Raw genomic sequence first — 62,690 nt, forward strand, 5'->3', positions numbered from 1 at the left:
TTCTCGAATTTCTTTCTTTTTATATAATTTTCCTGAGGCGTGTTGGGCGGGACCACGTATTGAGATTGGTCCGAAGGTATTTTTTCTCCGCCTTGTTTTGATCGTTGCTGAGCTCGTGAAAATTAGGAAATCTTAGAATTTACTCAGCTGTGTTTATTGTTCGGTTACATAAGAGATTGATAATTTGTCGTTGGTCCCTTCTGTACTCGTTTAGAAATCGTGTCTAAATATTTGAGTTACGGTGTGGCAAGAACGGTCTATTTATCGTGCAACTTTTCCTTATTACTAATTGGGCGGTCATCATTTAATCTACGTAGTGACGAACCGTAATGTGTTTCATCATCGATCCCTTCTGTATTTGTTCGAAAATCGTGTAATGTTTAAAGTGTTATTTGACAAGAACGGTCTGTTTGTCGAGTGACTTCTCTTTATCGCTTATCAATTAATTCTTATGAGAGGAAGAAACGTGGAGCCGACAGGACATAACATTACAAATAACTTTTTCTGGGAGATAGATTTTCTCTTCATTTGCCTCTAATAAATCAACTTCTTCCGCTTCTGGAACCTCATATTTATCGTAAAAATCTAATGTTTCTTCCTCTTTTAAATGAAGTTTTTCACCTTTTATTTCTAACAGCATACGTTCAATTTTTTTTTATTTCTCTTTCTTGCAAAGTTATCGGAGTTTGTTGATAATTCAAAGCAGTAAAAGTTCCAAAAAGTAAAAGCATTACGTTGTATGGATTTAACTGCACCATTCTGAAATATTAAAATTAAATATATATCTCAAACTTTCATTATATATAAAAAATAATACATTTCGTAATTAATAAAATTGTCTTTTTATGATAGTTATGTCATGTCTTACTTTCTCTTGTAAAAATATAATAAGGCAAAATAAATTAAGCTATTAAAACATAATAATAATTTTGTATTTTGTGTGTGTTGTGATGATAGAGAAACCACAAAATATTAAAATAGGTATTCTAAAATTTGAAGTAACCAAAAAATAATTTTATAAACAGAAAATAATGGTAAATGTCTAAAATAGCTACTGGAGCAAAAAATCATTTTTTTTCAATACCAATCAACAAAGCTATTATGGAAATGGAATGTAGAAATGCTTTTAAGGAGGGGCAAGTCTTAAGAAGTTATTGAATAACAAGTTATAAAAATAGGATATAAGGTAAATATTCACATAAGGTCAACCCTTTCAGAAATTAATGACCTTGACATATATTATCAAGATCACTGTCCTGAGTAACGTTTAAAAGGTTTTAGCCGTCGCTCGTTCTTTGTTAGAAAGTTATAAATAAAAAATGTTTCATTTCAAAATGCCATATTTATTGCTTTATCTTCATATATATCTTCAATATTTTCATAATACACACACACATACACGGAGGGGGAGCAAGGGGGGCCTTTGGCCCCCCTCCCGCACCTACCCCGTCCACCTCGTTTCGCATGTACGTTGCAAGACAAAGCAAAGTTTACATAAGTTTGTAGCTTTTCACGCAAAGCGAGGTGGACGAGGTGGGTGCGGGAGGGGGGCTAAAGGCCCCTTTGCACCCCCCCCCGTGTGCGTGTGCGTGCGTGCATGCGTGCGTGTGTGTGTGTTATGAAAATATTCCCTGGTCCATATTTATATTATTCCATGCAAAATTTTAAACTACGAACGAATAATTATATTCTATTAGTCAAACTTCTTTTGTTAATAAGGAGGAAAATAATAGTGCAGATTCTGCCAATAGAGATATTATATATGTATAGAGCACGGGAGTGCTATGCTAGCTCATGAGTGGATGCGATAGCGAAATAGAAGGAGAACGCTGCATATGGGCCCCTGCTGTCCTTGTCTATCGCGCATGCGCAAGCTGATACAAGTGCCCCTCTCTTTTGCTCACAGAATAACAAGAGTAACATTTTTATAACGCGTATACGCGATAGACAAGGACAGTAGGAGCCCATGTGCAGCGTTCTCTTTCTATTTCGCTATCGCGTTCTCGGCCCCTTCCCGTGCTCTATATCTAATATCTCTATGATTCTGCCTGAAGATTGAACTGGAAAAAAGCGACTTTATAGTTTTGCATATGAATAGTGAATTAGATAATTTACATATAATGTGATATGAAAAGGATTTCAGAGATCTGTATAAGATTGTTGACAATTTAGTTGTTGTTTCACTTTAACATATTTTACAGATATTAATATTTTGTGGTTTATGGCAAAACAAATTGACATACACAATTTGCATTCATACGCAAAAATATAACGTCGCTTTTTTCCAGTTCAATATTTAGATAGTCTGTACTATTATTTTCCTCCTTGAGTTATAAACAAAATTGTTTGTCTGAAATATGTCACTCTCATAAAATGGATGCAGATTGTGTATGTCAATTTGTCTTGCCTGTTAACTACAAAATATTAATATCAGTGAAATATGTTAAAATAAACCAGCAATAAAACTGTCAACAATTTTATACAAGCCTCCGTAATCCTTTTCGTACCATATATGTAAGTTTTCTAATTTACTATTTATATGCAAAAATATAATTCACTAAACATATACACATACAGGATGTCCCCGAATTGCCAGATCAACACTCGTGGGTAGATAGAACGTGTTAAACTGAAAACAAAAGTCTTATATCATTTTGCTAAATTCGCAATAATTAATGAGATATAACTTAATAAAGATCGGTCAATCCGTGCCAGTATAAGCGCGCGGCGCGAAGAAGCCTCCTACTTGTTACTTGATACTAGATGCGCGACGAGACAGTAAGGGGAGCAATCTACAAAGGGCGTAAAAGAGACACGTACAGTGCGCGCTGCGTTTATGTCTTGCCGCGCGCCTAGTATCAAGTAACAACTGGGAGGTTTCTTCGCGCGCTTATACTGGCACGGATTGGCCGATCTTTATTAATTTATATCTCATTAATTATTGCGAATTTAGCAAAATAATATAAGACTTTTATTTTCAGTTTAACACGTTCTATCTACTCACGAGAGTTGATCTGGCAATTCGGGGACACCCTGTATATAATTAATTCAATCGTCAGGCAGAGTCTACGCTATTACTTACTTCCTTGATTCATAAAGGAAATTGTTTGTCATGTCATTCTCATAAAATGGATATTGATTGTGTAAGAATATGAATAGTGAATTAGAATACATATAACGTGGTGCAAAAAGGATTAGAGGTCTGTATAAGATACAGAGGTCTGTATAAGATTTGTTGATGCTTTATTTTAGTATATTTTAACCTGATATGTTTTGTGATTTACAGAACAAATTGGCATACACAATCTGCATCCATTTTGTGAGTGACATATTTAAGACAAACAATTTCGTTTATGAATCAAGGAGGAAAGTAATAGTCAGACTCTGCTTGAAAGTATCAAAGATTAAACTGATAAAAGCGACGTTATATTTTTGCATACATATATTTGTGTTAGAATTATCTAATGTATAACAATATTTTTTTTCATGTATAAAATTTTTATATCGCATAAAATACCTGATATAATAATAATAAAATTTTTTCAAATATCATATGTTGTTAAAAAATTATTGCGATATTCCGTCATTATCATATTCATAACACTAATGGAACATTTACTAATCCTGTTTGATATCCACGTAATAATAAAAATAATGCCCTTTATATTTAAATATTCTATATAATAATTAGTAATAGATATTCACAATCATATACAATATTAAACTTTAAATTTTATGAAAATAACATAATAAATATATAATTCAAGAGATTCAAGAGATTTTATATCCTGTAATTATTTTACGTCCATAATTTCGTTTCTTTGAAAATTACAAAATTATTATTTATTGACCTATTATATTTTGTTTAACATATATCAACACATGCTTTTTATTGTTCAATGTAGGATATATTTTTTTCTTTCATTTCCATGTCAATAAAATAATAGAAAAACTTGTCAGTTCTATTAATTAATATAAATTTCTTACCTAATTAATATTAATTTCTTGTTTTTTAGTTTGTATCTATTACATCTACATGTATACATATATATACAGGGTGTCCCAAAAATGCCAGTAAATATTTTAATGGCAGGTTCTTTAGAATATTTTAAGACGCAAAGTTTAATACAAAAATGTCGAGGCTACAATAGTTTTCAAACTGAAAGCAATTATATTTCACAAATGATAGGGCTGAGATTTCGCGCTCTCAGGTGCGGCAAAATAACAAGTGATAAAAAGTGCTCCTATAAATAGCGCTCTTTTCACGATATTATAAATATTATGTTATCACTTATTATTTTTCCATACCTGAGATTGCGAAATCTCAGCCCTATCATTCATGAAATATAATTGCTCTTAGTTTGAAAACTATTGTAGCCTCGACATTTTTGTATTAAACTTTTCGTCTTAAAATGTTCTAAAGAACCTGCCATTAAAATATTTACTGGTATTTTCGGGACACTCTGTATATACATATACAGGGTGTCCCATAATTTGAACCATCCGTCAGGTGGGGAGCGTCCCGTTTGACCACGTCACGATTGACCACAGCCACTTATATCGACCAATGCTTAGAGTCATCAGCAACGATTAATCAATCAGAGAGCTTCATTTTAAACTGGCCAATTGACGACGTGGTCATCAGCAACGATTAATCAATCAGAGAGCTTCATTTTAAACTGGCCAATTGACGACGTGGTCAATAGACTCCCCACCCGTCAGGTGTATGAGTATAGAGTAGGTTAAACTGAGTAAAAAAATTATTTACCATTTTGCAATTTTCGCAATAGTTAATGAGATATTAATTATAAGAGATCAGCCAATCGGCGCCCGGCAGGAGCGCGTGGCACGAAGAAGCCTCCCACTGTTACTTGATACTAGGCGCGCCGACGAAGCGGTGGGAGGAACGTTCTACATTGATAACCTGAAGAGTCACACACAGTCACATAGACACATCGTCGGCGCGCCTAGTATCAAGTAACAGTGGAAGGCTTCTTCGAGCCACGCGCTCCTGTCGGGTGCCGATTGGCTGATCTCTTATAATTAATATCTCATTAACTATTGCGAAAATTGGAAAATGGTACATAATTGTTTTACTTATTGTCAGTAAAGTCGTCAACTCCATTAAATTTTTCATTTACAAAGTTTGTACATCTAAAATGTTATAAAACACATTCCTTATATTTTGTTAACGTTGAAACATTTAAAGTATTTGTAAAATTGGAACAAATGTTTCGTTATTACTCTACTTTTTTTAAAGATTTTCAAAATAAATTAATAAATCTTAATTGGACATTGTATCTAAATGCTCAATTTATAAAAGTTATTAATGATAGTTATATTTTAAATTGTCATAATTTATATTCTAAAATTATAAAAAGATTTATAGTTTAGAGATTAAAAATTTATAATAAAAAAAGAATTGTATGCAGAAAGGGATATGATAGTAAATCTATGACAATGCATGCTGTATTTTAGTGATATATTTGATGATATTTTATTTTTGTGATAATATTAATTTTATTATTATTTATTTATTTTTTATTTTTTTTATAATTTTATTTTATTATTTTTTGATAATATATATATTTTTAAATATATATTATAATATTTGTATAGTAGTTTATGTTTTCTCATGAGATACACAAATATTATATATTTTAGGTTTTTATAATGCTTGTGATAACAGTTTGTTTTCTCATGAAAATAAAGCAATTTATTATTTCATGCTTTATATGTTCATTTTTTTATTTTTATTTTATTTTGTTGCAATTAATAAGGATTAAATTTGGTAAATATTGACAATAACGGACCCAGTTTTAATCACCTTGACCTTGATATATGTTGTCAAGATCACTTTCCTGAGTAATCTTCAGAAGATTTTAGCCGTCGCTCGTTTTTTATTAAAAAGTTATTAACAAAAAAGTTTTAAAAATTATACAAATATAAATAATCAGAAAAGCAAACATATATAATGAAATATATTTATTATAGTACATATGTTATTATATAGAAAAATAACTGAGAAATATATCTCGTGATATCTGCGTGTTTATGTTTTCGTATGAATCGTCTCTGTATTTACATTAGCAAGGATACATTGTGTCCGCATACTATATGATCGACAAGTACACTTAACTCACTTTTTTGCTGTGGCCACACACACACGCACGCATGCACGCACGGGGGGGGGTGCAAGGGGGGCCTCCCGTCCTCTCCTTCCCGCATCCACCTCGTCCACCTCGCTTCGCGTAGAAAATTGCAAACCCAAGTGAACTTTGCTTTATCTTGTAACGTACGTGCAACGTACGTGCAATGTATGTTGCAAGACAAAGCAAAGTTCACTTGGGTTTGCAACCTTATACGAGAAGCGTGGTGGACGGGGTGGGTGCGGGAGGGGGAGGGCCGGAGGCCATCCTTGCACCCCTCCGTGTGTGTGTGTGTGTGTGTGTGTGTGTGTGTTATGAAACTAATTATATTTAATTCTTTGTGTTTGTATTAAAGTAAAGAAAATTTTGTATTTATAATAAAAAACTTCTATATAGCAACGATTCACTGCTCCAAATTTATTTTTGTTCATATATGTATCAGTTTTATATCAATATTACTTGTTTATCTCTCTTAATATTCAAAATAGTTGCTATATTTTCTATATTTTTTTTATTAATAACTTTTTAATAAATAACGAGCGACGGCTAAAACCTTCTGCGGGTCAGTCAAGAGAGTGTTCTTGACAACATATGTCAAGGTCAAAGTGATCGGGGATGGGTCCGTTATTGTCAATATTTACCTTCAATTTAATTAAGGATTTTATTTAATTACTAAAAATTAAATATAAACAGTTTTTTATTATATATATTATTTTGATGTTTAACATAAAAAGATTATAAAATTTAGTTCTAAAACATTTATTTTTTATTTATGTTACTGAAATATAATGTTTATGCTAATAGTAAGGTTAATATGATTCAAATATGAGCGGGAATTGCCCAGATATAGAGGACCAATCAAAATTGGATATCATATGCGAGACTCTTATTAGAGGCTCTCTAGGTCGCACCTAAATCGAGGACATGACTACTCTCAGGCTTCTCTCTGCTATTACATTTCTATATAAAAATAACATTTGAGAATGTCAAAAAAACGTTCGAGAATGCGAAGAGGACCTTTAAGCAGTACCTGCGGCACGTTAATATTCCTATTCCATCCAGCACATTTTATTGATAGAAGTGGCAAAAAAAAGAAAATGATCAAAATCAAATAGTAGTTCAAAATGAGTTCATTGACTTATTTGCAAGTTTTATTATATTGATGTAACGTGTAAAATACTCAATGATATTAAATAATATTTAATCATAGAACACCACTTTAAAGTTGTTTGAATTCCGCGCCTCCTCCGGTAAGAGTCAAGCGTGGTAACCATGGTGTTAGCGCTTGTTGAATCGAGGCGCTTTGAGTCGATTTCCTCTTTTTTCAATAAAAGCTCTCTCTCTCTTGCTTCCTCTTCCGCTTGATCCTTTTCTCGGATACGTATATATCTTTTTGACGATATCTCGAAAAGCTGCGCAGCAAATCTCTGGAATCCTATAGAGGATATTCATTCTTGGCTGGAAAGATCTCGATCGCCTAAAGGACGCTTTAGGCGATTTTTACGAAAAGCCCATTTAAAGACTTTCTTTCATTTGGCAAATTCAGGGTTTGTTCGACCGCAGGTTATGTAATAGTCTCTCCCAGGTCAGGCTACGCCTGCTGAATTTTTATCTGACGGACACCCTCTCATACTTTTTTCTTTTATATTTTCTAGACCATACTGATATTTTCAAAGATCATTCGAGATTTCTGTAAGACGTCACTTTGAGATAATATTTGTTCGAGTCTACAGAAAATTCGATGTATCAAGGAGACGTGATATGCGAATAGTTTTATTAAGATAATATTTGTTCGAGTCTACAGAAAATTCGATGTATCGTGGAGACGTGATATGCGAATAGTTTTATTAATATTCTTTTCTTTTCTTATGCTTTCTAAGAGCATTACGATAATAATTTTGTTTTACGTTACTTATTCATTAATTAATTAAGTTAGATTAACATATTTGAATAAATGTAATATCGTTTAAAGTGTATTAATGTTCATTGTTTTAATCACTCTTGATTTTGTATTTGATTATTAAAATATATTCTTTTAACCATTTGTTTATCGTTGATAACTCTACATTATATATTTGGTCCTTCGAGCCGGATATCGGGCGGTAAAAAAACAAAATGAGAGTCAACCACATTGAAAACCGACTCGAGCAACAGCTCACATTGCGAGACTTTATCGTAAACTCAGTGGATAATCTAACGAAAGTCGGATCCTCAACATCAAACATCACGTCTCAACGCGTACATGCTCGATTGTCAGCTCTCAAGGAGAATTGGGAAAAATTCTCCTTAATACATGATGCGATTAATCTCTCAATTACGAAACTCACTTCTAATGACAGTTCAAATAAAAACTCATATTTATTTCTCAGACAATATTTTCTCAGCTACATACGATTCTTACCTCGTGGCAGTCGACAAAATGAATTCCTTGCTCGATCATGACTCTGTAAGTAACAATCACATTCCGTCTACATCTCATACTTCTAGTATCCCTGTATATTTTCATCATGCGCGACTGCCTCGAATCGATATACCAAAGTTTAACGGCACTCCCTCAGATTGGTTATCGTTTAAGGATCTGTTTAGTTCTTTAATTCTCGCTAACCCAACTTTATCAGCCGTAGAAAAACTGCAATATCTTAAAACAAGTCTCATTGGATCCGCTGCCCATCTATTAAAAAATACGACTCTCACTGCGGAGAATTTCCAAAAGGCCTGGGAAGCACTGATTGCCTTTTATGAAAATAAACGACTCCTAGTAAATTCCGCATTACACTCCCTTTTAACATTAAAACGTATGACAAAGGAGTCCGCCAGTGAGATGGAGCAACTCTACACAAACATCATGCAAATCCATTGCACTCTTGAAACACTGAAACGCCCGATACATCACTGAGACGATTTTTTTGTGTTTATTGCGGTACACCGTTTGAATGCGGAATCCGTGAAATCATGATAGCATCACTTAGGCTCGTCAAAAGAGCCCCCCACGTGGACACAGTTCAGCGATTTCCTAATTACGAGATTATTATCACTTCAAGCTTTTGAAAAATCTCGAACTGGTAAGTCAAACACAGCATCTGGCCAACAATCATTTAAATCTCACTTTCAGGGAAAATCAAAAGATAAACATTCAAAAAAACCTAGCTTGTGTACGTTGTGCTCCTCCAATCACTACATAGCAAGTTGTCCGCAATACAAAGAAAGGAAATCCTCAAAAATTATAATCTTTGCTTTAACTACCTCGGATCTCATCGAGCATCAGCCTACCGCATAACAAAGCGATGCCTGAAATGTGGTCAAAACACCATACCACAATCCATCAAAAGGAAGCCGCTAAACCCTCCCTCTGACTCAACCTCGACAACACCCTCGGCATCAGCTAAAAACTCACGTCCTTCAAGTATCATGTCAAACTCAATCAACTAATTCAGGTGTTCTTCTTGCAACCGCTCAGGTTTTGGCAATATCATCGAATGGAGAATTCATCAAGGCTTGTGACCTTATCGACCAAGAGTCAGAAATATCTCTTGTTACGGAACGGCTGGTTCAAATGCTTCATCTCCCAAGAATATCCTCCAATATTCCTCTCACTGAAATTGGCGCACAACGGTCAAACACTACCAAAGGTCTAACTCACTTCACAGTTAAATCAATCTCATTGCAATAATTTCGAAATTAATGTATCAGCATATATCCTTCCGAAGTTGACTTCCTCTCTTCCATCAATTAACTTTAAACAAATACATTGGCCTCACCTCGACGGAATTACTCTTGCGGATTACAATTATAAATCTCCAGGAGCTTTTATTGACATCATTTTAGGATCCAATGTTTTCCATAAAATTATCGATAACGGATTTATCAAAGAAGACGAAAATTCCCCAATAGCACAATTGATTAAGTTTGAATGGATTATTTCTGGACCTGTAGTCAATCATCCTCCGAATGAATTGCACGGATACCACGTCATGATTGACAAAGAACTTCATGACGTTCTTCAACTATTCTGGCGAGTTAATGAAATCCCAATGGCATCCTCATCATCATTATCTAAGGAGGATCAAGAGTGCGAACAATATTTTAAATTCATGCATTCCCGCGATAATCAAGGACGCTACACGGTTCGCTTACCATTAAAAAAATCGATTAATTCTTTAGGAGAGTCTCGCCTAAAGGCAATGCGGATGCTTCATCGATTATCTAATCAATTATCAACCAATCAAGATTATGCTCAAGCTTACTATGAATTTTTACAAACCTACGAAAATTTTGGGCATATGGTGCAAGTTCCTCCTGCTCAACCAAAACCGAAATCGGCTTATTATCTTCCTCCTCGCGGAGTTTTCAGGGAGAATAGCTCAACAACGAAACTTAGAGTCGTATTTAATGGATCAAGCCGAACCAGTAGCGGAATCTCACTGAATGACTTACTTCATACGGGACCTAAACTACAAACGGATGTCTTTGAGGTACTCATCTGGTTCCGTCAATTTCGATATGTCTTCTCATGCGATATAGAGAAGATGTATCGACAGATCAATGTTCACCAAGAAGATTGGAACTATCAGCGTATTCGTAGAAGAATCAAAATCACGAAATTTCAACATATCAGTTAACAATCGTAACCTACGGTTTAGTTTGTGCTCTCTATTTAGCCCTACGAACGATTGCTCAATTAGTGGAAGATGAGGGGAGACAGTTTCCTCTCGCAATTTCTCCACTTACTCAAGGGAAGTATGTAGACGATATTTTCGGAGGCGCTGATTCTGTCGAGCAAACTAGAGATATCCTCCAGCAAATCATTTCCTTGTGCATGGCGGGCGGATTTCCGCTTCAAAAATGGACGAATAATGACACAAGAATTCTCAAATCCATTTCGCTCAATCACATGGTAATCCTACATCCATAAAGTTTGAGGAAACAACAACTGTATCCATTTTGGGTCTATGCTGGAAATCTGTCACCGATTCTTTTCAGTTACAACAATTCTATTCAACGATCAGGCACAACAAAACGCATTATACTCTCCACAATTGCTAAAATACTTGATCCGCTCGGTTTTCTCGCTCCGGTTATAATTACAGCAAAGATTTTAATCCAAGAACTCTGGGCAATCAAGCTTGGTTAGGATGATCCGCTGCCTTCGCCAGTTGTAAGAAAATGGACTTGTTTTCAAGAACATATCCATGATATAGCTAAACTTTCTTTTCCCAGATGGATCAAGCTCAAACATCAGGATGTCGAAATCCATGGATTTTGTGACGCATCGCAACTAGCCATGTGCGCTGCTGTTTATATTAGAACCAAGCAAGCAGATAATTATCATACTCATTTAGTTTGTGCTAAGACGAAGGTCGCACCACTAAAGAAAATGACCATTCTTCGCTTGGAACTCACGGCAGCTACTCTCTTAACCAGGCTAATCTCCAAAGTTTTGAACATTTTAAACATAAAACGAATTCCTGTTGTAATGTGGACAGACTCCGCGATTGTTCACACTTGGATTAATAGTCATCCTTCAAGATGGAAGGAATTCGTACACAATCGGGTTTGTCATATCCACGAAACACTTCCTCAAGCAATCTGGAGATTTATCCCCAAACACCAAAACCCTGCTGACTGTAGAACTCGAGGATTAACGCCCGCATAACTCATTCAGCAAACCTCATGGTGGATAGGACCTCTCTGGCTTTCTGAAAAATCTACAACTTGGCCGAAAGGACCGACATTGTTGAATCAACGAGAAAACCTTGAAGAAAAACCAATTCAAATACTTGTTACTAATTGTCCAAACACCAATCTCTGGAATATTATTTATATAAATATTCAAGTCTTAACCGATTATTAAGAATAACTGTTCTATGTACACGCGCCTTATCTCGTTTCAAAGGAAATCGAACTAATCTATTAAATCAACCGATCACAACTCAAGAACTGGAAAACGCCAAACTCTACTGGGTAAAAGAAATTCAGCAATGTGCTTTTCAACAGGAAATCAAACTTATCTCTAATCAACAACTGCTTCCTCGATTAAATCAACTTCTACGTCTTACTCCATGGATTGATTCTCAAGGACTTATACGAGTAGGCGGTCGACTTCAGTCAGCACCCTTATCCGCCATTAATTTTGCCTCGCAATTCTGCACTAACCTCCTTAATCATTTCAGATGCTCACATTAAAACGCTACATGGAGGAACCCAGTTAACTCTTTCTTTGATTAGAAGCGAGTTCTGGATCACTCGAAAATGTAAAAATTTCACATTTATCTCGATGGCAACTCTCAAGACAAATGTTTGATAGTTTCTGGAAGTTATGGTCTAAAGGATATCTTCAACGGTATCTCTCAATGTACAAATGGAATCAACCATCCCCGTCTTTACAAGAAGACATCCTGGTTTTAGTCATGGATGAGCGATATTCTCCTGTCACGTCCAGTGACGTTCCTTGTCGATCTTTCCTCGGAGAAGACCAACGAAGGGTGCTCTCTATTTTTATGGGCAACCTGCAATGCACCGGCTATACCCAGGGACGCCGAGAGCTAGGATCTTTTATTTCAGTACAGGTAGAAACGGATTGACACAAGGTGAAATGAAGTATTTATTGATTTATTAATATTATATTTTTATTATGAGTAGTACATAAGCCTGTATATTTGTTGAAAAAAAAGAATAAAGATGGTTATAATAATTCTTGTGTGTATATTCCTTGTGAGTGATATTATAGAGTCTGTGTACTTGACAAGACTTCAGAAATAAAGAATAGTTACAAAATAATTAATGAAGAACTTACTTTGTTGGAAAAATGTTGTTAAGTATAATCGTAATTAAGTAAACGGTTGTCTATTAATAAATTATTGAATTCTATTTGAAAATAAGAAAAAAATCGGAATAAAGTTGATGGAACAATTCTGAGTTTGAATAATGACGCGTCGCCTTCAGATTACAAGCTGAATAGCGGCGTGTTGCTTTGCAAAATCTATAAATATCTTAACTTTCTTTGTTACAAGATGATTTAAGGTCAGAGGGATTGGCGATAAATCTTTTATTTATTAATTCTCCGATGGTAGCAGGATTTATTATTAAAGGACGGGGACCTATATCGGTATCGATAGGATGTATGGAATTGTTTTTACAATCTATAATATAAGAAGAAGATTCTTGATTGGAAGAGGAAGGTTCGATAAGAGGAATTTGTTCGGAATCGGTTGTGGAATTAGAAAGACAGTCGTTTATAGCTTTAAGAAGACGAGCTTTCAATCGCCTTAGTATATGTTTCCTACCAGCACGTCGGGTTTTTGGCATACTCAATTTCAGTTTATGTTGCTTCCACGAATCCTTCGCATAAGATTCGTATCGGCAGTCAAGCTGAATTTATTACCGGGGATCGTGTGTCATAAGATCGTGCGGCTTGGAGAGTATCCTTATCCAGCATCTGAACTTATTTGCACAAATCCGGTTTAATATTGCTGTATAAATTTGATTTGATAAACTGAGTATACTGGGTAGATTTTAAGACTTGAATACTCTGTTGCAGTTATTTATTCTATTTCGGTTTAGGTTGCTTTCACTAATCTCTATGTACGAGGTTGGCTTCGGCAATCGTAAATCGAACCTATCACCGGGGATTGTGAGTTGTGAGATCGTGCGGCCTGGAGAGTATCCTTATCCAGCATCTGAACTCACCACACAAATCCGGTTTAATATCGATAATTAATAAGACTGAATCTGCCGTGAGATCGTGCGGCCTGGAGAGTATCCTTATCCAGCATCTGAACTCACTGCATAATTCAAGTCGAATGACTTTAATTAATCTTGAAAGAGTTGGATAAACTCGTATAAATATAAATCGAATATTCAATTATTTAACAAATACGTGCTGTAGTAAATTTAAGAAAAAAAAAGAAAAATCACTGTCACTCGGTGTTACAATAAAACTCTGTTTTCCAAATAGGGAAGATGACCCTATGAGGAAAGGCGTAGGCCACTGTTAGTCAGTGAACGGATTCAGAAGCCAGTATCGATGGCACCTGCCACTGTAGGAGCTTACTCTACACGACATCTTTTTATTGTTCAGGTGGAAGCAGGCACGCTGAATCCTGTTATTGTATGTTTGATATAGTCTGGTGGTGAGAATACAATTCACTCGGCACTAACGAGAGGCTGAGGAAGTTCTAGGAACTCCATGACACCATGACAAATATCGCGCAATGAACGTGACGCACAGAGGTGATCTTATGACAGGATATCGTTGGAATAATTTAATAATTCAACAATTGAATTATATCAAACAATAAAATAATTTAAAGTAAACTGTAATGATTTGAAATTAGATTAAATAACGACTGAAAAATAAAAGAGGTAGTATTATGTTATAAGGTAATAGGTAATATAGGATAAGGGTGTGGAATACAAGTATCGATTAAAGATCAGTGAAAGACGAAATATTATCAAGTATGAAATAAGAGATAAAATAATATAAGTGTCGGTATCGAAATAAAATATAAGTATTAATCATAAAAATGTAACATTGAATCTATAAAATTAAAGTATTATGAAATAATTCTATCTCAGAATTATTCTATCAAAAGAGTCAGTGAAATAATATAAGTATAAGATTCAATGGATTCAGCGGCATAAAATAGTATAAGTATTAACATGTATGAAAATATTCTAAGTACGAAGATCATAAAATATTTCTAAGTGTGAAAATATTCTAAGTTCGAAGAGTGGGAAAATATTTCTAAGTTCGAAGATTGAAAAGTTTATAAGTCTTTATTCAGTATAATCCTTAGTACAATTTTACTTACAAGTATTTAACTGCTGATTAGTAGTTACTGGATGGCTCTTCCTTTCTTGTTGTAGCTCTCTTGAAAATTTCCGACTGAATAGTTCTTCTAGTTGTTGTTCTCTTGAAAATTTCCGACTGAATGGTTTTTGCTTGATGTTACTTGTTCAAAAATTTCCGACTGAATAGTTCTTCTTTTCTTGTTGTTGCTTGCTTGAAAATTTCCGACTGATTAGTTCTTCCTTGTAGTTGTTTTCTTGAAAATTTCCGACTGAATGCTCTGGTCGTCCGCGGACGCGCCTTATATTCAGATTGAATGTGGGCCGCGGGGATCGGGGATCTCGAGCTTGTGGGCTCCCTCAGTATATGCAGAGGTAATTTTCGGTATTGAGCGCGGCGGCTTACAAAGAGATGCCGCCGTTCAAACAATCTTTCAAGATGACGCAGGTGCAAGATGAAACTTGATACTTTCCTTGCACTAAGGCTTATAATATTTAATACATGAATTCTTTTATAACGCTAATTTTCTTTAATTAATTGCAGGGAAACCGTTAATAATTTTATAAACATATATATATATATGTATCGATTCAGGAATTTTTGCTTTACATTTTGATATAAAAATCAAATAATTATTCCAATATTTAATTTTCTTGTAGTATAATGAAGGTTATTCAAAGGTCATTTGTTATAAGCGTATAATATTTTAACATATAAATTTCTTTTATAACTCTAATTTTCTTTTTCTTATATTGAAGTAATTGTTAATTATTTCCTGAACATATATATATGTATGAAATCAGGAATTTTTACTCTACCTTTTGATATAAGAATTGATTAATTATTTTGATATTTTGGATTCCGTGCTATTATAAGAGAAATAATATAAATTCGCATAGCTTATTCACATATTAAAATTTATAAAAAGATCAAAATATGTATATATATATATATATATATCCTTTAGTCAAATTGAATATGGTTAATATTCTCATTATTTTTGTAATTAATAAATTATGCTTCTATGTTAATTAATTAATTAACAATCGATCTTTTTATAAGTACAATTTGGTTTTTGTTAATTTTATAATGAATAAAGGTTATTATAAAATAATATTTTCGCTAGAATATAATATTAATAATATTTAAATAATACATTGTTCGATTTTTACATTATTTTATAATGGAGAGTTTTAGTAAAAATTGTAAAGATCTTAATGAACGTAAAATTTTCATATATAAATGCTAATAAATTATTTAATGAAATATTTAATTATTTAATATATATAATTATTTTATATAATAATTATATATTAAGACTCTCGATTATGATATAATGTGTTATAATTTTTATTTAAGCCCTTTTCTGTTTGCAACAATTATTGATGCCAGTGGTTCTCATTCTAAAATTATTTAGTGACTTTGGAATTAAATTTAAATTTATCCATTATTAATTATTTATTAATATGTATTAATATAGTTACGGCTTCTTAATGGTTGCAAAGAGAGTTTGTTACTTAATTATTTATTATAATATCATAGGTGCATTATTGTAATTATGTACTTATCAGTGGTGCTCATTCTTAATATTGGTAAAAATAATATTTAAGAGTAAAATTATTAATTTTTAACTAACAATTAAGGGGTTTTAGTTGTATACTTCCAAATGAATTGAAACTTTGAGGGTATGCGTTTTAGGCAATTTTAAAATTTTTGGCTGCCATTTTTAACTTTTTTGTTTTTGGACTTAGAGGATCGAAAATATGTTGACTGGCCTTAAAGTAACAAAACTAAGATATGTGTAAAGTCTCAGCTGATTTGGAGCAACTTTAAAAATCGCCATTTTGGATTTTTTATCTTTAGACTTAGAAATTCGAAACTAGCTAAATCGTGTATAAATCTTTAAGTATAACATTTATGGAAAGTTTCATGAAAATCGGAATTAATTTAAACAAAGTGACGGCCATTTTGTTTTTACTGGGCTAACGAATCAACGTGCAATTACTCCGGTCTTAAAAAGGGGCCTTTGTATATGATGCCGTTCAAATTTCGTTTTATTTCGTGCATTAGTTTAAGAGAAGTTTTTATTTGTTTATAAGAGGTCCACCATTTTGTTTTTACTAGTTGGTCCTAGAGGAACCAGATTAATTTCTTTTTACTCTACTTGAAATAGTGATCACGTTAGCTATGTTTCAGAGTGCTAGGTCGTCTCCTTCATTTGTTATTAAAATTAATTGTTAATAATAATTTCGTAAATTTTCGAATAACTATATTGTTGGAGACATAACGATGTCTAACGAACGATAGTGTAAGTTGAATCGATATTGGCAATTGAAACCATTAGGATAATATTAATAACTTCAAATTCTTGTATATATTTAAATAAATTTTATATATGCATCATTATTACTGTTGACTTTAATAAAGGATGGATCTATCCTGATGCTTCCATTTGGCTTCTTAGGCAAGTTTTAATTAAATTAAAGTTCAAGAATACTTATTTTAATAAGGAAAAGAATTGTTATTATTTCGCATTGCTTTTTTTATCGGATTCTTGTCTCATAAGTTATAGTTTGCAAGTATAGTCCGTTATATGCTATACGGTAATCTACTTCTACTGTTATTTATTATTCTTTAATATTTTATAATATAATTGATAATGTAATATTGAATATTTAAATATAATTAATAAGAGCGTGATTATATATGTAATAAGCAAGTAATAATAATAGAGAGATAATTATTCTTATGCAATTTTGGGCTGTGATTATTATATTATATAAGAAATTAAATTTTTGGATTCGAAAAAATGACGGGACGTCACACCTCCCTCCCTATTTGAGAACGAATTCCGATGTTTTCGTAGGAATTTGTTCTATGCCTTGCAATTGATTCCTTAGATTTATATAAAATTGAGAATCGGAATCAGTTATATTTACGGTTGTCGATGTGTCAGGATCACTGTCTCGGGCAACTGCAGGTAGCTGTCGGGTTACAGGGTCCTCTATTGAATTAGGTGGTGCGGATGGGGGTGTTGGTGTATCGTTGCCGTCTTCATGGTTTCCATGTCTGTCGACTGGTCCGCGAGCGAGATGTAGCAGTAGGTGAGTGAGCTCCATAGGGCTCCGATCAGATGTACACTGCATCCATAGACTGTATGAAGAGCGTATCCCGTGGATTGTGATATCGATGATGAATTTTATTAGTCGGATTATCATTAATATTCCAACAATTCCAGCGGTTGCAGAGCCGAAATTTAGGTATCCCTTCCATACGCCGGAGACGGTACCTTCGACTATTTTGTTGAGCGATTCTTCGTCCAGTAAATTATACATGGAGAGAGTGTCAGGATTTACGGAATGTCCGGTTAATCCTCTAGCGACTGCATTCAACAAGGCTGGTTTTTCTGCAGGGAACATGATATGATCCCTTAGTTTTTCTATATCTACTTCGGAATAGATTCCGCTGATAGCCAATGGTCCAGGCGTCAAGTATTCCCATGACAAGGATGCCATTGGTCGTAATTGCGGAGGAGGTAACTGTCGTACCTGAAGTTTCGGAGTGAATTAAACCCATGTGTTTTCAATTCGATAAAGAGTGGGTAGTTCGTAACTACATTCTTTTTCATTACCAATTTTAGTAATGATTCTTGATTTTGGGGTGAGAAAGTATGAACTATTGCGTACTATGACGGATAGTTCTGTGTAACATTCTTCAGTCTTTCTTACTGTAACGTCGACTGGAATACATTTGATTATTTGAACGGCTTCTCCGGTGGTGACAGCCATGTATCTAGGTCCTTTTATGAGTCGATAAGCGAAATTATCGGGTTGAAGAGTAGCGAAAGACAAAGCGTTTGTTATAACTTATCTTTCTAGTTCACATTTTTGCTGCATAACGTTGTAATATAAAGATGTCATCTGGTGTCGTATGTGTTTTTCCACGTATACGAACTTGGAGTTCATATATGTGAAAATATCTAGATTGTTGATTGGGATAGTACTTCGACTAGCGAATGTATCTCCCTTTTTAGTTTCCAGAATGAAGAATTTCGGGTGCTCTGTACGAAGGAGAGTATATCCACATAGTGGTTGTTCCTTGGTTTTTGTAAGAGCTAAAGTAATATCTTCAGTTGTTAAACTGTAGATAACTGCAGACGTTGATTCATTGATATTGGTTATCATTTTGGTTGCTGGACCCTCGTAAAGGACGTCATATTGATTGAAGTCGCAGGATGACGTAGGCATGGGTTTCCAGTACGTGTATCCGTCGTCGGAGTCGAGACAGAAGGTGTCAGCGAGTGTACAGATCGTTCCAGATCTTAGTCGTATTTTTCCTGAATTTAATTTTACAGGTACATACGAAGACTTGAGAGTAATCTGGGCGACAGCTTGGACTACAACGTCGTCCCAGGTTCCATAAGGATCGGAGTATTGAGTTCCTTTGCAGGCTCCGTCGTTTTGTATTCGGCCGGCCATGGTAAGGCTGCGATACGTAGTCTGGTTGACCTTTAAGCCTGTGAGGAGACTTCCTGCTTCCAGGGTTAGAGTTCCGCCTTGAAACATCCGTAGGCATTGAGTGTATCCTGTTTCGTGCACATAATCTGCTCTTCCATTGTAAACAACAGAGATATGCGAGTGCACTCCACAGTGATAAATTGTTCGTGATATTTCCACTTTACACTGAATAACTTCGGCATAATTATAGTCTGAAAGTTGTAGGAGTTGTATATATGAGTCTATTGTCACGTGCAATAACCCACTGTTATCATCTACCGAGGTGTCAATAACAGGGTTGCTCTCTATTTAAGTTTTTGGGTAATCTGTCTAAATCGGCTATACCCAGGGCTTCGCCGAGAGCAGGATTAGTGTGATCTAAGAACTAATAAATCAGGGGATTTTTTTACTGATCTGGGATTATCATAATAGAAGCTTGATTTAAAAATTCTTTAATAATGTTATCTAAATTGTAAATAATATTTTCTTTATTTTTTTCTATAAATTGGATTAAGGTCTCCAATATAATTTCAGGGTCAACAAAGGTGTCTTGTTGAATTTCAGTATCAGTTGTTTGAGGTCTCATTTATTCTTAATTTATTTGGAGCTAATTAAAAGAGATAAGGATAAGATTTATATGTCTTTAGCATGTAAGTGTTGGGAATATTATAGATATTTGAATTTTAAAATTTAACAAGTAATGATTTTTTGACACCCGGTATACAAGAGATGTATATAGGGTGACTTTAAAGTAAGATATCGTCTCTATTATTCAGTAGTGAGTATTAGGTATTATCATAACTTGTTAATAAGGAATTTTATAATTCATATAATTAATTTATTTAATTAACTATTATAGGGAATGATTTGGAGAATCGAGATTAGGGACTGATTATCGTCGGTTCGAGTCTATTACAATGGAATTGATCCGGTCTTCTTAGGATGGACCAGTAAAATCAAGATGGCTGACGTCTTATAAACAAATGGAAGTATTTCGGAACCTATTAGGGGTAAGTTTACGAAATTTTGCCTATAAGGTCGTCAGGAGATATTGCATAAAATAGACGTTTCAAATTATATTTTTGCAGGCGCAAAACTGTGATCTATTGAATAGTAGAATTCTAAAGTTGTCTCAATTTAGTTGAAATTTTGTATAAATCTTAGTTTAATAGTAGTAAGGGTATTTAAAGGTATTTGGAATCCTTAAGTCAAAAAATCAAAAATCGCGGCTAAAATGTGTAAAATAGGCTAAAAAGCATGTCCTCGAAGTTTCGGGCAATTTAGAAATTTTTGTTAATTTTTTATTTATTTTGCAATAAATTTTATGTTTTTTATTGTTATTATAAAATACTATTTTTAATTGATCATAAGGAAAAAATTTGTTGGAAATTATTAATTTACAAGTAGAATAGAATAAATGAGAAAAATTTCTAATATCGTATTCCCGATAAATCTTAAGTTGTTCAATTATATAAGTAACTTGTTAATTAACTTATGTTGGAAAAATAATATTTATAATTATACAGGAGTTTAATTATAATGACTTGACTAAATTTTATATGGAAAAGATAAATTGTTGTTTGTAAATTTTTATAAATTTAAATCTAAAAGGTCGTTTTCAATAAGTTAATATATATGTGTTAATGGGTGTACACAGAATTTTAATATTTATGTTCTAGTTCCTCAGGTCGTAATCAATTGGTGGACCAAATTTGGTCCCTTAATGCAAAATGGTATAAGAGTGGTAACTCTAGGAAGTTATATAGTTTATGGCTTAAGGAGGAACATATGGTCTAAGACGTGTCGAAAGTATTTATTATTTTAACAAAGAAATCGGTGGTTATTTATGGATTTTCGGATAAGGGGGTAAGGTATGTGATTAATAGTTTCGTATGGAATATAAATTTCGTTGTTTAAACAATTATTGTTGCATGTACTAACGAATTATATGAAAATGGGTTAACTATATTAATTGTTATTATTAAGAATTTATTATATTTTTTTTTATAATTGATAAAATTGATATTTTATTTAGTAAGATTTGCAACTAATAAGAAAATGATAATTTTATAAAATTTATGTATGTATGAGCATGTTCGTGATTGAGCCTGGTGGAAAAAGAAAGAATATTACTAGATAGAACATAAATATGAAAGGATAATGGATATTGATGATCAATCTGTTAATTTATTGTTCTGGAGGAAGATAAAATTGACTTAATATGAGTTGTTGATTAAATTGATGTAAATTAATTTATAAGTTTTGGACAAGTTATATCTGTATAGTAACGAATATAAGGGAATCAATTATTTTATTTGTATGAGAGATTTTATGGTTCATGAATACTTTGAATTAATTTCTTATTCTATAATAAAGCAATTATTATTATTAATATTATTATTATTCTTGTGATTAAATATATATCTACTAAATAAAATGTCTTTGCAGATTTGATATTAAGTGGGAAGGTCTCATACAAAATAAATAAATTCACACTGGAATAGAGTTCATTGGAGGATGGCGATATTATTTATTTAAAAATCACCGTCTCCGATGGAAAAGGGAAATGGGTAGTACAAGAAGGATGCTCCTTATTTATTCATATCGTTATTTATTAAGATAAGTATCATGAATCTTCCTTTTTATTATATTTTATTTGTTTATTTCCTTATTATAATTAGAAAAATCAATAATTAATAATTTTATATTAATTTTATTGATAAGAATAAAATTTATTGTTTCATAAGTACTTATACGTTTGTCTTAAAAATTTGAATAATTTTTTATTTATCTTAAAGGTCTTATATGAAATTATTATTATCGTTAATAAAAAAATTTTATAAAATATATATATATATTTTTTTGTTTTGTGGGTTATATATATATATATATGTATGCATATATATATATATATATACATATATAGGTATACATATATATATGTGTGTGTATAGTAATGCTTGTCATATTATGCTTCCAAATTATTAGTTCCTCATTAGTTACACTGAGAAAAGAGTCTTCCGTGTAGATTTACATTTATTATGAGAAAAAGGGATTGAGGAAGGCCTCAACCCTTTTTTTTTTACGTTGGGAAATGCTTTACGCATCCCTCTGGGAGCGGGGACTCCCAGAGGGTATGTGGAACTCACCCGACCAATTAGTTATGGTCGGGCATACCCACTAAAACCCAACGATGGTCCACGCTGCGGTTATGGACGGGCCCCTGGGTCACTTTCGCATTCGACCGGGACCCGTCCCCGCTAGGTCCTCCGTCCTTCGGCCTCGTCAAGGGTTGAAGGAGGGAGGACTCTTCTTCCGCGGCGTCCAATGCCGCACCGATGGCGACGTTGTGGGACCACCACGCAACGTCGCCTCTTCGCTGGGTCGCGGTGCAATGGGATGCAGGTGTCCGCCGCACCTGCACCCCCGCGACCCTGGAGAAGGGACACTTAGGAGGGTTAGAGGACGCGGGCGTTATACGTCCGCATCCTCGCTCCCCCCTCCTTCTCCGAGAGGGAGGGGCATTGGGATCCGCCTTCCTCTTTCTTTCGGCCGCCTCCTTCCGGGACATGACGTCCCCACAGAAGGAGGCGGCCGCCTTCTATTGGTCCTCCCCGACCACCATGGCTTTCACCATGGCGGCCAGGGAGACCTCCTCCCCTATGGCGTCCCGGAGGACACCCCGCCGTTTGCTCCACGCCTGGCATTCAGCCAGGGTGTGCTCAGCGGTGTCCTCCGGGGCGCCACAGTGGTGGCACGTGGCCGACCGCTCTCTGCCTATTCGGTGCAGGTACTCCTCGTAGCAACCGTGCCCCGTGAGCACCTGCACCGTCCTGAAATTTAGGGCGCCGTGTCGTCGGTTCATCCATTCATAGAAGAATGGGCGGATAGCCTCGACGGCGTGTAGCGCTGGCATTGGACAGGTCCTCTTCTCATTCTGAGAGTTTGCGCCGCCGAGCCTGGAGCCTGAGCCTTGCAACTGCCCTTGGTGGCAGGGGTCCTAAATCCGGATCCCCCCGGCGGGCTACGCGTATCCGATACATCTCGGTATACGCGCCCGCCGTGAAGATCTAGGACATGACCCCGGCCACCAGGCACGCCGCCTCAAAGGCGACGGTCCGATACCCCCGTATGACGCGGATGGCCAGCCTCCTCTGCATACTCCGTAGAGCATGCAGATTCTTACTGCTGGCCATTACCACATTGTGCCATACGGGGACTCCGTACATTACTACGGACTAGACCGCCGTCATATACAGGCGGCGAGCCCCATCACCCGGCCCCCTGAGATTGGGCATGAGTCTGCTTAACTCAGCAGACACCGCTCGCACTCGGGGAGCCAGTTTCTCAAAGTGAAGCCCGAAGCTCCACCGACTGTCGAGGATGAGGCCCAGGTAATTCAACTGGGTCCCAACCTCGACCACGACACCCTCGATCTCAATTTTGGATTTGTCCCGAGGCGGCCCCTTTTTGCCGACAGGGGCGAATCACATCACCTCTGTCTTTGGTAGAGCCACCCCGAGACCCATCCTTCTAATACGGCCGACCACGTACCTCGCTCCCACTCCAGCGAGGCGGATGGCACTGCTCCAGTCATTCCCCCAGGACAGGACCAGTGTGTCATCAGCGTAACACACAAGCTCCTGCCTCGGGAGGAGGGCCCCTCGCAGGACCCAATCGTATCCTAGGTTCCACAGGAGTGGTCCTAAGACCGACCCTTGTGGAACCCCACGGTGGACCTCCCTCTTATGTGTTTTACGGTACCGTCCCGGGTACATTATATTTCTGTCCCGGAAATAGTCCCATATTATTTCTTGGATGTACGTGGAAAACCCTATGATAGTTTAGGGCCCCGCGCACACTCTTCCAGGGGAGAGTGTTAAATGCGTTGGCGATGTCCAGGGACACCGCCACCGCCACCCCTCCCCTGGCCACTGCCCGTTCCGTGAGAGCCTTTACCCGCATTATCGCGTCAATCGTTGAAAGGCCCTCACGGAACCCAAACTGGCGTTCTGCCAGGTTGGGACCATTCCGGGACAAACTCCTCCTTAGGCGGGCAGATACTCTTTCAAAGAGCTTGCTCGCCTCATCGAGGAGGCATATGGGACGGTACGCAGAGGGAGAGCCCACCGGCTTTCCTGCTTTCGGGAGCAGCACCATTCGCGCGCACTTCCACACACTAGGAAACTTCCCTGCTTCAAGCACTCGTTGAAGAGGCTCGACACTAGCTCTAAAGTGACCTCGGCAGTCAAGGCCAGCACTCTTGCGGGGATTCCATCCGGTCCCGGGGCAGTCTTTTTGCCCCGGATTTTCTTGATCTCCCGCATGAGCTCGTCCTCTTTTACCCGCAGGTCTTCTGTCCAGGGGACGCGGCCGATCCTCGAATATCTAAAGACATCGTCCATCTGGCCCGCGCCCCCCGGGAAGAAAGTGGATACCACCCCCTCCAGGACCCGCGGGTCCATCCCCTCAGTGATCGGTGGGCCGCCCGCACTGAGTTTTTTTTTCACAATTTTGTACGGGCGCCCCCACGAATCACCGTCAACTGTTTGGACGAGCTCATTCCATGCGCTAGCCTTGGCCGTTCTGATGGCCCGCTGTAGGGATTTTTTAGCATCATGATATGCTTCCCGCAGCGGTGCCGCCGTTAGGGCCCCGTCCCGTCGTCTCATTTGACGCGTGTACCGGCGGCGTTCCCTGTTGCACGCCGAGCGAAGCTCAGCGAGCTCAGGCGTCCACCAGTACACGCATCTCTTCGGGGGGAGCGACCCTCCTCCGAGGCATGGACGCATCACACATTTCCGTGAGCATCCCCCGGAGTCGGGCCGCACCTTCATCCACATCCTCGACGGGACGGGTCATCTCTTCCGTCGCCGACTTGGTGACTGCGGCAGCCATCAGGAGGTCCGTGTCGAGCCTCTTCACACACCATCCTCTTGGTGGGGGTGTACCCCTCCGTTCGGTGGGCCTCTCCGGCATGGCGCCCATGGACGGGTCGGAGACGCTGAACCTTATGTATCTATGGTTAGACATTGTCTCCGCCTAGTACATGACGCGCCACCCATGCGCGCGACACGGGGCATCCAAGCGTTACATCAATGATGGATCCCCCGTTGCCGCGAACGCATGTGAGGACCCGACCCTGGTTCAGTATCACCAGGTCGAGCTCCTCGGCCCACTCCTCTAGGATCGTGCCTCTTGCATCTGTCACCGAGGAACCCCAAGCCCACGATTTGGCGTTGTGATCTCCGGCGACCAAAACCGGAACCGGCATTGCCTAATGACGTGTCCCACCCCGTTCAGCACTCTTTCCAAGTCGGCACGATCCCTTTTTTTTTTTCGTCTGGAAATGCGTTACGCATCCCCCGAGGGGCGGGAACTCCCCGGGGGTATGTGGGACTCCCCCTATTTAACGAGGTATACCCACTAAAACCAGACGGTGGTTGGCGGGTGGACCCTGGGGTCGCGTTAGGAGTGCGAGAAGTCTCAATTAACTCCTCGCAGTCCATCAATATCGTGTCCTGCGAGTCAGATTTCGCTTCTTCGCGAAGATTTCTCTCGCAGGACACGTACACCTCCCCACTTTCAAGAGCAGCCTGGAGGCCCACCTTCTTGCTATCGGGAGTGACTTGAAGGGCCTTGCCCTTACGCTTCGGGAGGACCTGGATCCCCTGATTCATCCTCTCCGAAGCATTCTCCTCTCGGTGACCCTCCAGGATCAGCCCAACACTGTCGAGGTGTTCTATGATCAAGTCATACACGTCGGACATAATGTCCGCGGCATTCTCCGACCACACCTCAGCAGTGTTGTACTCCTCCGATAGTCTGATCCTCTTCAGCTTCCTAAACAGCTCTAGACAAGCGGAGCGGATCATCTCAACCCTGGCGATAGCCATTGCTCCCGAGGGCCTCGCCAGTAAGCTCTCGGGTAGCCCTTCGTATGATGACGACGAAGGAGGGTCAGGGACAATAACCCCCCTCCGTCGGTCCACCGTATCCGATCCGGTGGTGGTGTTTCCGTTCAGTCGGTTCATCCCATGTTTGTTTTGGCACACTCTTGGCACCCTTCAGGATCTTCCGAGGGTTGTGGGTCCTAAGACCCGACAACCACACCGGGATCACCATCCGGGTGAGCCCCCCCACTACGTCAAGGTGGTGTGCCATCGGGGGAGAAGTCGGCACGATCCCTGCTTGGGCAGGCCTCAACCCTTTTTAACCCTGTCCAACCTTTTATATATAATGTGTGCATTCCCCTTGAGGTATGCTTTACTAAATAATTTTTCTTTTTTTTCTAATTTTTTTTATTATGATAATTAAGAAAATGCAAAATTTATAATTGATAAAGCGATTTTTAGTATGATTTGGTATTGACATACTAATATAATGGTTTTAAAAGTATTATTGTTACGTTCGCATAATTTGTTTATTAGATTTTAGCGATTCTGATTTTATAGTAACATATATTCCTATATATTTTAATAGAGAAAATTTCAATTCTTATTTAGAGAGTTAAATGGTAAAGTAGACTAATGGTTGCAATTATATGATTTCCTTTATTGATAATGGTCAGTATTATTTTGCTAACACTATGTAAGCAAGCAATATCCAATTTAATAGCTATATAATATTTTGCTCGATTAAATATTTTATTGCGCGAATTTGAGAGATATACGTATATCTCATACCTTGTGTTCATATTTCTAGCGGTACGTTTATATTTTGAAAATTTTTATTTGAAATTTTTTGGCGGGACGTCACATCCCCCCCTTATTTAAGAACGAATTCCCGATGTTATCGGAGGGATTTGTTCAATATCGTTCAATCGCTCTCGAAGGTCAGTGTAAACAATGGGAATAGGGGTGGTTGTATTTACCGCTGTTGCATTAACGATAGTTGACTCGATTTTGGATGCTGTCGGTGTTACTGGTGAGGGACTCATTGGCTCCAGGGGAGATTGATCTTCTTCTGGCTCTATTCTTCGTTGATTCACGGATCCTCGTGCTAAGTGAAGTAGGAGATGTGTGAGAGAACTCCATACGGCGCTAGCAGGTGCAGACTGCATCCGTACACGATGTGAAGGGCGTATCCATGGATTGTTGTGTCAATAGTCAATTTAATGAGTCGTATAATTAGGAATACTCCTAGAATTCCGGCCGTTGCTGATCCGAAGGTTACAAATCTACCCCAAATTCTTGAGACGATATTCGAAGCTATTTTCTGGAGTGATTCCTCGTCTAGCAGACTGTATATAGAGACTTCTCCGGGTATGACAGCTTGTCCTGTCATCCCACGGGCTATGAAATTTAGAAGTGCTGGTTTCTCTGCAGGAAACATAATATGATCTCGTAACTTTTCTATATCCTTTTCAGTATATATTCCACTAATGGCTAATGGACCTGGGGTGAGGTATTTCCAACTCAAAGAAATCATCGGATGTAATCGTTGTGGAGGTAATTGTATGACTTGTGGATCAGGGGTGAGCTGGATCCATGTATCATCTCTGCGGTAGAGTATTGGTAGTTCAAAGCTACATTTCTTCTGAGTCCCGAATTTGGTGAGTATCCTTGATTTTGGCGTTAGAAATAGTGAAGCGTTCCTTACTGTTTCAGGGAGCTCGGCATAACATTCTTTTGTTCTCCGAATTATGGCGTCAACGGGAATACATTTTATTACATGAATTGCCTCTCCTGCAGTGACAGCCATGTATCCTGGTCCTTTCATTAATCGATAGGCGAATTCGTCAGGCTGTAAGGTGGCAAATGATAAGGTGTTAGTTATTACATCTTTTTCCAGCTCGCATTTCTGTTGAATGACATTGTGGTAAAGAGATGTCATTTGATATCGTATGTGTTTTTCTACATATACAAACTTCGAGTTCATATATGCAAAAATATCAAGATTATCAATTGGGATTGTTCCTCTTTCGGCGAAGACGTCTCCCTTTTTAGTTTCCAGTATAAAGAGTTTGGGATGCTCTGTACGAAGAAGCGTGTATCCGCACAGTGGCTGTTCCCGTGTTCTTGTCAGAGTGAAGGTTATGTCTTGTGTTGTCAGGCTGTATACAATAGGTGATTTTCCTTCACTGGTATCGTCCGTAGTTTTGATAGCAGGTCCTTCATATAGAACGTCGTATTGATGAAAATTACATGAAGAGGTAGGCATCGGTTCCCAATAGGTATATCCATCCTCTGAATCGATGCAAAATCCTTCACTGAGCGTACAAATTGTTCCTGATTTTAGCATTATTTTTCCAGTATTTAGTTTCACGGGGACATAGGTTGATTTTAATATTCTGGCGACAGCTTGCACGACAACGTCGTCCCATGTTCCATAATGGTCGGAATACTGCGTGCTTTTGCATTTTCCATCGTTGCCTACGCTTCCAGCCATGGTGATGCTGTAGGAGGCGATTTGGTTGACTCGGATGCCGTCGATTAAAACTCTTGCTCCTAGCGAAAGAGTACCATCACGAAACATTTGTTTGCACTGTGAGTGTCCGGTTTCATGTATATAGTCAGCACGTCCGTTATGCACGATGGAAACATGTGAGTGCATGCCACAGTAATATATAGTTCTTGAAATTTCAACCTTACATTGTATTATATATGCATGATTATAGTCAGATAATTGAAGCAGTTGGATATAAGTATCCGTAGAGTTTGATGTTTTATGCGGAAGATTGCATTCTCCCACATCCAACAACGAAACCGATATGATATTTAAATGTCGCCCTCCGCAATCAAAACCAAGAAGGGCGAGGGAGGTTTGCGCAGTGAATAATAATACTAAATGATACATCATTTCTGTAAGTAAGCAGATACAATTTATTATTTATACATGTATATTTGTATGAATATAATATATATATATATATATATATTTACTTTATTTCATGGTATTTCCATCTCATTTGTTGGTTCATACATTAATAGTATCTTTACTTCCGTATTGTCGCAATCATACAACTCTTCTACATTATTTGGGTCTAATTCTCTTCCTCTGAGTACGCAACATATCGCTAAATAATGCATGAAGAAAGTAGAACATTCTTTTACGGAAGTATAAGTAATTATATCATTTCCGCAAATATAACAATTTTCTTCTTGAAAAATACCACTATACATGCCATGGAATTGTATAAGTCCGTACGCTTGAAAATTTTGTTGAATTAATCTGAAGCAAGTGACGCAATATCGATTATATTCCAGGACAATGCGTCAGAATATAAGGCGGCTTATATCTATAAGGTTTAGGTCTACACATTTTATGAATTACTATTGCTACGTAGAAATATATATATATATATATTTATTTTATATGTATTCAAAAGTTATTACTATTATTATTATTATAGACCAGGCCAGGCTCAGGTCGCCAATGTCTCCAAGGAATGGATTCTCCTACTGAAAAGATGATACTTGTATATATATATATATATTTCTTAATCTGAGCACTTATACATAACTCTATTGTCTATTGTTTTATATCTATTCTTATATATATATTTGTATTATACATTATATATTATTATTTTTTTTTTATTTTCGTATTTTATGTGTTATTTGTTATATTTTCTCTTTTTTTTATATTAGTATTACTACCTTGTGATTATATCTAACCTAATATTTTTATATGCCCATGTGTATATGTGTTTAGCTTTTAGTCGTCGATGACTGCTAATATTATAGGGTCCTCATAATCGCGGATTGTACGGTGTAGTTGCTCTATTTCAGTAGTGAATTCAAAATACCTATTGATATAGGGATTGCAATGAGCTATAGGTTGGATAGTTCCCATGTGATTTTCGCATGCATAACATTTATTTCTGTAGAATTTTGTGCCATCTACGCTTGATGTCTCTTAGTTTCCTGGTAATATGACTTTACTGATTCAGGAATTAGTTTATTATAACATGTGACGCATAAAGTGACATGTGCATCATATATTTTTTGATAGGAGCGAGTTTTGAAACAATGTACGGTATATAATTTTTGAAGAGCTTCTACGGAAGGGTGTGAGGAAGATAATGGTGAGGGACCTGGCTGATTGTGCGTTGAATGATGCACCTTGTTGCCTGAATTTAATTAGTAGTATCTAGCTCCGTTTACATGTAATATGAGCGGATTAGGAAGAGAATTTATTTGTCTTTCATCGCAATACAATATGAATTCTAAGAACCTCAATAAACATTGGTCGCATTAATTTACGGGTTTGACTATGGTGATATCTGTATTACACCGCGCGCAGATTATTACACGGAAGTGTTCGCCGGAGATCAAGTGGTGTGACACTATCCACTCATATTGATCTCGATATCGTGGTTGGTAAATGTGATAACACTGAGTACAGTAAGCAAATCCTGACGCGATGTCTATACCCAAAAGATTTATAGCACCGCGAGGTTGAAAGTATTTGACATGGATCGAAGCTAGGTTGTATTGCTGTGTTGAATTGTAGCCCAGTAGTATGGTTTCTTAAGCTCATTCTATAAAGAGAAAAAGAATAGTGTGTCACGTGCTGTGACCCGCTGTTATCGTCTACCTAGGTGTCAATAACAGGGTTGCTCTCTATTTAGTTTTTTGGGTAATCTGTCTAAATCGGCTATACCCAGGGCTCCGCCGAGAGCAGGATCAATATGTACTAGAAACTAACAAATCGGGGGATTTTTTTACTGATCTGGAATGATGATAATAGAGACTTGATTTAAAAACTCTTTTATGATATTATCTAAATTGTAAATAATGTTTTCTTTATTTTCTTCTATAAATTGGATTAAAGTTTCTAATATGACTTCAGAGTCAACAAAGGGATTTTGTTGAATTTTAGAATCAGTTGTCTGAGGCCTCATTTATTTTATTTTATTTGATAAGAAAAAAATTAAGAAAGTTGGAAATAAAGCGATTAAATTTATGACATATGTATTTGAAAATGATTAAGAATGTTAAGCAAACGCGTTGAATCCCGCTATTGTATATTTGATATAGTCTGGTGGTCAGAATGCAATTCACTTGGGACTAACGAGAGGCTGAGGAAGTTCTAGGAACTCCATGACACCATGACAATTATCGCGTATGCAATGAACGTGACGCACAATGACACTTGAGTCAATTAAAGATGAAAGAAAAAAAAAATAAAATTCTAAAATTATATCTGCAATAGTTTTGAATTTATTCAATTTTAAGTTGGAGCAATAATTATGATTAGAAAATTTCAATTTTGAAATTATAAATAGATTGTGATTAATTTGACAAATTTTCAATTATATTAGAATTGAGGTAAGGATTATAGTGGTTCGTGATAGTAATTATGAGGGATTACGTACTTACTGTTGTTGTATAGTAGAATTCACCGTCGGAGCAATTCCAAATATATACTGATTTTGAAAGTTTTAATCTACGACTTGTATAATGTAAGAGCAAATTTCTCATTAATTAATGACTGCTTTAATATGAAGAACAAAGTTAAATTGTGAAATTTAAATGATTTGGATTTATATTGAATGTAGATATCTCTTTCCTTAAGAGAAAGTCAACTGTTGTAATATTTTATTTTTCATAAATATCGTTGATGCATCTATTCATGTAATAAGAAAAGATTATTAAAATTGTTATTGCTCTTATGTAGATATATATATATATATATATATATATATATATGTTAATAAGAGTATGGTTCTTTGCAGGTTCAGCACTGTGTGGTGAGGTGTCATATAAAGAAATGTACACTGGAATATGGTGGAGGCCAGCGATATAATTTACTGTTTCAAAATCACTGTCTCCGATGGAAAATAGGAAGAAGAGATTAAGCAAGGGATGCTCCGTTATTTTTATTATTAAATTAAGTATAGCGAGTAGTTAATTCTCTTACATTGATAGATCGATTATTTAATTTCATTCTAAATTTGCAAATTTCTTGATATAGTATTTTAACTTTATAATTCTTGAGAGTAATATCAGAATGTGAGTCAATTTGTAATTTTATAAGTGTCAATCGCCTGAACTGTGAGTTATTCAAAAGAGTGAGATATATATATATATATATATATATATATATATATATATATATCTTGTATGTATGTCTAGTTAACTGTATAAAATTTTTATTTCGGAGCTTGAAGGTGGAACAGTTTATTGCATTAGTCGTAAAAGCATATGTCTAGATTGTAATTATAATTGTTTTGCAAAATCAAAGTTGTTAGAGTAATATGATGTCATATAAATGTTAAGCACGATGTGTTATAAATAGTGGTTCAATTCGGAATTCTTTTCTTTTTTATTATATTTTGTTGGAATATGAGTACGTTTTTCTTTTTTATTAAAATAGTAATATTCTTCTTGATTGATCATATGTGCGTGTGTGTGTATGTATTTAAAATAGTGACTTACCTCTATTAATGTCACTAGTTTTGCTGATTTTCCTGGACCTTTTCCTCGTACTCTGGACTCGTGGATCTCCCTCAGGGATGTCAGTGGTAGACGTTGAGGCAGGATGCAGCTTGATTTCAACCAAAGGTCCAGGCCAGCCAATAAATTCGAAGGTTCTTCGCAAAATGGGAACTTCGACTGAGTCGGATGCAGGAAGCTGATCGAAAAGTTCTACGACAATTCTTTGATTGTCCGGTACGTTAATTTGTCTTTTTTTTCTACTTGGCTGAGACCGTTATCACTGTTCGAAATTTGTCTCTGTCGGCGTAAAGCGGCACGTAGTTGTCTATGTCGTTTACCGGCGCGACGAGAACCAGGCATTTACTATAAATTATAATCAAAATTTTATTTTAATTTGAAAAGTTATTCATTTCAGTTTGACAATCTGGATCAAGCGACATTCAAGCAGCTCATCGACTAAGTCTCAGCTCTGCTCGAACTAACACGAGGGGCACGTCACTCTGCTCTATTCCAGGCACGGGTCTCGCTAACGCTCAAAATCCAGACGTACGTTAAATATTTTATCGATATTAAATTAATTATAGTAAATACTGGTTGGGGGTGAAGGAACACTATATTAAAATAATGAACTTGTGAATATTCTGAAATAAGCGACTATGTATTTTAAAAGCTTGAAGATTTTACAGAGATTGCAAGTAATGATTACAAATGTTGGTCACAATTCGAATGTAAAAAGTACAACCGCACTGTACCAGAAATTAGAAATTAATTAACAATAAAGTAGTAATTCTAAATTATAATGTAGAGTGAGTCGAAGCTCTAAATTATAATATAAGACGAGTCGCGAAGACGAGAAAGTAAAGTATTATTAAAGATCTATCTTGACGACACAAAGTAGCTGACGAAAATTAAGTTAAAATTGATTTTAGGACGCAGTGAATGTATAAAGACAGAGACGACTTTTCACGACTTCGGACTAACGTTTCGGAGAGATGTTGAAGTGACTTATTAAGATGACGAGTTGTTAGCGATTGTACGGTTATGATGGTATTTTTCGACTGGTCACTTCGGATGTTATAATGCGACTTATTATGATGATAATTGAAAAACGACTTATTAGGTTGATGATTTTTTAGCGACTTATTAGGTTGATGATTTTTTAGCGATTGGTCATTCCGGATGTTATAATGCGACTGAACTGTTTAACTGATGGTGAGCGACTGGCTCTGTCCGCAAACTCGACTGACGTTCTGCGGTCCGTCCCCATTTTCGGGTCACCTTCCTCTAGGCGTCCGGTGGATCCAAGACTTCCCGGGTTGGCTACTCGTCCGGTGGAGATGGATTCTTGATCTTGGTGAGGGAACTCTCCGCCTTCGAAGACGTCAGAAGCGGCGAGCTCTTCTTAATCTTAAGTTGATATTCAGCGGTGAATATCAAAAAGCACGTTGTTATAATATTTAGTTTCGTCGAGTCGCTGCGTCGAGAGATAGGAATAATATTCGGTTTCACTGGTCTCTGCGTTGACATAATATTTAGTCTCGCTGAGTCTCTGCATCAATAGATAAGAATAATATTCGGTTTCATCGGGTCTCTGCGTCAAGAGATAAGAATAATATTCGATTTCACTGAGTCTTTCTCGCCGTCGTCTATTGCGTCATCATGCGAATGAAAGGCTCTTTGTATTATAAAATAATTTCGCACTCTTATATTATAATTCCTTTTACAGCAAGAGAGACTTATTAATTTAACTATAGCAAGAGTTAATATTTATTCTCAAAGTTATTATGTCTCATCATTAATTTTTCTTTTCACTTATTAATTTATGCTTTTATATTTGAATTTCCTTTAATTTTCTCTCTTGTTGTATCACATATTTCATATTGACATATCTGCTTTTATTATAGTATCTATATGGAAGGTTTAATTAATGCAATTTAATACTGTTATTTTTAATTTATAATTCCTTTCTATCGTGATTCCTTATGGTTTTACTTTAGCATAGGAGACTAGCACTCCTTTACATATATATGTATATATATATATATATATATATATATATATATATATAAACATATATATATATATATATATAGTAATACTTGTCATACGTTATTTTTTAGAATATTACTTTTTCATCAATTACATTAAGAGAAAGTCTTCCAAGTAGATTTACATGTTGATATATAAAATCAGCTTATTAATATTATTAAATATATTAACTTATATGGATTTGCATATATATATATATCTCTGAATGCTAGTGTGCGTATATCTTTTGAAATGTACTTTACTGAATAATATTTCTTTTTTTTTCTTATTATTTTCCTTTTCATTATAGTTATGAAAATGTAAGATTTATAAAGCGATTGTTAATTTTGCTATATTAATTTGCAAGTATTTCTGTTACGATCGCGTAATTTATTTATTGAATTTCAACGATTCTGATATTACAGTAGTATTTTATTTCCATATATTTTAGTAGAGAGAATTTTAACTTTTATTTGGAAAATTAATATATAGTAGTCTAATGATTACAGTTTTTTTTTATTTCTTTACTGATAAGGATCAGTATTATTTTGTTAATACTTCTATGTAAGCAGTGTCCAATTTAATAGCTATATAATACTATGCTCGATTAAATATTGTATTAAGTTCAATTTGAGATATATATGTATATCTCATACCTTGTGTTCATATTTCTAGCGGTACGTTTATATTTTGAAAAATTCAATTTGAAATTTTTGACGGGACGTCACAACGTTATTGTTGGGCAATATTTCAAGTACTTCAAAGGGTCCAATATATTGATCAGAGAATTTTCCTTTAGTTGGTTCTTTCAATAAGAATATGTAATCTCCCTATTTAAATTCTTGTACGTGAATATGTTTATCGTAGTAGTGCTTGCTTCTGTTTTTGGATTGAATTAAATTTTGCCGCGCTTCTTCTTGCGTGTCGCGCAATCGATTAAATAAATCTGTTAAACATTCGGTATATGTAGGGTTTATATTTTCTTCCACTATAGTGTTAGATGAAGGTAATCGTGCTATTCTTCCAAAAATTAATTTAAAAGGGGAGAATTTAGTGCTTTCATGTATGTTCGTATTGTATGAAAACATTGCTAGGGTAAGATGATCATCCCAATTTGAGTCATAGTTAATTTGTATTTTCAGATATTCTGTTAGGACGTGATGAGACCTTTCTATTGATCCGTTAGATTGAGGATGATACGCGGTAGTATGATATTGTTTGATTCTAAACTTTTTTGCTAAGTTTCTCATTAAGACCGTTAAGAAATTAGATCCTTGATCGGTTAAAATGGCTTGTGGGGCACCGTAAACACATATGAAATTCTTAGTAAAGGCGTCGGCGATTATTAATGATGTGGCTTCTTTTAATGGTACCGCGACTGAATATTTTGTTAGTAAATCTTGCATAGTGAGAATGTAAACGTTTCCGTTATCGGATATGGGTAATGGACCTACAATGTCCATTGATACTTTGTCGAAAGCCGATCCGGGAGTGTCGGTGATTATCATAGGCTGTTTAGTTTTTACTCTAGTTAATTTTTTTAATTGACGGGTTCGACAATTCCGGATAAAAATTTGAATATCCTTTTTCATTGTATTCCAGTAATAGAAGGTTCGTAATCGATTGTAAGTCTTAGTTATTCCTTTATGTCCACCTATTGCTGAATCGTGGTATTCGCGGATAAGAGCTGATCTGTTTTCTATATTTGGTGTTTGAATAAGTTCTTTGTATATAGTTACGCGAATATTAATGTCATTTACATGTTTAATTAATTGTTTTTCTACATAAGCCCAAGGGATATTATCAAAAAAGTTAGTATTCTTAATTGAGATAGATTCTAATTGTAATTCATTTAAAACGTCTGTTAATGATTTAATACAATTTTTAATCTTGTCTGGCTCTATTAACGTGCGATGATTGAGTTTTAGTGGTAAAGATATTAAGGTCTTAGAGCGTAATGTATTTATTTTCTTAGCTCTTTCATAGGTTATATCTTTGTATGTAGGTAGGAGATTAGCTTCTTATAACTCTTTTACACCGTTATCAAGGGGTTTACCGTTCAGAGTTATAAAAATTACGTAATTATCATTATGTTTTAACAATCTGTCGCGGCTTATTAAAACTTTAGCTTTAGAGTCAGTGGATACTTCTACGTATGGCAAAATATCAGTTGGCATTAACTCTGTGTCGCTTTCATCGCTGCTTGTTTCTAAATCTTCATTACTAATAACGCTCTCATTACTATTGTAATCTTCAATAATCATTGAGTCAGAAATTGGTTTATTTATAGGCATATTGGGATGCGTTATTACAGGTGGGAGAGTATGGGGAATAACTTCGACGGAGGTTTGGCCAGGTGGTTGTGGCATTGAAAATAGAGATTCGTCAGAGTCAAAGTCAGGATCAGGTGGAAGAGAGGGGCTTTTTCTAAAGGGCAGGACTTTGTCACGTCCAGCGCCTCCGCTTGACACTAGTCGCCGTCCGTTGACGCCATAGGCCACCTGTTAAGTAGACATAGTAAGCGTTAAGCGCCTATAAAAATTTTTTCCTTTTCTTCTTATATATATTGTTACGTCAAACGGGGTCGCGGCTCCTAAGAGTGGTCGGACCTTTCGCCTGACCGGTCGCGTATTTCAGAAGCTAAGCTTCTGGGGATTCCTCGCGACTAGGCTTATCCGGACGATGGATGTTTTTCCTTACCAAATGGTCGGAGGTGGTAGAGCGTAAAGCTCGCAAAAAAACCACCAAAGAAGGTGACAATCGGGCTCCGGCAACCACGAATGTTAAGGCGAAGGCAAAGGAGCCAGGCAATAAACCACAGGGCCCTCAACCTAAGCCTGCGACGTCCAATCCTCCCTCCCAACCAAAAAAGAGGGGAGGGAAAAATGGACGTAGGAGAGTTTCCCGTACAACTGCGATGGTGCTTACATGCCCATCCGGCCAATACAAGGAGAATCTGAGACTGGCGATGGACAGTATAGACCTCGCCAGTCTCGAAATTAATGGCCTGAAGGCCAGAAAGGCAGTTACCGGTGTCCAACTATTTGAGGTTGGGGGTCCGGACAACAAAAAGAAGGCGGATGCGTTGGCGAGCCGAATGCGAGAGGTCCTCGCGGATAAAGAGGGGGTGATAAGAGGGGGAATCCCTCGAGCAGAGGGTACCAAGGAAAGGCTCTAAAAAAAAGCCCGAGGATACCCCCTGCCGAAAGATGATGGGGAGGGTACGCAGATAGAGGCAGAGCCGGAGGAGCTTGATCACCCAAAATAAATGGCGGTCAGGTTCCTCCAAGCTAACCTAAACCACGCCAGTCAGGCACAGAATCTCTTTTATCAGAGCCTGGCTGAGCGTGGCATCGGGCTGGCCATTGTTGCTGAGCCCTATAAGATCCCAGCAAAGCTTACGTGGCTGGGGAATGCAAGAGGCACGGCGGCAATCAAGGTCGGTGCTGCAACAAATAACACCCCCCCTCTCAAATGTATTGGAAAGGGGAACGGATATGTTGCAGCAAAGTGGGGGTCCACAACAATAGTTAGTTGCTATGTCCCCCCTAGTTGAAGTCCTGCCCAGTTTGACTCACTCCTTGAACAAGTGGGGGATGTTGTCAGAAACATACTCCCTGCCGATCCACTCATAATAGCTGGAGACTTTAACGTCAAGTCTCCGGCACTGGGTGAGTCGAGGCAGGACACCAGGGGAACTACCCTGGTGAGGTGGGTGAATTCGGTCGGCCTTCACGTTATTAACGAAGGCCGAGTGAGCACATGTGTCCGGCCCCAAGAGGAGTCGATCGTGGATATAACGATCGGCTCCAAGGGGGCCAAGAGGATGGTGCGGGGATGGCGCGTGGTGGGTGACTCGAGAGGGGAAACCTTTTCGGACCACCAATACATTGAATTTGTCCTGGACGCCGTGCATTACTGGGTACATCACCCACCTCGAGGCGGGGACACAGGTAGGTGGACCCTCACAAAGCTGGACCCCAAGAAACTAGAAGAGGCCTTAATGACCATTTTGTGGGGTATCCCGGAGGGAGAGGAAAGGCGGGACATTAACCTGGATGTGGAATGGTTGCGGGGCGTTATGCGCGAAGTCTGCGACGCAGTCATGCCACGCGCCAGGGTCCTCCGCCCACGTCACGCCGTCTATTGGTGGACGGAGGAAATAGCGCAATTAAGGCGCTCCTCTGTCCAGGCGCGACGCACCCTCTTTCGTATTCCCAGAAGAAGAAACCCGGAGATCCGAGAGGAGGCCTTGGCTGCCTATAGGGCCGCAAGATGCGCCCTTAGCGCCACTATCAGGAAGTCCAGGGCCAGTTGTTGGGATGAGCTACTGTCATCCCTCAACACGGACCCATGGGGGCGTCCATACAGAATAGTTCTGAATAAGTATAGGAACTGGACACGCCCCCCGTCACGGAATCCCTGGATACTCCCGTCCTCAGGAATGTTGTGGACACCCTCTTCCCGCTAGTGGTTTAGGAGTCCACACTCAACTGGGGTCCCGGCCTGGGGGGACCTTATGAACTAGAGGAGGACGAGGAGATATCCAGCAACGAACTTCAGCGCGCCGTCAAAAGAATAAGATCAAGAAAAGCTCCTGGCCCTGACGGCGTGCTTGGAAAGATATGGGTCTGGGCACTGGACTTTCTGGGAGAACGTCTGAGGTACATATTTAATAAATGCCTCAGACATTGCGCTTTCCCCCAGCAATGGAAGCAGGCTAAATTGGTCCTGCTCCCTAAGGAAGGCAAGGAAGAAGGAACCCCGTCGGCATATAGACCAATATGCCTGCTGGACGAGGTCAGCAAGATCTTTGAGAGGATCATTGCAAACCGATTTGTTCGACATATATCCCGAGAGGGTGGTCTCCACGAGGAGCAATATGGCTTCCGCGAGGGACGTTCGACTGTGGATGCGATTAGTCGTGTTACGTCCCTCACGGAGGAAGCCGTGGAAGGGGGCGGGGTGGCACTTGCGGTATTACTAGATATCGCAAACGCCTTCAACACTCTGCCCTGGGATAGAGTAATGGATGCCTTGTTGCGATACAGGGTCCCTCCCTACCTTGTGGAGATCATCAGACAATATTTCCGGGATAGGAGCCTGGAGTTCGTCACACAAGACGGACTCCAATGCCGACGGGAAATTCGATGCGGGGTTCCGCAGGGGTCAGTCTTAGGACCCCTACTGTGGAATCTCACATACAACCGAGTCCTTTGCCTTCCTCTCCCTCGTGGCTGCCACGCCATCTGCTATGCAGACGACACATTAGTGCTGGCCGCGGGGAGCAGCTGGGGGATACAGCAGCCAAGGCCGAAACAGCGGTGGCAGCCGTGGTACAAAGCATCACTGGTATGGGTCTTAGAGTGGCGGCTCAAAAAACCGAGGCTCTTTACTTTCACAGTAAATCCTCTGGGAAACCGCCAAGGACTCATATCCGGGTGGGAGGTACTTCTATCTCGGTGGGGAACCGGCTTAAATATCTCGGTCTCCTACTGGACGGCGAGTGGAAGTTTGGACACCACTTCAATGTCCTTGCCCCAAGGTGAAGCGCTTCTCCACGGCGTTGGGTAGGCTCCTGCCAAACCTTGGGGGACCGGATGGTCGAGTCCGCCGTATATACATGGGCATCGTAAATGCAGTAGCCCTGTATGAATGCCCAATATGGGCGACGGATCTCGCGGCCATGCGTTATGCAAAGGACAAGTTCCGACGCATACAGCGCAGCATGGCCGTGAGGGTGATAAGGGCCTACCGCACGGTGTCCCATACGGCGGCCACGGTCCTGGCGGGTTCGCCCCCCTTGGAGTTCCTGGCCGCAATGTACGCGGAGCGGTATAATTGGGAAAGGGGGCTCAGGAGGGGTCATAGCCCTCTACCAGCCAGGGTCAAGAAGACCATCCAGATCCACGCCCAGCGGTCTATGGTGGAGAGATGGAGTGCCCACCTATCTGACCCGAAGACTGCGGGTTAAAGAACCCGCGTTGAGGCCGTCCGGCCCTGTCTACAAAAATGGTTAGACAGGGCCCGAGGTGAGGTATCCTTTAGGATGACACAGGTGCTCACCGGGCATGGGTGCTTTGGTGAGTACCTGTGTTGAATCGGCAAGGAAGGTACCACGGCCTGCCACCATTGTGAGGAGGTAAGAGACACGGCGCGGCACACGCTGGAGAAGTGTCCGGCGTGGGACACGCTGCGCCGTGATCTCTGTTCAGTGGTTGGCAACGACCTCTCGTTGCCAACCATGGTTACGAAGATGTTGGGTGATGAGAGATCCTGGAAGGCGATCGTCTTCTTCTGCGAACAAGTTATGACGCAGAAGGAGGCGGCCGAGCGCATACGCCGACAAGAAGAGGCGGCGGCAGAAGCGGCGATTGCGGCCGCTGCAGCGGCTGTTGTAGATGACAGCAGCGAGGAGGAACAGGAGAAGGAGAGTGACTCCGATGGGAGTGACTCCTTGGGTCCCTCCTTGCATCGGCTACCCCCATTGACAATGAAGCTAAGGCCTTGACGAGCAATTGAGGGGGGACAATCCAGTCGCCCTCTCCTCAAAGGAGAAGATGACATTAGAGGGGGGCATGGTTGGGGATTGGATGTCTCCACCAAGTGCTCCCCTCCCTCTTATTAGCCCCCCTAGTAACAAACAGGATGGCGAGGAGGTAATAAGATCCCCCCTCATGGTCGCTAAACGCAAATGAGAAAATTAAAAAAGAGAGGGGCCAATAGGCCCCTCTATAAAAACCACACCTCAACGAAAGGTGGCTGGAATGATGTTCCCCCAACCAGAGACGGACGTCTGCTTTAGAGACGGTTGCGTCTCTCCCTCGGGACCTGGGTAGTGCAGGCGGGGGCCTGCATTGCCCTGTGTCGGGTCCCAGAGGAAGGTGGACGGGCGGCGTGGCCCCACTCGTTCACAAAAATAGAAGAAATCAGGTAGGACATCAACAGTCCTATCTGGGAAGGAGACTCAGCGAAAGTCAAATGTCGCCGAGTCTTAAGCGCGGAGGGGACCCACAGTCAGGGATACCGAAGTAATGTAACTGCGAGTCCCGGATCCCTGCCTGCCCCTCCATCGCGCGGAAGGCCACCGCAGGAGTTTTAGTTGGTAGTCCGGTGGTCCAATATGATCAGGACCACCGGGAGTCCAACATAACCACCATCCCTCTCCCGAGGGTGGTGGTATGCATCAAGCATTTCTCCTGCGTCAAAAAAAAAAAAGGTACACCCCATCACCACGGTGGTCCCCCACTGGACGGCCACCAAATCGTCTTCTTTCTCTAACATGGAGGCCAGAGCGGAATTCGCCGCCCTCGGTCTCCATGTTATGGACACGGAGCCCCGATCGTCCCGCACCCAAATCGGCCACCCCCAGGCCATAACCCTCTGCTGCGAGGCTGTGGACAAAAACGTCCTGCGCCTTGCGGCAGTGGTTCAGTTTGGCCTGAAGGATTTTAGCCTTCATTTTGGTTATTAAAGGCGATCAGGTCCTTCAAGGAATCTTCTGTCCCCACCTGGAGATTCCCCCAACCCTCCCCATCTAGGGGATGATCGGTAAGTAGACAATAGGTGGGGGAGGGTGAGGGCGACGTGGTTGCCGCTTCTGTCACAGATTCCAGGGTTGGAAGGTGAAGGGGGACAGAGGGGAGAAGAAGTGTTTTTCCTCTTCCTCCCTCCTCCCGTGGGCCCTCTACTACCTTAACCTTCACAGGTGGGGATTGGGCCTCTTAAGCGTTTCCCTGTGTCAAGGATACGGGGTCCTCCCTCGCATACCTTTTTCTTTTTTCCTTCCCAGTTCTGGCATCGACGTCCGTAACTTCCTCTCTATACTTGGGTAGCACAGCTACCTCAGGGGTTGCGGGGTGAGGAGGGGCGGACGCCGAGCCAAACGGAATATTCTCTTTCTTTTTGGGGGAGAGGGGGACGGCAGGGGGTTTGGTCCTCACGGCCCCTCCCCCTTCCTTTGCCGGTTTTTTCGGCTAAGGTTTTGTTACGGGGCAGACTTGCCGTCCAATCAAATGGTTGGACGGCCGCCCGCGCCCTGCACAAGTCGAACAGCTCGGGGTCTTGGCCGGGCAGTCCTTGGGTGTGTGAAGTTAGCATCTCAAATGTTAGAATCTCAAAAATAAACTTTATATTTACTTGCATCCAGCATAGTTCTACAGTTCCTGATAAGTTTTAACAAAAGTTCCGTCCAATTAATTATTAAAATCGAATTTTTAAAAATGAGATGCTAACTTCTGACAACACTTTACAGCATCTCACCATATTTCGAATACCTGATTACGGGGAAGTAAGAATAAAAAGAGTTCTATCGCCTAAACACGTCCTGCCAATAGTTCTGACGATTAAACAATTATTTTACTCAAAAAATTCATATTTTCGAACATAAATGTGAGATGCCGGTCGATTTTCGACAGTTCTGTTTATTTTAAGACAGTCTAGTATAGTTCTGGTCATGTACATTAATTTCATAAAGAGTTCTGATGATAAAAATAATTAAACAAATTTTTAAACAATTGTTTTGCCCTAAAATCGGGTATTTTCTTATAAAGCTGAGATGCTGGTCATTTCTTGACACATATGTATATATATATATATAATTACATTTATAATTAATTAAATATTATATACTTCCATTATTAAAAAAATGTGTTAATAAAATAATCTTTTATATAATTCACTAATAATACCATTACTGTTGCTATTAAGTAGTATAGTAATAATTAAGTCAATAATTATTTTTTATTTTTATATTATATATGTGTATATATACATACATACATACATATATTATACATACAAGGTTTCCCGAAATGACTGGTAAATATTTTAATGGCAGGTTCTTAAAACATTTTATATATATATATATATATATATATAATATATATACAATATATATATAATTATATAAAATTATATATACTGTTACGTCCGTGTCAGCTATATAAGAAAATTGATATATCGATCGGTCAAAAGTTTGAAAGAAAAAGGAGCGTCGCAAGAAGACGAGTCTGCTTTCGGACGTAACATATATATATATATATATATATATATATATGTGTTACGTCCTGTCGGCTCCACATTTTTCCTCCCACGAAATGAACAATAATCGTCCGATCGGTCACAAAAAACGGATCGCGCAATAGAAAAGAACCGTTATTATCAAATAACGTTTAGACCTACTAAAAACGATATCTAAACAAATACCGGAAGGGATCAATAACGAAATCCTCTAAACAACGAAACAGGCAAACACAGCTGCATAATCTTAAGAAAGAAACAAATAATGCCGCTACGCACTGTCGGCTCCACGTTTTTCCTCCCACGAAAATGAAGCAATAATCGCCCGACTAATCATAAAAAGGATCGCGCGACGAAAAATATTTTAAAATATTGAAAACGATGTCAAAAGAAACGACCGGAAAGGGTCGATAGTGAGATCCTCTAAATGAATAAATCGACAAACACAGCTGCATAATCTTAAGAAAGAAACAAATAACGCCGCTACGCACTGTCGGCTCCACGTCTTTACCTCCTATAAAGATAAAGCAATAATTGCTCGACCAGTCATAAAAGGGCCGCGGAACGAAAAAAATGTTTTAAACATTGAAATCGATGTTCAAAGAAATGACCGAAAAGGATCGATAGCGAGATCCCCTAAATAAATAAATGGATAAAAACAGCTGCATAATCCCAGGAGATAACCAAATGAAGAATCTCCAAATTTCCTAAGAGGCCGTACAGAGCCCACCAATCAGCAACAATCAAAAATAAGGAGGAGAAGGATCTCACCGAACGACAGCTTTTTACACGTCAAGATCTCAAAAATACTTCCGCCCAAATTGTTAACACGCCCTCAAGATTTAATATAAAAAGGGAAGACTCGCGCTTTACGAAGACCAAAAAATTTAAAATCAGTCGACAGTACAGCATCAGATTCATTCGGCACAGATTTTTCGGTCGTTCGCTGATTCAAGCAATTCGTTTTACACTGCGGGAGTCCCGATTACATCTTAAAATCTATTAGAGTCAGTGCTCAACAAAGACCACCCGCCAAGTAAGACCACAACTGGAGCCACAACTACACCAGCAGCTAAAAAAAACGCAACAAATCTGCCTAAATAGTAAGTTTAATTTCCTTCTCTTTTGTTTTGTTTTTTTTTTTCTCATCGTCTCCTTTCTCCTTTATTCAACCCTGTTCTTTTACTAAGTATGCCTAAAATCGCACCGACTCGCCGATTCTCGCGAGCCAACCGAGACCATAGATCGGACGACACGACCGTGTGCGAAATCGCGCCGTAACACATATTACATTTTCGTAAATCTTTATTATTATTTTTTTTCCTCTTATTATAAACCATTGTAACAAATACCAACCAGAATAAAATCTTTAGAACCGCACTCTTTCCTCCTCTTTTCTGGTTGATGACCTCCGTACTTATGTAACACCCGCGATCCACACACACACACACACACACACGCACACACTCATACAAATAATTTTAAAGCCGATATTAATAAGATCATATGTAAAATGGTAAGAATTAATTGAATAAATATTAATCTAAAAATTAAAATGATCGGTAAACTTATTTAACTCTCTCACTCCCTCCACGCGAAAGATCATATAAGGTCCCGTCCCGCGTAAAAGAGATTCGATTCTCTTACGAAAAAGGGACCACCGAGAGAGCGTTCGCATAACAGAGTAATAACGACACCCGTCGTTTACCTGTTTGCTAACCTGCAGCTTGCTCGACCGAGTCACTCGTCGATAAGACTTTTGACATCGGAACAGTTCTTGTTACGCCCTTTTTCTGACTCATCCTCTCTACGGGCCTGGACGTAACATATATATATATATATTTTTTATTTTATATTTTATATATAATTATACATAAAAATATATATATGTATTTATAAAAATAAATAAAAAAAAAAGAAAATAAATAGAGTTTTTAATTTACTTTAAATTAATATTTAATATTAATATATGTATAATTTAATCATTAATATTTAAAAAAATTTTATGAAGATATCTAAATTTTTGTAATATTACGCAGCATAACGTTATCTTCCGTAAATTAGTTACATTTTTATATAAGTATTGTAAATTTACAGTTAAATGCTCGTTGGTTCATTTGTGACAAACCATGAATTCGATCAGATATTGATATTGTGTTATAAACCCGGTAAAAAATTTTTATATATAATCAGACAAAAATAGTCGTATCTAATTATACAAATTTATACGAAAATATACGAAATTTGTCCATTTTATATATAATTATTAATAATTATACATAAAATGTTGCAGGCATTGTGTATAAGTATGTATAAGCTTACATATACATAATTCTAATTGTAGCTATCAATCCATTTATATATAAATATACGTAACGTTTTATACGGTGTCATCTATAATAAGGACTCCTCCGGAAGGGAGGACGCTCTTCAGGCGGGCGCGCTAAGGCCCTCGCGTAGTGTCTTCGTTACTCCTCAACCCCCGCCCAGCCACGCTCCGGTTTAAGGGCTTTCGCCCCCGGCGTACTATGTGGCGCTCACCATCATTTCCGCCGCATCCGACCGTCGCGTCTGTAGCAGGGACCGATTCGTACGCGTCCAACACCCAGGTATGCATGCCGGTGCTATGCATCCTGCCCGAGCCGGGGTCCAAGAGAAAATCCGGCTAAAGATGCGCTCTTAGCTCCCTCCACTCCGGTTTCCCGGGGCTTCAGGACAGAGCCTCCCCACCACGTCAAGGTGGCGCATTATTGAGGAGGAACCTAACTTAACCTTTTTTTTTTTTTTACGTGAGGAAAATGCATTACGCATCCCCCCGGAATGTGGATATCCGGGGGGTATGTGGGACTCTCCCTATTTAAGGGCATACCCACTAAAAACCTCAGTGGCTTCTTTGGCGATTATAGGGGAGACTCCTGGAACTAGCGATGCAATACTTCAGGAGCCTCCCCTCGCCGCACTCCTTAATTGGAGTTCTTTCTGGGAGGGAGGGGAGAAAAGAATATATCTTATACTCCCCTCCTCTCCAAATCAAACTTTGACGCTGCGACGGGAGGGCCACTACCTCCTCCCGTCGTGTCTTCTCATCCCCCCGATGGTGGGGGGAAGGAGTCGAGACTTTGGGGATCTCGACCCTCATTTCATCTGGGAAGGGGGGGGTTCAAAAGGGAGGGCAAAAAGAAGGGTAATTAAGGGAGGGAAGGGCGAGCATAACCAGTCTGCTCCCTCCCCCCACTTACTGTCATCTCGGCGGCGCTCCCATGGGTGTCGATGGGTGCGCCGTCGCCGGTGGCGACGATGACGGCGGCAGGTGCGGCGAGAGTCGAACTAGCCGGACCGTCTCCGGACGTAAGAGGGGCCCAGGTGGTGGGGGAGGTTGGGGTCTCCTGCAAGGAGCCCTTCCCCTCGCCCGTCTCGGTCTACGCTCCCTCTCGGCGCTTTCTTTCTGGGCCATGACCGCCTCGCAAAAGGCGGCCACGGCTCTCCAGTTGTCCTCGCTGCCGAGCATCTTGACGACGACGCTCGGCAGCGCCAAGTCGTCCCCGATAGTCCAGGTTAGGACGTCGCGCTCGTCCCTCCAGGCTGGGCATGCTTGGAGGGTGTGTTGCGCGGTGTCCTTCTCGTGGCCGCAATGGTGGCAGGCCTCGCTTGCCTCCAGTCCGATGTGGTGCAGGTACTCTCCGAAACACCCATGTCCGGAGAGCACCTGTGTCATCCTAAACGTACTGTTGTCCCACGCTCTGTCCAGCCACTCCTCCAGACAGGGCAGGACGGCCGATATAGTCCTCTCCCCGGATGTTGGGGGGCGCTCGTGCAGCGACGCGATCCATCGCTGCTCGAGGGATTTTTTCTCCTGGAGCTTCCAAGTGCCCAGTATCCTGGCCGGGATCTTGGCGACTCCTCCCCTGCGTGCCGCGGATTTCCGGTCATACAAACGTCTGTATGAATCCGCGACCATATGCAGGGGGGGAGTCCGGCCAGGATGGTGGCCGCCGCGTGCGACACCGTCCTATAGGCTCAGACGAGACGAATGGCCAACCTGCGTTGGACGCGACGCATCGCGTCTTGTATGCGTCTAGTGGCCATCGCCTCGCCCGCCCACACCGGTGCTGCATACATCAGTATGCTAAGGACGATGTGCGCGTAGACGCGGCGCACCCGACTGTCCGGCCCTCCAAGATTCGGCAGCAAACGTCTAATCGCTGCCGCCGCCTTCTCCGCTCTCGGGACCAGGCGGTCAAAGTGACCCGCGAAGTTCCATCGGCCGTCGATGTGGAGCCCCAGGTATTTAATTTGGGACCCCACTGGGACAACAGTACCGTCCACATTTAGTCGGGAGGCTCCCCAGCGGCCCGGCGGTCGTAGAAGTAGACCGCCTCGGTCTTGCTGGGGGCCACCCTCAGGCCAATCCGGCTTATGGCCCTCACTAGGCCTGCCACCCCTTCGTTAGCCCTGTTTAGGGCTTTCCCCCAGTTGTCCCCCTCGGCTACCAGCAGGGTATCGTCGGCATACCCGATGACCCGGCAGTCGAGGGGGAGGGCGGTATGGAGGACCCCGTCGTACCCGAGGTTCCACAGCAGCGGGCCCAACACCGAGCCCTGTGGGACCCCGCAGTACGCACGACGGGTGTGACCCCGGCCTTCTTGGTCCCTGTATTCGAGCCTACGGTGACCGAAGTAGGCTCGAATTTCCTTCACAAGGTAGTCGGGGACGCGGTGAGTGTTGAGCGCGTCCCCGATTGCCTTCCACGGGAGGGTGTTAAAAACGTTAGACACGTCCAAAGCGACGGCCAACGCCACCCTCCCGCGTTCCACAGCTGACTCCGTGAGGGCCCTGACACGCAGTACGGCGTCCACCGTGGACCTGCTCTCACGGAAGCCGTATTGTTCCTCGTGAAGGGAAGGGACCTCATCGCGCGCCAGATGCTGGACGAGTCGGCGAACGAGAATCCTTTCGTATATTTTACCGACCTCGTCCAGCAGGCAAATCGGCCGGTACGATGACGGGTCACTTTCCTTCTTACCGCCCTTGTGGAGAAGAACCAACTTGGCTCTTCCCCACATTGGGGGGAATTCCTCTTCCGCGAGGCATCTATTAAAGATGCCTCTTAGCCACCCGGATAGGTTTGGCTCCTTCAGGACGAGCTTCCAAACGCGCCCTGGGATGCCGTCCGGGCCAGGGGCCTTGTTGTTCTTGACCCCCCGGACGGCATCCCTCAACTCCTCCTCGGTGATTTCGAGATCCCTGGACCAGGCCTCGGCAGCGCCGGTGTTCGCGCTGCCCCAATTGAGACCTCGGGGATCGGGTTTCGGCGGGAACAAGGTCCTGACAATTCGGTCCAGGGATCCCGAAGGGAGGGTTTCCGTCACGGGGGGCGCCCAGTGACGTAGTTTATCTGTCACTTACTTGTACGGGCGCCCCCACGGGTCGGCGTCTAGGGACGCGATCAGTTCGTCCCAAGATCTCGCCCTGGAGGAGCAGATGGCGACACTCAGCGCCACTCGAGCGGACCGGTAGTCGCCGAGTGCCTCGGCTTTCCAGGCCTCGTCACCACGGCGCTGGGCGCGTTTAAGGGCCCTTCTGGCTGCGACTGAGGAGCGTCGAAGAGACGCGATCTCCTCCGTCCACCAGTACGCAGCTCGGCGCGAGTGGGGCCTGCTCTTGGGCATGGAGAAGTCGCACGCCTGTGTGATCGAGTCTACCAGGCGCGCGACATCCTCCACCAGGCTCCCCACTCCCTCCTCTGGTGGATGGTGTTGCCAGAGGATGGCCTGGATGGCCGCCATTAACCTATCCGGGTCTAACTTTTTTAGATTCCATCGCGGCGGTGGCGCACCGCCGGTCGGGCTCCCGGGCTGGAGGGTGGTACAACCGAACTCGATGTATCGGTGGTCCGATAGAGTCTCTTGGTCGACCACCCCCCACGACCAATTTAGGCGTGCCGCGGAGGGAGTTATCATAGTGAGATCCACTATGGACGCCCCCCGCAGCAGCCGGTCGCACGTAGACTCGTTGCCGGTGTTTAGCAGGCATAGCCCGAAAGCCCCCATCCAATCCAGTAGGACCTCTCCCTTGGGGGTGGTGAGCCGGTCTCCCCAGGCTTGCGCTCTGGCGTTGAAGTCACCGGCCACCACCACCTCCTGGGGGAGTATGCTGCGTATGCAGTGCTCTAACTCCCCCAGATACAGCTCAAATTGGGAGAGGCCCCAACTAGGCGGTGCGTAACACGCCACTACCGCGATGGATCCCCATTTTACAGCCACATACCCCCTTCCTGCTTTGAGTAAGGAACAGGGCGGGTTGTGGTTGTCCGATCCGCGTATGACCGCGACCGTACCAGAGCCGTCCACCCTCCAATTAGGGTGTTTTGATGGGGGTCGGTACGGCTCCGACACGATCGCCATTCCTATACCACGCTCGGCGATAGTCTGCAGGAGTAAGTCCTGCGCCCGCCGAGCGTGGTTAATGTTTGCCTGTATAAATTTACAGGCCCTCATTGATGTCGGTAGGATGGGCCCCCGTCGTTTTAGTCTCCCCTCCACAGGGCCGTGGAAGGGGGCTCCATCCGTGTCCGATGTCATATTACCCACTGGCTCAATTGCGCCCGGAGTAAGGGTGTCTCCTTTTACGTTACCACGCTTAGGGTCTAAGCGTGGCTTTTTTCGGGGCTTGGGGGAGTCGGAGCGAAGCTCTTTGCCCCCCGCGCCCTCTTCGTTTTCTTCCCTGACCGAGTTCGCGCTCCGCTTGCGACACTCCGATGTGTACATCGGCGCGGGCACAGACTCGGCTGGGACCGTTTGTTTCGCTTGTGGGACTTCTCCCACAACGACCTCCATCAGGGACGGAATTGAGTTCCCATTGTCGATTCCCCCCTTTACCTCTCCCACCGAAAGGGTGGGTTTTTTGGAGGGAGGAATCTGTTTGACCTTCTTCCTGTTGGGTTTTTTCGGAGGGTGGCAATTCATGCCCCCCATCCTGTGCCCCGCGGGTGCCCCAAAGTCAGCACAGAGTGCGCAGTGCACTCTTTGTTCTGTGCAGGAGTTGGCCTTGTGGCCCTCTTTGCCGCAGCGGAAGCACATGTTGGCGCAGGATCGGTCGCTGCCGCATTGCTGCTGCACATGCCCCTCCTCCATGCATTTAAAGCATCGGAGGGGGAGCCGCGGCAACAGCTCGATGGGTAATTTGTACCACGATATCGATACCTTACCCATCTGTGCCAATTTGTTTGCCGCGTCTATCGGACACTGCACCAACACAGTATTGAGGCCGGTGCGGGGGGCCTTAACAAACGCTCCCACCCTGACATCTGAGAACCCGCATTTACCCTCCCCGGAGATTGCGGCAACAATCTCCGCCCGGGTAAGGGAGTCCTCCAGCCCCCGAATGCGGAGGTCGGCCATTTTCTGGAAGCACGTGACTCGCACCCCTTCGTTGTCCCCGGTCACCTCTCTCACACGTTCGGCGAGTTGTCCTGCCTTGCGTGTCTTGTCTTCACCGGAAATCTCAAGGATTAAGGCTCCGGTGAGGCCTTTCCTTATCTTGAGGCTTTCTTCCTTGATTCCCAGTTGGTCAAGTTTAACCTCCTTTCTGATGGCGGCCATGTTCTCGCCATATTTCCCTTCTGGGCAAGTTATCATGACCGCCGAGGTTTTGGGAACCTTCCTTTTACCGGGTTTCTCTCCCCCCCTTTACCTGCCCCCGCCTCTGCTTACCCTGTTCACTAGGCGGTGACCGGGCCACAGCAACGGGTACGGTTTTGGAGGGGAGGGGAGTCTGTCCTACCTTCCTCTTTCCCTTACGTCCGACCACCACGCTCCACGAAGTTTCATTGGTCGGAGAGGAGCCATATGTCCCGGGGTCTGTCGACTTCTTGTCGAAGGGCCCCGGGCCTAATGGTCCTCCGTCAGAGGGTGGAGCCTTAGAGGGTTCCGCATCTTGGCGAGATTTCCTTCCAGGTTTCTTAGCGGCTGCGGGTGTCGGCAGAGGAGGAAGGGGAGAGATCTTGGTGTTACGAACCTGGCTTTCTCCCTTTTTTCTTTTCTTGGACGCTTTTTCCTTCTCTTGACTGCTTTTGGCTGAAACAGTATCCTGCTTCTTGGGCTGAGTTAGCGAGGGGATCTCAGCCTCGGCCTTCTTCCCCATTGGCGGCTGGGTGTGTGCGTTCAGGGAAGCAGATTGGACCGCCTCCCCCTGCCCGTTTGTTGCTTCGAAGAATTGCAGCATTCTTTCCCTCAAGTCAACACCGATTTGTAGGTGTTGATTGAGGGCTTCGTAAAGTATTGCAAACTCGCCCTGGACTGGAGGGCGAGTGATTGGAGGAAGGGGTCGAAAGAATCCTCTCAAAAGGGGCCCCTGTGCCTCCGTTACGCTCGCGGCCTGCGGTTCTACCTCCATGCAGGGGTCACCAGCCAGGCCCGGGGACACGCATGCCGGAGATAGTCCGCCCCTTCTCAAGGCGGTCTTTTTTGGGGAGACATTTTGGGGCGTCCTCAGCCTGAGAGAATGCCACTCCCCGCTGTCGGAATATGAATCCCGGTCAGATTCAATGCGGTTCCGTCTTTTCCGTTTCCTGCCCCCCTTCTCCTTTTCACTTTTTGTGATGCTTCCCTCTTCGATCAGGCGAGTACTGAGCTGGTTCGTCAGCACTTTTACCTGATCGGCGAGTTCCGCCATCTGCTTTTTGAGCTCGCTCGTCTCCTTTTCTCTCTCGGCTTTGAGGAGCTCCAATTGGTGCCGAAGTTCCTCCGCTTCAGCGTTGCTCGGAGAGGACTGTGTAGTCCTATCATGAAGGACTGCTGTGGCAGCCATGATGGACGCCACTGCCTTCTTCATCTCCCCTTCTAGTGGGCCCTTTATGTTCCTGGAGACCTGCAGACTCTTAAAAATGGTCACGCAGTTGGCTATCGTGTCGGACACCACAGCCGGTGTCGGAGAGTGGCGGAACATCTCCCTCGCCACCCTCTGGTTGTCCTGGCATCTCTCCCAGGCCTGTCCATCGGGCATTGAGGCACTTAGGGCCCAATCTGTGTCCCCTCTCTCTCTGGCCTCTTCCCTCGATCTGGCCTTTGCCTCCCTTTTTTCTTTGGTCCCTTCACCCGTGGTGATGGGCCTTCCTCTGCCTCTCTTGACGGAGCTGATGTCGGACTGCTCGTCCTCCGAGCCAGCATAGTACGAACCAGCGTGTGATCCTGCTTCGTACTCGTCAGGATCACCCGCCACGCTACTGGCGCGTGATCCCGCTGGGAACGCCGAGTCCTCATCACTAGGAGCGGGAGTTATACCTGTAGCGGTATACTTGCTTCTTTTCCCGCTCACTCGGCAGCTATGGCATACATGCCTTGCGCTATGAGGGCACTTGCTCGTCTTTTTGGCCATTGGAAATTGGAGGTATCTCCTTTCTAACGCCTCCCTCGCTGCCTTACCATCCTGAATAGCCGTGATGGTAGGCTTGCCGCCAGATGTCGATGGCCCTGGGTACGAAGGCATATCTTTCTTCTCAGAGCCCTCGGGTACTTCGGGGATTTTAAAGGTCTCCTCAGTCGCTCCGTCCGCAGACAATTCTGCGGTGGGTTCCGCCTTGGTCTTCTTATTGGATTTGATTTTTTGAGAATTTATTGTTTTGAATAATCCCGCTCCCCGCTGCGGCCCCGTCACCCAGGGTGTACCCTCACCTGCCGCAGAGTGTCCCGAAACATGACCGGCAACACTCCACGACAGGGCCCCAAGTTCCCCCGGGGGGGTGACATACGACACGGGCCGGGGGATATACATCCCCGGCACTGGTCCCCGGTCCCTTACTCACCCATGGAGGTTTTGACGCCTCCATGGGCTTTCGGGGGTTCCCGGCCTCCGACCTCCGGGATACCGCAGCGGGTGGTGCCACCCGGGGGGCCTCATGAACGGTTGGGACTGGGTCGCCGCTCCCCGGCCCAGTCTTACCCGCCATGGCGACCAGCTTGCACGCGCCCTTGACGGAAGTTACCTCCCGCCAAAAGGGCCCCGACGATACACCGCTTCGGAAGGGAAACGGTCGCGATGCACCGTCGGGCTCCATCTCGCCGTCGAACGCTGCCTCGGAATACGTCCGATCGGGTCCGACGGCCGGGCCGACCCGGCGCCGTCGGGCTATGCCCGTGCGGCTCGCGCCGGCCCTCCTCCGTTTCCCCGACCCCGACCTCGGAAAACGTCCGAGCGGCTCGGAAGAGGCCCGGCCCGATGGGTCCGGGAGTTCCGGAGATCCATCGGCCCGTTCGCTCCTCTCGCGGCGCGCACTCAGGGGCAGAACCCACTGAGCCGCCTGCACGCGAGATGGAGCCCCACGATTGTGGGACGCCGGCCCATGCCAGCACCCACATCTCCCCGAGGGACGCCGCGCGGCGGGAACACCCACACGCGCGGAAACCCTCATGTGCCAGGAGCACCCAGCGGTGTGTCACGGGCGGGGAGCAGTCCTCCCCCAACGGTGCCGTACCACCGGGCGATTGCATTTAGGGCCGCCTACCCCTACCAGCGATTGGGTCCACGCTTTAGACCACCCCCAAGGGGGTGGGCGCAGTCCCTAAGGGAGTCGCTGGGCTCCCCTTGTACCCTTACTAAGGGTACGGTGCGCTCTTAGTTCCCCTTCCACCCTGGAGGTTCACCCAACTTGGCCGGAGCCGTGTGGGTGTTCCATGGGGTTTCAGGGTTAAGCCTCCTCACCACGACAAGGTGGCGCACGACGAGGAGGGTGGAGGACCTAACCTAACCTAGGTTAGGTTAGGTTAGGTTAGGTTAGGTTAGGTTAACCTTTTTTTTTTTTTTCGAGGGGGAAATGCCTTTACGTATCCCCGGCCTGGTATTGGTTGGCCGGGGTATGTGGGACTTGCCGGCGCTAATAGAGTGCGCCGGAATACCCACTAAAACCCTTTCGGGTATCCTTCCCAGACGGTTTATGCATGGAGGAGGGCCTCGCCAACGGCACTATCCCTTCCCCTGCCCGTCTCACAAACACACACTTGAACCTAGGTCCAGCGGGCACCCTTTAAAGGAGTGTCCCTCTCCTAATACGACCCCGGGATACCAGCCGGGGTCTTCTTTTTTTCAGATTGCAGTTGACGGAGGTGGAATATCCGTTTCTTACCCCAACCTCCGTCTCTGCGTCTCTCCCACACAAGAGACGCCTAGGGGGAAAGATGATCGTGTCGCCCCTTTTATCGTCATCTTCGTCCTACTTCGATACCCACCCTACTGCCTGCCTCAACCCGTAGGTCTGTCTGCCCACTTACTAGTGGTTGACTTCCAAGGGTGGGGCTCTGGTGTTGGAGGTTCTCGCCCGAATTTCCAGAAGATGGAGGAGGAGTCTCACATTCCCTTTCCCGGCGTTTCTCTCGTCTTTTTTGCTCTCTTTCTCGCTCCGCCTCCTCCTTTGTCCTGAGGACTACTCCACAGAAGGAGGCCACCGCCTTCCATTTATCCTCCCCCCTACCATAGTTTTTACTATGGCTAGATCCTCTTTCACGGCCAAGGACAATTCCGCCCGGCTTTTTACCCACGCAGGACATACCTCCAGGGTGTGCTGCGCCGAGTCCAGGGGGTCGGTGCAGTGGTGACACTTGCCCGTAAGTTCCTTCCCAATACGGCCCAGATATTCACCGAAACAGCCGTGCCCCGTAAACACCTGGGTCATACGGAAGGTCATTCCTCCCTTTCTCTTTTCTATCTAGGCCTCTAAGTGAGGCCCTATGGCCTCAACCACTCTACGCCCCGCAGCTCTGCCAGACGGAGAGAGCAACTGTTGCTTCCACCGTTCCAGCATTTTCTTATGGTGTTGCCGCCCCACCGCACTCCTCGCCCGGCAGACGATGTTCCGCCCCGCCTCCCGGAGCCCTCGCATGCGTCGGTACACATCGGTGTACATTCTCGCGAGAAGCTCCACGGGAGGAATCCCCGCCAAAGAAGTCGCCGCTTCAAACGACACTGTATGGTAGGCACGTACCACCCGTAATGCCATTTTCCTTTGGACCCCGTGTAAAATGCCCAGAGTCCTTTGGTTGTCGCTGATATCCTCGGCCCATACGGGTGCCCCGTACAGCATCATAGCGTGGACCATCCATTCATACAGCCTCCTGACTCGACCGTCAGGAGGCTGTATGAACCTCCCAGGTTCGGAAGTAGACGGCCCAGCGCGGCAGCTGCTTTCTCCAGACGGGGGGCTAACTGGGCGAAGTGCACGGCGAAGCGCCACCCACTGTCCAGGAGTAGCCCCAGATATTTGAGGGTATTTCCCACCTTTACCTCCACCCCCTCCACCATAACCCGAAGGCTCGGCGGCACACCTCTGGCACCTGGCCGGAACATGATTGCCTCAGTCTTCTGGGGCGCCACCATCAGGGCCAACTCCCTGATAGCCCGCGTAATACACGCCGTCGCTACCGTGGCTAGGGCCGAGGCTTCCCTTCCGTTTTCTCCCTCGGCTAACACGATCGTATCGTCCGCGTAGCAGACGACCGTGCAGCCGGGGGGGATGGCCGTCCTTATTACCCCGTCGAAGGCCAGGTTCCACAGGAGTGGTCCGATGACCGACCCCTGCGGAACCCCACACCCCACTCGTCTCGTAACCTCTACCGCATCCCTGTTGGTGTAATGCAGGGAGCGGTCGCTGAGGTACGATTGGATGATTCGGCGGAGGTATCCCGGCACGCCGAAGCAGGCCATGGCTCTTTGGATACACCTCCAGGGCAGAGTGTTAAAGGCGTTCGAGATGTCAAGAGACACGCCGATTGCCACCCTGCCCTCCCGCACCGCGGCCTCCGCAAAAGCGCGCACCCTCAGTACTGCGTCCACGGTTGATCTTCCACCGCGGAAGCCGTACTGCCGGTCATCCAAGTTCGGCCCTATGCTTTCAAAGTGCTTGACGAAACGATTGGCGACTATCCTTTCCAGGATTTTGCCAGCCTCGTCGAGCAGACATATGGGCCTGAACGACGAGGAGGTCTCCGTGTCTTTGCCTTCCTTGTGCAAGAGGACCAGATTGGCCCTTTTCCACCTCTCAGGGAAGATTCCCAGTCTGAGGCACTCCGAATACAGGTGCGAGAGATGCCCACCTATCACCTCAAAGGCTCCACTCCACGTTTTCCTAGGGAGGCCATCGTGTCCGGGGGCCTTGGTGCCGCGGAGTCTTCTCCTGCACCTCTTCATTTAGTCTCCCGAGACCTTCAGCTCCTCCAACCATTCGGGTCCTTCCCCCGTAAGGATGGGGGAGAGGGTATCCTCCTTCTCGCACGGGGGAAAGAGCCCTCCGACCACCCGGTCCAGGGCTTCCGGGTCTCCGTAGCCGGTGGCCCTCTATTGCGGAGCTTCCCGAGAACCATCTGGTAAGGTCGTGCCCAAGGGTTCTCTTCTAACTGCACTAGGAGCTCGTCCTACGCCCTGGCTTTCGCCTTTTTGATCTCTAGGCGTAGGGCGTCCCAGGCCACTCTGTACGCCTGGTAGAGGCCTATCACTACCTCTACCGGCCTATCCCTCTTCTTGGCCCGGGCGTATATCCTCCTTTGGTGGACCGAGGATTGTCGCAATTCCGCGATCTCCCCGTTCCACCAGTACGCCGCTCTACAGCCTTGTCGACCAGCCTTGATCCGGGGCATTGACGCATCACATGCTTCAGACATGACGCCCCGGATCCACTCAACCTCCTGGTCGATGTCTGTACTGGCCTCTTTCGGTTTTCCTTTCCCCAACCATGTGGCTGAGAAAATCGAGGCCATAAAGGCGTCCTCGTTCATTTTCTTTGTGCTCCAGCGCCTAGGAGAGGTCGCGTCTCTCTCAGCTGTCGACGCTGGAGCACCTGCTCAGGTGTGACCACGAGGCCGTAGACTATGTACCTATGGTCCGACAATGTCTCGACCTCAGTGGCCACTCTCCACCCTAGCACCTTGTTGAGGGTCGCTGGGGATGCCCAGGTAAGATCCACCACCGACTCCCCCCTTTCCCTATGCAGGTGCTTATTCCTCTCTCATTGAGCAGCCTTAAATCCAATGTCACGGCCCACTCCTCGACCGCGACACCTCGGCGGTCCGTTCTCGGGGAACCCCACGACATCGATTTTGCGTTAAAGTCCCCCGAGACTACCACCCGTCCCACTCCACTCCCGCTGATGATAGCGGAAAGAGAGTCCAACCTCTCGGCAAATCCTGAGAGGTCCAGGCTAGGCGGCAGGTAGACCCCGACGACCAAAACGGGTCCCCACCTGACCGCCACCCACCCTTTGCTCTTGCCCACCAGTGTGGCGGGAAGTGAGGCCGGAGCATCCGCCCTCCATGTAATTGCTACGGAGCCCAAATCGTTCCCCACCCACGAAGGGTGCTCGGGGATCTGGTACGGCTCCGCAGCAATGCCCAAACCACAACTACGCTCTGCCAGAGTGTGCACAAACAAATCTTGCGCCTGACGGGCGTGGTTGAGATTTGCCTGCAGGACCTAAGCCGCCATTTATTTATTATTTAAATTTTGACTCGGGCCTGCCTCCGATTCCTTTAAAGAAAAGGGGCTTTCGGGGCCCCTTTCTCATTTTGTACCCTCTCCTTCAGGGGGGTACTCTAAGGGAAAGAGAATTTTATCCTCATCCTCCCCTTTGTTTCTCTTCTTCGCCTCGGTCTCACCCACCATCCCAGCTACCGCTGCTCCGGCGGTTACCGGCGGTACCCCCTCCAGGGTATTCTCCCCTTCTTTGATGTCGGGGACACACCTCGTTTCCTCATTCCCCTCCATTTCCTCCCCCCCTCCTTTAGCTGCTTATTGGGGGGTGAGGAGCAAGAATTGTTAAGGTCTTCGGCCTTTTTCTCCAATTCTCCCTCTTTTTTCCTCTTCGGTTGCGACCTAGGGGTTGACGCGCCGTGAGGCGTGGGAGTTCCCACATCCATTGCCCTCTTTGACGCGTCCGGTCTTTCTCCCTTTATAGAGGAGGGTTTTCCGCCAGGGCTCTCCCCTGCGGGCCTGCGTGTTTCCCCACTAGGGGCCCCGGCAGTTCGCCCAGACATGCGGCCTCCCTGCGCTTTGGGGCAGGCCGCATTCCCTGCCCTATGTCTTGCCGTCTTCCCCCTATCCGCGCATATAGGACATCTGGGCGCCGCCCTACAGTCCGCTCGGTGTCCCTCCTCCCCGCACTGGAAGCAACCGAATCTTCGTTCCACGGCTGCCGTGCATCTAGACTGTACGTGTTCCCTACCCAGGCATTTAAAGCACTGGAGGGGCCTCTCCTCCAGCAATTCAACCCTGGTGTGGGCCCATCTAACCCTGATTCTGCCAGCTTTCGCCACCAAATTGGCGGCAGCTGCAGGGCATTTGGCCCACGCCAACCCCATCTCGTTGGGGGCTCTTCGAATCGCCCCCACCTTGATGTCCCCGTGAGCACATCCACCGACTTCTGCGATTGCGTCCCTTACCTCCGAAGTCTGGACTACGTCGTCCAGGTCTCGGAACAGGAGCTCCGCAGTCTTGGTAGGGAGGGACACTTTAACTCCCTCCACCCCCTCCAACGCCTTCCTAAGTTTGGAGGCAAGAGCCATAGCTTTTTGGCTGGCTCTCTCCCCTCCCACTTCATATATAATCGCCACTGTCAGGGCCCTCCTGTTCCTGATCTCTGTAATATTGGGCTCAGTCAGGTCGATCTGGCCCCTCGCATGGCGGACCATTTCGCTGTACTGCCCATCCGGGCATGTCAGGACAACCGCCGCAGTGCGGGGGACCCTTATCGGCCTGGGGGCACCAGCTCTCTTTTTCCCCCCATCATGGAGTTCAGGTGGCAGTGGTCTCTTCTTCTCCCCCTTCTCCTTTCCCTTCACCTTGCCTGTCGGGGGTGCCAGGAATGCGGTCTCCTTCCTGATCCTCAGTTTCCCTTTCCTTCCCAGTGCCGCCGCATATGTGAGCCGCTCCTTGTCGGCTGCCCGCGACGGCCCTGGGACGGGTCCTCCCCCGCCTTTAAGCATGGCGGCTTTAGTTCCCGCTCCTCTTTCCTTTTGTCCTCTGGAGGAGCCATGATCCTCTCTCACATAGGTCGATCCCGAGGCGAGGTTTTCGGCATACCTGACCTCTATCAGGTCTCCCTCTCCGAGATACTTCCGCCCTTTGATGATCTTAAGGGCCTTGGACACGACCTCCCCCACATTCCAGCCCACCTCGGGGTTGGCCTTAATTCTTATCTCCCTCTCCTCCATGAGCGAGAGGGAGATTGGCGGTTTTTTACTTTGGGGTTGCGGTACCTCCAGTTTCCTCGCCGCACCCTTTTTTTTCTCCTCCTTTCTTTTGTCCAGTCTTACCTCCTCTTTTATATTTGAGACCTTCCCCTCTTTGATGATCCCGCGGGGGATGTGTTTGTCCCCATGGATTTGGGAGCCACCGAGTCAGTTTCTGGGGCCTTTTCTCCAGGAGCGGTTCGGTTTCCATCTCCTCGCAGGAGCCTTCTTCCGCATAATTAATTACCCCCATACCCTCTTTGCTCCTTGTACGAGGGGCAGGGGTAGGGGTATTTGAAGCCATCTCCAGGGGAGGTTCTTTCCTCCTGATGGGTGTCCCTTCCTCCACTCTTTTTCTTAGGAGTACATTCTCCTCTTTAAGCGCGGTCTCTCCGCGTTAACTCCTCTATTTGGCGCTGAAGAGAACCGCTCGCTCCCTTCAATTCTTCGACGTCCCTTCTCAGTTTGGTATTTTCCTTAATGAGGGCCCCAAACTGAGCCTTGGTCTCTTCCAATTGCCTCCTTACTTCATCGGAGGACATGCTTCCCCTACTGGCTAGGGTAACCGTCCCCGCAGAGGTCACCAGCATGGCTTCCTTAAGAAGCCTGACGAGGTCTCCTTTGAGATTCTTGGAGACCTTCGTCACCTTCTCCACCGCCTGTGTTGCGGTGAGAATCTCTGCGCAGACATCAGCTGCCGGAGAGTTTTTTAATTCCTCCTCAATCTTCTTTTGAGATTTTAGCTTTTTCCAGGCTTTATTCTTTTCCCCTGGCAGAGCAGACCTGTCCCCTGACCACAGGGACACTAGCGGCCGCCCCGACCGAGGCTATCCTTCCTCTTCTTCCCGCGAGACTCGCAGTGCCTCCCGTTACGTCCACCTCCTTATTTATATTTATTTTTGTTGATTCCATTTTTTGATAATTCCCGTTCCCCGCTACGGCTCCGTCACCCAGGGTATACCCTCACCTGTCGCGAAGTGTCCCAAAACGTGACCGGCAACACTCCATGACAGGGCCCCAAGTTCCCCCGGGGGGGTGACATACGACACGGGCCGGGGGATATACATCCCCGGTACTGGTCCCCAGCCCCTTACTCACCCATGGAGGTTTTGACGCCTGGGCTTTCGGGGGTTCCCGGCCTCCGACCTCCGGGATACCGCAGCGGGTGGTGCCACCCGGGGGGCCCCATGGACGGTTGGGACTGGGTCGCCGCTTCCCGGCCCAGTCTTACCCGCCATGGCGGCCAGCTTGCACGCGCCTTTGACGGAAGTTACCTCCCGTCAAAGGGCCCCGACGGTGCATCGCTTCGGAAGGGAAATATCCCCCGGCCCGTGTCGTATGTCACCCCCTTAGGAGTAACTTGGGGCCCTGTCGTGGAGTGTTGCCGGTCATGTTTCGGGACACTCTGCGGCAGATGAGAGTACACCCTGGGTGACGGAGCCGCAGCGGAAAGCGGGATTATTCAAAATAATGAATTCTCTAAAAACAAAAACACATAAGAAGACCAAGGCGGAACCTACCGCAGAATTGTCTGCGGACGGAGCGACTGGGGAGACCTTTAAGGTCCCCGAAATACCCGAGGGCCCTGCGGGGAAGGATATGCCTTCGTACCCAGGGCCATCGACATCTGGCGGCAAACCCACCATCACGACCATTCAGGATGGTAAGGCAGCGAGAGAGGCGTTGGAAAAGAGATACCTCCAATTTCCAATGGCCAGAAAGACAAGCAAATGTCCCCACGACGCGACGCATATATGTCATAGCTGCCGTGTGAGCAGGAAAAGGAGCAAGTATACCGCTACAGGTATAACTCCCGCTCCTAGTGACGAGGACTTGGAGTTTCCAGCGGGATCACGCGCCAGTAGCGTGGCGGGTGATCCTGACGAATACGAAGCAGGATCACACGCTGGTTCGTATTATGCTGGCTTGGAGGACGAGCAGTCGGACCTCACCCCCGCCAAAAGAGGCAGAGGAAGGCCCATCACCACGGGTGAAGGGACAAGGGAAAAAAGAGAGGCAAGGGCCAGAGCGAGGGAAGAGGCCAGAGAGAGAAAGGACACGGATTGGGCCCTGGGTGCCTCAATGCCCGATGGACAGGCCTGGGAGAAATGCCGGGACAACCAGAGGGTAGCGAGGGAGATGTTCCGCCACTCTCCGACACCGGCTGTGGTGTCGGATACCATAGCAAACTGCGTGACCATTTTCAAGAGTCTGCAGGTCTCAAAGAACATTAAGGGCCCACTAGAAGGGGAGATGAAGAAGGCTGTGGCGTCCATCATGGCTGCCACAGCAGTCCTTCATGATAGGACTACACAGTCCTCTCCGAGCAACGCTGAAGCGGAGGAACTTCGGCACCAATTGGAGCTCCTCAAAGCCGAGAGAGAAAAGGAGACGAGCGAGCTCAAAAAGCAGATGACGGAACTCGCCGATCAGGTAAAAGTGCTGACGAACCAGCTCAGTATTCGCCTGATCGAAGAGGGAAGCATCACAAAAAGTGAAAAGGAGAAGGGGGGCAGGAACCTGAGAGGACGGAACCGCATTGAATCTGACCGGGATTCAGATTCCGACAGCGGGGAGTGGCATTCTCTCAGGCTGAGGACGCCCCAAAATGTCTC

At 43.5% G+C, this 62,690-nt stretch overlaps 3 protein-coding genes and 1 pseudogene across 3 annotated transcripts; 1 reads left to right on the forward strand and 3 right to left on the reverse strand.

Moving 5' to 3' along the window:
- The window catches only part of LOC140668881 (uncharacterized), a 9,694-nt pseudogene extending 8,936 nt beyond the window's left edge, over nucleotides 1–758 (reverse strand).
- A 26,446-nt stretch (nucleotides 759–27,204) lies between these two features.
- Nucleotides 27,205–37,215, reverse strand: LOC140668883 (uncharacterized). Its single transcript, XM_072898201.1, is given in 4 exon segments — nucleotides 27,205–27,476; nucleotides 27,479–29,236; nucleotides 32,819–33,083; nucleotides 36,925–37,215. Coding segments are annotated over 4 exon segments (2,586 nt in total).
- Nucleotides 37,216–40,469: 3,254 nt separating this feature from the next.
- LOC140668884 (uncharacterized) lies at nucleotides 40,470–40,820 on the forward strand. The gene has a single exon (XM_072898203.1). The coding sequence runs from the start codon at nucleotides 40,470–40,472 to the stop codon at nucleotides 40,818–40,820; it is 351 nt and encodes a 116-aa protein (XP_072754304.1).
- Nucleotides 40,821–55,565: 14,745 nt separating this feature from the next.
- On the reverse strand, nucleotides 55,566–55,940 carry LOC140668885 (uncharacterized). The gene has a single exon (XM_072898204.1). The coding sequence runs from the start codon at nucleotides 55,938–55,940 to the stop codon at nucleotides 55,566–55,568; it is 375 nt and encodes a 124-aa protein (XP_072754305.1).
- Between the last annotated feature and the right edge of the window lie 6,750 nt (nucleotides 55,941–62,690).

Source organism: Anoplolepis gracilipes, chromosome 8 (genome assembly GCF_047496725.1).
Source record: "Anoplolepis gracilipes chromosome 8, ASM4749672v1, whole genome shotgun sequence".
In the NCBI taxonomy this organism is placed as follows: Eukaryota; Metazoa; Arthropoda; class Insecta; order Hymenoptera; family Formicidae; genus Anoplolepis; species Anoplolepis gracilipes.

Bases quoted from the DNA above. Each gene is read 5' to 3' on its own strand.
- LOC140668884 (XM_072898203.1), top strand. From the start codon at position 40,470: ATGGGCATCGTAAATGCAGTAGCCCTGTATGAATGCCCAATATGGGCG.
- LOC140668885 (XM_072898204.1), bottom strand. From the start codon at position 55,940: ATGCTGTACGGGGCACCCGTATGGGCCGAGGATATCAGCGACAACCAA.